Here is a 72,089-nt window from a genome sequence, read left to right on the forward strand (position 1 = left end):
GGCCAAGAATATTCTAAAGTACTTGAAAAGGAACAAGGATAAATTCCTGGTCTATGGTGGTAAAGATGAATTGGTTGTTGAGGGATATACCAACGCAAGCTTCCAGATAGACAGAGACGACTTCAAGTCACAATTAGGATACATATTCTGTCTCACTGGAGGAGCGTTTAGTTGGAAGAGTGCAAAGCGAAGCACAACCGCTGATTCTACAACTAAAGCCGAGTACTTGGCAGCATCTGAGGCAACCAAGGAGGCAGTTTGGATTCTCAAGTTCATTGATGAACTTGGTGTTGTACCCTCCATCAAGGGTCCAATAGACCTCTATTGTGACAACAATGGAGCTATTGCTCAGGCTAGAGAGCCACAAGAACATCAGAAGGTCAAACATGTCCAGAGGCAATTTCATATGATTCGAGAATGGAAGTTAGAAGGTGAAATAAGAATTTGCAAAGTTGGAACGGATGACAATGTAGCCGATCCACTTACTAAACCTTTGTCTCAAGTGAAGCACAACAAACACATTGAGGCAATGGGAATCAAGCATGTCGTGAACTGGCTTTGAATTCCATTTTATAGTATTTTAATCAAATTTTGAACAATGTTGATGTAAAGCACCATGATGAACCATTCAGTTTTGGAGTAACTAAAATTTTCATGCAATTTAAATCACTCCGTCTCTATTTAATTGTGGTTTAGAATTAAATAATGAGTCCATTCGATTTTAATAAATATTCAAAATAGGGTATCAAGTCAATGGCTTGGATAAAGAAACACCTATTAAGTGAACATTGAATATTTTAATCGAAAATTATCCCTACTCAAGGTCATATTTTGTGGACGATTGATGACCATCAGAGATTAGTGTGTAGTATGATTTGTAGCACCGTTTCTTGTGCTATGAGGATATAAATCATTTGCATAGGTATTGGTTTTGAACCATACTAGATCGACCTATGAGGATACTTTAAGAGATTTAAAAATTGTCATAAGTCTTTTCTCATTATTACTATCGGAACTCTTTTCCTTTGACCATGAGTAGTGGGAGATCTCTTGTTTAAGTACTGGTCCGCTTTGGTATCCGCCAAACGTCTACCGTAACTGGGGATTATAAAGACAGATATCAGGTGGGTGAGTCCTCTTAGTAAGAGAAGCTACATTACAAGACTGGAAATGTTCCCCTACTAACAATAGGGAACATGTCTTGTTGTTTACAACGCCTCTCGAAGAGCGAGATTATGAAAAATGCATGGCCGTGCTCAGATGGATTTTAGAAATCATCTGCTTATTGACAGTCAAACTCGGATTTCGGGAAACACTTCTGGACGTAACAGAGATGACTAGTAATCTTACTCTGTAGTTCATGAAGAGACATGAAGAGACATAGGAAAAGGGCTATACACTAAATGCACACTTGTCCGGAAGGACAAGTGGGAGATTGAAAGGAATGGTGTCCTTCGAACAAGTGTATTATTCTGATAGTGGGTTCAGAATTATTAGAAAGCTAATATATTCAGTATGGTCAAGTGATCAAAATGCCTGGGCGGAGGCCGCTTCCGATCAGTAATATTAATATAATTAATATTACAGCTTAATCTTGATTGAACCCTTCGGGTCACACCCAAGCAAAATATACGAACCAACTCGACGAATTAATTCGGAAGAAATTAATTCGTCGCTCGAGTGTTAAATATTTAGACGTAGGTCATTCGAGCTTAGAGCGTCGAAAAAGATCGTCGGAAGTCGAGTCAAAATGTTAAAAGACGAGACACGCAAAATAATAATAAATCGACCATATTCCCAAAATACCCCTAACATCGGTTTGCCCCGAGCATCCGAATGCTAGGGGCAAAAATGTCCTAGCAAAGGTGGCTAGCAAGCACCAAGCCGAGCCTAGCATGGCTGGCTGGTGCATGCTAGCGCACCGAGCTAGCAGCCACGGCCAGGAGCAGCTAGCAGCCGCAACACGTGGTGCGTGCAACAACTAGCTGTCGCGGCTAGGCACGCTAGCACAGCAGCAGCCGCGCCACAGCAGCAGCTGGGTGCGGGCTGGGCTCGGGCTTGGCTCCGGCCATAGGGCCGTGGATCAAGGGGAAGCATGGAATATGGGAGAAAGTGGGAGAGGACATGTGGCACAAGGAGAGTATTGAGTGGGGAGCAAGTATGGTACCCTACTCTCCATGTGGTCCTTACCAAAACCCATCTCACATGGTAATGCCACTTGTAGATTTATTATTAGTTTGCAATTTTAATTTAATTTAGCTTTAAATTAATTTGTGGAATTTCATGATCCCACATTGATGGGATAGAAATTCCCACTCATACTTTCCTCTATAAATACCAACCTCGGGACTTGGAGTAAAGTGCTTGAGTGGGAGTTAAAAAGAGCATTCCATAATTTTTGGGAAAGCTCTTAAACTCATATAACACTCGGGTTAAGGTCGGACCTTGCTAACCCCAAGGTATCGGACCTTAAAGTTGTGTTCGCCTTTTTGTGGGTGGATACCGTCGGAGGCGCGGCGCTTGACGTGCTCGTAGCTTTCAAGTAAGAGCCCCGGTTTTTGGGCGAAGCTCGCTTCGAGGGTAAGATTTGTTTTCTTTTCTTTGTGATTATTTATTTATGCTTTATGATTTTAATTATTGCGAGTGGTTCCTCGGGTTAGGGTAGTTTCCGCGGTGAGTCAGACTCACCAAACCCCAACAGAACCACTTGGTAACCCCTGCTAAAGGCAATCATGGCCTTTTAGGTCTCAAAGAGTGCAGTCTGTCCGCAAGACTCCCATAGAAGTCTCGTCTTGTCGTCATTGGCGATGTACATCTTGTACAGGTCGCCCAAACCGTCGCAACCGGAACCATAGCAGTGCGTCCTTTAAACTGTGATGCCCCGTCTCACCTTCTTAGAGATGTGGTGGACAGGAGAGAAGTACAAAGTCCGCTCATCCCACTCAGGGAGTCGGCCGAGTGAATTTGACGAATTAGCGTCATCCTCTACGGGCTCATGCTCCCGTCGAACGTCTTGAGACCGTGAACCAGAGCCTTGCTGTCTAGCCATGCTACATTGTGCATAATAATAAAAAATTAAGGTTCTATGATATCTAAGGTTCGCCTACCCGCATGATACTATGTTCGCAAAAAAAAAAAAAAAAAAAACAGAGTACGTAGTACTAAAACAGAGCACAAATTAAAATTGAGCATGTACGGCATTTTTCAAGCATTCAAACAAATTCTTGCAATACTATTGTAATTATTGTGACAAATTGGACAAGATTTGCTTGCAAAAACGTCAAGAACAAGCCACATTGTCTTCCTGACCTTAAGAGATCCAACAATGGTGATTCGTTCGCTTCTTCACAAAATTGAGTCAAACAAGTCTCAAATTACTCCCAAAGCAATATATAAACATAATCAAGCAATTACATGGCATAAAATTTGACAAACAAAGAGAATTCAACAATTTAAATTTCGAATTTTTAAGAAATTCGTAAACAAATGCATGCAAAATTCATTAAAACCGGCGTGAGTTTGGAGGAAACTTACATATATCGAGAAATTTGATGGAGTAAGCTTTCATTTGCAACAAATTTGAGCGAATTCAGTTGGGAAACGGGAAAGAACGAGCCAAATGAAGTTCTGAGAATTTCTCGAGCAAGAACGCGAGCAGTAGCAGCGAAAATGAAGAAGAGAAGGGTATTTAAGGAAAACCCGACTCTAGCGCCAAGCATCAGACCTTGGCGTCAGTCGATAAGTCTTAGCACCTGGCGCTAGTGTTAGCGTCTGGCGCTAGTCCTAGCGTCTGGCGCTAGTCCTAGCGTTTGGCGCTACAGCTAAATAAGCAACACTAGCCTTATTTCAGCGACGCGAGATAGTTCAGCCACTCGGTGCTGGTTTTTCAATCTCTTGCAATATATTTTAGGCACCTTGGTACGCCAGTTAGCCCCTTTAAGCAATCTGACATGATTTTAGTAATCGTTGGTTACAATTACATAAAGTGATCGACCTGATAAATGATCGTCTCACTTAGCTTAAAGAGCCTAAGCATTGGCTCATTGCAAAGCACTGATATAATTAATGGTTCATTCAATAAGGAACCGACATACTGGTTCATTCAGCAAGGTACCGACATACTGGTTCATTCAGCGAAAGGCACTGACGTACAGGTTCAAAAAACAGCAAAAATGCCGACGTACAGGCATAGCGGAAGCGAAGTTCAAGCGAGCTTTTTAAAGATCAAAAAGCGTAGGTCTTCGATAATTTTCTTTGGAATATTATCGCAACAAATGAGGATAGCTTCAAGCGAGGGTATCTTCGACAACGTTCCCTAGCTTGCGGAGAGTTGTCACAAACAACTGGAGGTGATTTCAAGTGAAGTTGTCTTCGATCGTGTTCCCTGGCTTGCAGAAGATGGTCATGAAGTGCTAGAACGTCATTTCAAGCGAAGCAATCTTCGATGGGGTTATCTAGCTTGAAAAAATCTTTCATGGCAGAATTGGAGATGGTTACAAGCGTAGCAGTCTTTAGGCGGCATTCTCTAGCTTGTAGGAGGTCGTCAAAAATACAAAAAATATAGAAATACAATAATGAACCAACAAATCATCAACTTTCTAATTCTTATTCTCTCTCTAAGCTAAATCTTATTCCCTTTCTCTCTCTTATTCTAAACCAACCCTTTTGCAAACAAAATTCCGCACTCACAAGACCTAAATACACCTAGCATTATTCGAAGTTGCCTTCGCCCTAGACGTGAAAGGTTTTCATTTCTGAGGGTTTGGTCCCAAATCTTTTTTATAATTATTTAATTTAAATCTTTGTTTATTATTTTCCTTGAAGTTACTAACGTGTGTATTTTGATATTAGAAAGAGGTATGAGGAATCCAAGTAAGTGCTCTAATTGTTTAATTGATATTATGATGTAGAAATCATGTCTAGGTTGTTATTATGATTCCTAATGTTATTTTAGGTCGTTTTGATCTTCCCAGTATCATGTTTAGGGTAACTTTAAAGTCAAGTATAATCAAAAGTATGATGTCTTTTATGTTCTTTCCTTATATTCATGTTAGTATCATGTTAGGGTTAAAGCTTTGATCTTTATTGTTTAGTGACATGCTAGGGTTTGTTTTTAATCTCGTTAGTATCATGCCTAAAATCTTGCTATTATTATGCATTAACATGATTATTATGGTTTTTATGATTATAATTACTATTGTGATGATTATTATTATGTTGCTTGATTATATTTATTGTTATTGCTTAATCACACCTTTTTTTTGCATGCTAAAAGAGAATTGGTACTTGTTATCACGCTTAATAAGATAATTAATAATCTTGTTAGGGTTAATTTGATTATTGTAGACACCCATTTGTGTCTCCCCAAAACCAAACCCAATAATGAGTACCTTTCACGTCGAATCATAATCGAATGAAACGAAAGTGTGGAAGGTCTAGTGTTGCGGAAAATTTTTATTTCTTTTCTCTTCTCTCTGTTTTGGAAAACTTTATTTTAAGAAAACAACCAATCTAGTTTGGTTGGTCCATGATATGGGTCCAATAATAGTGTAGTTGGATGGGGCTTGCAAAGACCTTTCCAACGATATATTATAAGCCAAATTCCGATGAATATTGAGAAAGTTGGTCAATTTACTAAACTGGGCCCGGTTTGAGCTTTATGTGCAACCCAATGATCTAGGGGAGGGCCTAATGTGATTTATCATTCCTAATGAAATTAGGAAAGGTTTTAGTCTTCTAGATTCTTCTATAAGGTTCTTTTCATTCCTAATTCAATTAGCATTGATAAGTTGACTTTATTGACTTTTTAGAGTTTAAATCAACATCAATTAGCATTTTCAAAGAAATTATATTATTTTATTCTCCAGTACGGTAAACTTATCGTATTTTTGAAAACGCGTTAAAATCAATACTGGCTTCCAACCCCAGGCCTTGGCGCCAGGCGCAAGCCATTGGTGCCTGGCGCCAGCTAGCCAGGTTTGGCGCCAACCTTGTTTCCTGAGCGTCGGACTCTGTTTTGTTAAATTATCTTTTTAGCTGATTTTCTCTATAAATATCATATAAAAAACTCCGTTTTCATTCACGAATTCTTATCAACAATTAGTTTTAATTAGCTTTCATCAACAATCGTTAATTCTTTAGCATTCTTTCATTAAACCTTTCACATCTAGGGCAAAGGCAACTTCGAATATAGCTAGGTGTTTCTAGATCTTGTGAATGCGGAATTTTGTATGAAAAACAAGGTAAGAAAGAGATGAATGAAAAATGCTAAAGAATTAACGATTGTTGATGAAAGCTAATTAAAACTAATTGTTGATAAGAATTTGTGAATAAAAACGGAGTTTTTGATACGATATTTATAGAGAAAATTAGCCAAAAAGATATTTTAACAAAACAAGGTCCGACGCTCAGGAAACAAGGTTGGCGCCAACCCTGGCTAGCTGGAGCCAGACACCAGTGGCTAGCGCCTGGCGCCAAGCTTGGTTCCAGGCGCCAAGGCCTGGGGTTGGATGCCAGTCTTGATTTTAACGCGTTTTCAAAAATACGATAAGTTTACCATACTGGAGAATAAAATAATATAATTTCTTCGAAAATGCTATTTGATTTTGATTAAAACTCTGAAAAGTCAACAAAGTCAACTTATCAATGCTAATTGAATTAGGAATGAAAAGAACCTTCTAGAAGAATCTAGAAGACTAAAACCATTCCTAATTGCATTAGGAATGATAAATCACATTAGGCCCTCCCCTAGATCATTGGGCCGCACATAAAGCTCAAACCGGGCCCAGTTTAGTAAATTGGCCGTAACTTCCTCAATATTCATCGGAATTGGGCTTATAATATATCGTTGGAAAGGTATTTGCAAGCCCCATCCAACTAAACTATTATTGGACCCATATCATGGACCAACCAAACTGGATTGGCTGTTTTTTTAAAATAATGTTTTCCAAAACAGAGAGAAGAAAAAAGAAATAAAAAGTTTCCGCAACACTAGACCTTCCACACTTTCGTTTCATTCGATTATGATTCGACGTGAAAGGTACTCATCACTGGGTTTTGTTTTGGGGAGACACAAATGGGTGTCTACAGAAGCCCCCACTTTGACTGAGTTTGGAGAAACGCTAGTTTCGAAAACAAAAGTCAAAGTATCAATAGGGATGGAGAATGATTCATAACGTTCTGCAATCCTAAATCAATCTTATAACGCCGATACCTGTAAAACTAGCATTAGTTAAACAGATAGAAGAGTTAAGAAACGCGTATCTTGCACCGTCGAGCACTCGACAATGAAAGTAACCGATTTGCTGCTGCTTTACTGTTTTGATGACCTCTTGCAAGGTAGAGAATGCCATCCCGCTTGAAAACCGCTACGCCTGTAACTTCTTCCAAATTAGAAGATTAATTCGCCTGAAACAATCCCCCTCCGCTATGATGATATTCCGCGTCCAAGGGAAATACCATCGAAGATTATTTCTCTTGAAATAATCCTCATCCGCCTTGATAATATTACACAACTTAGGGAACACTATCGAAGATTATTTCTCTTGAAATAATCTCCAGTTGTTTGTGACAACTCTCCGCAAGCTAGGGAATGATGTCGAAGATATCTTCTCTTGAAGTCATCCTCATTCGATGCGATAATTTCCCAAAGGAAATTACCGAAGATCCACGCATGTCGATCTTTAAAAGTTCGCCTGAACTTTGCCTCTGCTATGCATGTACGTCAGCGCTCCTTTGCTTTGAACCTGTATGTCAATGTCTTTTGCTCTTGAACCTATATGTCGGTGCCTTTTGCTAATGAGCAATGCTTAGGCGCTTTAAGCTAAGTGAAACGATCTCTTATCAGGTCGATCAGTTTATGTAATCAAGCCGATTACTTAATCATGTCAAATTTCTTAGAGGGGAAAACTGGCGTACCAAGGAACCCAAAATATGTTGTATAAGGCTAGCACAACCTCAACAGGTGGCTGAGTGCTTTGGCGTTGCTGAAAACCTATTAGCGCCAGCCATTTGGTGTAAGCGCTAGGCGCTGATGTTGGCGCCAGACGCCAAGCCCAGATTGTGACGCCAATGTCTAGGGACTGGCTCCAGCACGAGATTTTCTTTTAAATGCCCGTCTCTTCTTCATTTGCTGCTCTGTTCGTCGCGAAATTGCTCGAAAGAAGTCGAAAACTTCAATTGCTCATTGCTTGCGTTTCTCAACCGAATTCGCTCAAATTTGTTGCAAATTAAAGCTCTTCTCATCTATTTTTCCCGATCTATGTATGTTTTCCTCAAACTCACATCAGTTTTTATGAATTCTTGGCATGAATATTCACGAATTTTATGAAAATTCAAATTCTATGATGCTCAATTTGCTTTGTTTGTCAAGTTTTATGCCATGAAACTGCTTTATGTTTATATATTTCCTTGGGAGTAATTTGAGACTCGTTTGACTCAATTTAGTGAAGATATGAGCAATCTGCCATTGTTGGACCTCTCAAGGTTGTGAAGAACAATGTGGCTTGTTCTTGACCTTTTTGCTAGCAATTCTTGTTCAATTTGTCACAATAATCACTATAGTGTTGCAAGAAATTGTTTGAATGCTTGAAAAAGTGTTGTCAAGCACAATTTGAATTTGTGCTCTGTTTTAGTACTACGTACTCTGTTTCTGCGAACATAGTATCATGCGGCTAGGCAAACCTTAGATACTATAGAACCTTAATTTGTGATGATACTGCACAATGTAGCATGGCTAGAAAACGAGGCTCGAGTTCACGGTCCCGAAACACTGGATGAGAACATGAGCCCGTGGAGGACGACGCCACGCCGTCCACTTCGCTTGGTCGGCTTCCGTAGTGGGACGAGCAGACTCTGTTCTTTGCCCCTGTCCACCACATTTCTGAGAGGGTGAGACGGGGAACTGAGCCCGGGAGGACACGGCATCACGGCTCTGGTTGTGATGGTCTAGGCGATTTGTACAGGATGCACATCTCTAGGGACCTCGAGACGAGACTCCTATGGGAGTCCTGCGGGCTAGTTACTCTATTTGAGACCTCCGAGGCCATGGTCGCCTCCAGCGGGGGTCATCACGTAGTGCGCACTTTGGTGGAGTTCTTCTGGGACACCACCAACACCTTCCATTTTCCCTGGGGCGAGATGATGGTCACCCCCTCAGACTTCAGTCTCATCACAGGACTGGAGTTCAATTATGTGCCACTGCCGTTCGACGGTGGGATCGACGTCTTTTCTTCGGAGGTCGAGGAGTTGTTGGGGCCGATTGCTATTCGGGCCCGAGCTGAGCTCGAGACGACTCAGTTTAGTGCTAGAGGGATTCGCCGCTCGACGGTGGCAGTGGCTCTTGATGACAATGCGACCACCCGAGAGCAGCGGGTGCGCATCTTTGTGTCGATGTTGTTGTCAGGGACCTTCTCCCCTGACAAGGGTAGTAGGGCATTGCTTTACTACCTCCCTGCTGTCCGTGATCTCCAGCGGATCGGGACTTATGACTGGGCCAGCTTGGCCTATGCTGTTTTCGTTCGTGCGCTGAGGGACTCGTGTCGTCATTGGTCCTTTAGGACGAACGTTGCTTTATTTGCTTTTTGGAAGGTCGTAGAGGTAAACATTATTCCCTATAAAGTTTAACCCTACATATTAGTTAGCATTTATTCACACTTCTAACTCTTTGTAGATATGGTACTACGAGCACTTTCCTTCTATTGCGCCGGCGAGACCATCGCCAAGGGGATTTCCGGTGAGCGCCTCTTGGGGCAGCCAACACGTGGACATGTCTATTGCACGTGTCCGGAGCTGGATCATCTGGGTATGACTTTTAATGTTTATCTTGCTCTTCCACAGTGTTTTAAATATATTCTTTCCTGATTGATGCTTTTTATAGGGACCTGAGGTGGTATACCGATCGTGGGGCGGTTGGACAGTCCCTGGATTAGTCGCACAGTACTCTGCTGAGCGTCGCTATTTTCTAGGGACCTATGGAGCAGTCGCGTACTTAGGTGAGAGAGTCACTAGACAGCACTCTTCTGATGTCTTCGTCGATCCTGCTCCACCGCCACGTCACATGTTCGACGAGGCACGGTTATCGAGCATGGCTGAGGGAGCTGGTACCCTTTGGCGGTCCCATGTGATCCTCGGGCGGTGTTACACTGTGGAGCTACTACCTTTATTAGCTCCAGCCCCTGTACTGGCTGAGGATGTGAGGGTAAGATTCTTAGCTTTTTATTTTTCGCTAAGTAGCCCCCAGGTAATACTTTACTGATTTTTTTTTATTATCAGGATGGTCCTACTAAGTTTGTGCCGCCTCGTATGTCCATTCACTACCAGGGGATATACGGGCCGATCGAGGAGATGATTTCTCCGGCTCCCGAGGGCGAGCGCTTCGTAGAGCGGTCGATTCTTCGCCACCAGACTAGTGTAAGCCTAGTTTAAATTCAGAACTTTTTTGTGTTTGTTTATCATGTATTTGCACTGACTTATTTCTCTGACAGTTTTAACGCGAGGTGGTTTCGGTTATGGAACGATGCATAGATGCCTTCAGGAGCCAGCTCGTCTAGATGAGGAACGCGGCCACCTGTCGTCGGGATGACGTTGTCCGAGAGGTAACCTTTCTTTACTCATTATTTCTGCATTATGGTTTCAGTTTTACCTTGTTTCTGATTTAATTCTTTTTGCAGGGCCAGCCTATCGCTTCTCACACCCGTACGAGACCTGAGGGGTGGAGAGATCCGGCGAGGTCTAGCTCGAGACGTCGTCGTACTTCGTCAGGGGGTAGAGGCGGTCGTTCTGAGGCTGCTCGAGCCGATGTTGCTGAGGGCTCGGGATCTTCCTCTGAGGGTGCTCATGCTGCACCAGTAGGATAGGCTACCTCGGATTTTAGAGGTGGTGGGATGTACGAGGTCGACTCGTCATCGCAGCAGCCTCTGCGGCCTCATCCTCAGGTTGATTCTGGCTGGAGTGGTCCCATCTTGAGTCTTCCTCCTCCTACGGAGACTAGAGCTGGTGTTGAGGCCAGAGCTGGTGGAGAGGTGACTCCTCGTACGGCGCATTTTTATGGCATGATAGGCCTATGTCCTCCAGCGCCGTAGTCTGTTTCTGTATATCTATTTTATTTTGACTTTTTATAGAACTTTGCCTTTGACTCACTATTTAGACGCATTTTGTATTTTTATGTTATCGTAAATTTATTTGATTGCTTATTATTATGTTAGTGTATGTTAGTGTGTGCAAAAGAAGTGTGATAACAATTTTGCGCAAAAATTCCGTCATTTTTATTATTGATGGAGGATATTATCGTCATTTTTATTATTGATGGAGGATATTATCCGACTCTCTCCCCTAAAAAGAAAAAATAAAAAGGAAAAGAAAACGGAAAAATGCCGGTTTTTTGAAAATTAAAAAAAAATCCAAAAAAAAGAATTAAAAAAAATAGAAAAGATATTTAAGAAAATTAAACGGGTCCATAAAGTCATTAACCGACTCAAGTATAATATAAAAAACGCAAACCGAGCACGCGCGGCTGTCATGGTGACTTGGCGCCAACTGCCGCCACATTAAGGCACGTGGCGCCAGGCGCTACACTTAGCGTGTGGCGCCAAGCTCTGGGGGGTGGCGCCAATGTCGGGGCCTTGACGCCAATTGGCGCTGACTCCGTATTTCATTCAGATAAAAATTCTTTGCAATTTGTGTATAAATAGCCCCCTGCTCAGTCGATTCTCCTTATAGTTCCAGCAAATAAAATTATTCTCTTCTTTAGAAAAAAAATAATAATCATGTCTTTAGCCAATAAAACCTTCACCCAAGATACTCATGAATGGTGTTGATCTCTTAATGCTAGAGACATAAAAGAGTTAGATTTATTTCACTTGGGGGGAATTTATGGCATCAAAGGGGTAGATCTAGACCTAGACTTTATACCTACCGCTTTAGAATTTTGGAATATTGATACGCATTGTTTCAGAATAGGGTATGATGAAATTAGCCCTTTGCTAGAGGAATTTGGTGTTATCTTAGGCTTCCCTGCAATAGACCTGGTAGTAATCCCTAGAGTAGACTCATATTACTATAAGGATTTTGAACGCTTCTTTAAGTTAAAGGAAAGGGATTTATCAAAAATAGTAGATGGCAATATAGTGAAATTGAAAGAATTCGCACGCTATTATTTTGATAAACCTCTTTCTGAATCCTTATATATATATATAGAAGAAGGGCGTTTTTATTTTGCATGCTCAATCAATTTTTCCTTAGTAGTGGTAAAAATAATGAGGGTCAATCAATTATCACCACTGTACTAGAACAAATTGAATCAGGGAGGAATCCAATGCCATTAATAGTTGGAGAGACCATGATTAGTCTCGATGAATTGAAAAGGGACCCAAAAGCGCCTTTTCGCGGTTCTCCAATTTTACTACAGGTAGAAAAAAAATATTTTTAATTACAGAAATCAAAAATATATTTATGTATTGTAATAATAATTGTGTTTGCATTGCAATTTACAGTTGTGGCTAATGGACAGGCTAGGATTAATTAGCCCTCCAGATGACATTGAAAAATATACTCCCAATTGCTTCGTGAGAAGAAAGAAGCGCATCCCTAAGATTGGGCGCCATGGGTGGAGAAAAGTATTTGAATCACGTGATTTTGCTATCAAGTGGGTCATCCCATGGTGGAAAATAGAAATGATGATTGGTGTTAACAACGCATAACATATTATTATCCGTGCAGGGTATGGAGACAATACGACTTACTTCAAAATATTCCTTCCGGGGATCTTCGTCCTCCCTATGAATACCCTGTATCTCAAGAAGTAGATAGATTTGACTCTTACTGGAGCGCTAGACCTTTATGGGAAGTGATTACCCAAAAGGTTCCCCCTTCTTTACGTAATGATGTAAAGAAAGGGTTGCTGAAGAAATCTTCGATTGATCAGGGTAGAACCGATGTGAAGAATCGTCTAGGTGACAGGGTGACACCTGCCAAAGAACGCTTAGGTGCAAGAATTAAATTCAAAACACCTACAATGCCTAGGAAGAAAAATACTACTAGAGACAAAGGAAAAAGGAAAGCTAACACCACAGACAAAAGGGCTTGGGTGGAAAAGAAGCAAGCAATGCTAGGTGAAGGGGAGACAATCTACTCCAAAATTGAATGTAGGTCCTCTAAAGGATGCCTACTTGCTAAAGTAATGGATGAAGAGGAGGAAGCAGAAAAGAATTGGAAAAGAGCTAAAAAGGAAAAGAAAGATTAAAAGCATTACTTAGCTTTAGATTTATTAAACTTAGATTGTTATTTAAAGTTAATTTATTTCAGCCTTATTTAAATGTAATTTTATTTTATTAATGAAATTTCAGCTTTCAATTAAATTGTTCACTTTAAATTTATTTTATTAAAGCAATAAAAATCGAAAAAAAAAAATTATTTTTCCAGAAGTTCTTCGAATACGGAGGTCGAAAATTTTCTGAAAAACACCAAAATTCGCCAAGATTTTATTTCCAAATTGGCGCCAGTAATTAGGGTTTGGCGCCATCTATTGAGGTCTGGCGCCAGGCGCCAATACCATCGGCTGGCGCTGATGACTTCTGGCTGGCGCCAGGCTCTATTCTGCGACGCCAATAATTTACCGATTTTCTATTGACTTTTTAATTGATTCTGGAATGCGGAGATGTCGAAAAATAAAGTGGCCGCACCCGTAAAGGGTTGCCTATGTATCCTTTCCTAAGGAATCAGGTCGAACGTAGCTCTCTTTAGTATCCTACTCAAGTAATTATGGGTAGTATTTCTTAAGTTGGTCAAGATTGGTCATGTTTGAGAATTCATTGCCATCCATATCAGTTAGTTTTGCTGCACAACCTGACAGGATTGCTTTGACAATGTAGGGGCCAGATAAGTTAGGTCTAAATTTTCCCCTTGGATCTAAAACATTTTTCCTTAGTGCTTTTAATACCAAATCCCTTACTTTGATATTTCTTGTCTTGACCTTCTTATTAAAATGTCTAGCCATACGAGTTTGATAGCACTGAGTGTGATGTAGAGCTTCTAGTCGTTTTTCGTCGAGTAGAATCCATTCTTCATATCTTGCCCTAGTCCATTCAACTTCATCGAGTTTACTCTCTAGCGCAATGCGTAGAGATGGTATTTCTAGTACGACAGGTTGTACGGCATCCATTCCATATACCAGGGAAAATGGTGTATTTCCTGTTGATGTACGGATTGACGTGCGATAACCCCACAATGCGAAGTGGAGCTTGTCAGGCCAATCCTTATAACTTTCTGTCATTTTCTCGATGATAGTCTTTAGATTCTTATTAGTTGCCTCGACTGCTCTGTTTGCTTGAGGTCTATAAGGGGACGAATGATGATGTTGGATGCCATATTTTTGTAGCAATTCTTCACATTCGGCTTGAAAGTGAGTTCCATTGTCACTTATCATTTCATGTGGGACTCCATATCGAAAGATAATATATCTCTCGATAAAGAGTGCTACATGTTTTGCAGTGAGTTTAGCATATGATTGCGCTTTGACCCACTTTGTGAAGTAATCAATTGCTACTAGAATAGATTCGTGGCCTCCTGTTCCTGGGGAGTGATTTTGCCAATTATGTCAATTCCCCATGTAGAGAATGGCCATGGCGATGTGTAGGTGTAGAGCACAGATGGAGGGACATGTTGTAAATTGGCATAAATTTGACACTTAGGGCATCTTTTTACGTATTGATGGCAATCCCTCTTCATTGTAGTCCAATAATATCCTTCTCGCATTATTTTCTGGACTAACATTTTGCCATTTACATGAGTTCCACAGATTCCTTCATGAACTATTCTCATTATTCTTTGTGCATCCACCTTTCCTACACATAGGAGAGCTTGACCATTAGGTACCCTTTTATGTAGCTCCTTGTCTATGAGTACATATTGAGAAGCCAAAAGTCTTAGTGCTCGCTTTGGTCTTTTTTCAGCATGAGGAGGGTATTCTCCATTGGTGACATAGTTGAGTATGTTTGTGTACCATGGTTCTTCTTCTTGTTCTTCTTCTTTATCTTGGACTAAATTGTCGTCTTCTATAGCCTGGATATACGCTGGTTTATGCCTTTTTTTCGATAGTTAGAGGCATTTGCTCGATTTCCGTGGGAATCTTAACCATTGAGGCTAATCTCGCCAAGGCATAAGCTAATTGGTTTACTTCTCTAGGTGGATATGTGTATTCTACCTTCTCTAACTGATCGGTAAGAGTTTCCAGATAGGTTTGGTAAGGGGCTAGGCTTTCACTCCTTACTTTCCACCTTTTAGATATCTGATTGATGATCAAAGATGAGTCTTCGAATATCCTTTACTTCTTTACTCCCAATGCCAGGGTTGTTTCAAGGCCTACCACGCATGCTTCATATTCAGCAGTGTTGTTGGTAACGTCGAAATCAAGCTTTATTGAGATTGGAACGTGTTCTTCTTTAGGTGATACTAGTAACACTCCGACGCCACATCCCTTTTGGTTTGAGGCTCCATCAAAATACAAGGTCCAAGTATCATCTTCGGTAACCATTAATTCTTCATCTGGAAATTCATTGTCTTGTATTGGTGTCGAGTCTTCTATTGGAAAGTCTGCAAGAAAGTCTGACACCACGGATCCTTTAATAGCTTTTTGTGGCATAAATAGTACATCAAACTGGGCTAAATTGACTATCCATATTTAAATACGTCCATTGAGTGTTGATTTCTTGAACAGATACTTGAGTGGATCCAATCGAGAGACTATGATAACGGTATGTACCAACATGTAATGTCTCAACTTAGTTGTGGCCCATACCAAAGCGAGGCACAATTTCTCGAGCAGTGTATATCGTGTTTCGTATTCGAGCATCTTTTTACTTAGGTAATAGATTGCGTTCTCTTTGCCTTCTACCTCTTGTGCTAGCATGGCTCCCATTGTCTCTTTGGTAGCCGTCAAGTATAACCTAAGAGGTATTCCGGGAAGTGCTGGCGCTAATACGGGAGGATTTGCGAGATAGGCTTTGATCCTGTTAAAGGCTTTTTGACACTCGTCATCCCATATTACTGGTACATTCTTCTTGAGCTTCTTAAAGATTGGTTCGCATATCGTTGTCGATTTCGATATGAATCTACTTATGTATTGCAACCGGCCAATAAACCCTCGAATCTGTTTCTCGGTCTTGGGCGGTGTCATCGACATGATTGCCTTAATCTTGGTTGGATCTACCTCTATTCCTCTAGAGCTTATGACGTATCCAAAGAGCCTGCCCGAGGTGACTCCAAAAGCACATTATGATGGATTCAACCTCATATTATATTTTCTTAGCCTTTTGAAAAATTTCCTTAAGGCTACTTGATGGCCTGGACGGTCCTTCGATTTCACAATGATGTCGTCGACATATACTTTGACTTCTTTATGCATCTTGTCATGGAGTAAGGCAGTTGCTGCACGTTGGTAAGTAACACCCGCGTTTGTCAACCCAAATGGCATTACCGTGTAGCAGTAAGTGCCCCATGGTGTGATGAAGGTCGTTTTCTCCATGTCTTCTTCTGCCATGAGAATCTGATTGTACCCTGCGTATCCATCCATGAATGAGAGAAGCGCGTGATTTGCCGTGTTGTCTACCAGAATATCAATGTGTGGCAAAGGAAAGTCGTCCTTTGGACTTGCCTTATTTAGATCTCGATAGTCGACACACATCCTTACCCTTCCGTCTTTCTTTGGAACTAGGATGACGTTGGCGACCCATTCGGGGTATTTGGATACCTAGATGAAACCTGCAGTTATTTGTTTTTGAACTTCTTCTTTTATTTTAAGTTCTACGTCGGGTTTCATTCGACGCACCTTTTGTTTTACAGGTTTCATTCCTGGGATTAGTGGTATAGTGTGTTGAGCTATTTCTCTATTAATGTCTGGCATATCTTCGTATGACCAAGCAAATACATCGATAAATTCTTTAAGCAAGTTAATTAAATCGGTTCTTTCTTGTTTATTCAATGTTAGTCCAATTTTAACTTCTCTTTTATGAGTTGAATCATTCGAGATGTCAACTGTTTCAGTTTCTTCAATTACTGGTGTTTTCTTTTCGAGTGTTTCCATTGCTTTAATAATGTCTTTGTCTTTTTCATCGTTAGCTACGCAATGCTCGTCATCTTGGGTCAGGGAAGAACACAAGAGGTAAGGAGAATGAGAAATATTATTATACTCTGAGATCATTACATCAAAGAGTGATATGTCCTCAGGTACTGGATAACTTACTATCCTAGGAGAAGAAATAGAAAGGGGACGTGTTATTGTTAAAGACTTAGAAGACTCTAAAGGGAAAGACTCTGACTCAAACGACTCTTCGAACATCAGCCCTTGCCTTATCGTGATTGATATCTTCCTTCCACTTGGAGTAGTCACTTTGATAGTCTTGCGCCACCCTTGTAATGATCCTTCGGTTGGCGTAATTAGCTTCGAGGGGTCGAAGTTTTCGCTTTGTAGGACTGTTTGAATGAGCGAGGAGTTATCTTCTTCATAAGATGGCTCATTCTTTTCTCGCCCGAACAGTAATCCCATGACATTAAAGTCAAAGCATGGAGGTGCTTTCTCCTTATGGACGAGAGTTGGGATTTCGTCAGTGAAGTAGCAATCCAAGAAAATCTCGAATCCTGGTTGTCGTATTCCATTTACAAGAAATGGCTTGAAAATTCGTGACATGGATAATCCTCTCCTTCTTTTATGAATTGACCATTAAGCGTAAGAGGGTACTGATCAATTGGAATTGCTTTCTTTTGAATGCGAGCGTCCCTACGTGCTTTCAACTTGTCCTGGGCTTGCTTGAGATCTTTCTGAGTCGGTTCGAAACCAAGTCCGAAAGTATCTAACTTAGGGAGGGCAGTTGACTCCAGCGATTTTGCTATCCCCTTCTTCTTTCCTAGGGTCATCCCAGGAAAGTGTCCTTGTTTCTTCAGCATGGTGTTGACAATCATGTTGGAATAGGGGTCATGGCAAAGAGATGTCCTTTCATCCTCCTGGATTAAGGAGACTTCTTCATTAAAGCCCCATAGGTCTTCATCATCTTCGTCGTGCTCCACATTGATGATTGGATTTTCTATGGATTTGATCCTCATCGGCGAAGCATCAATAGTGATTGGAATTCCTCCAACTATGGCTTTCACTTGTTGGTGGAGAGATGAAGGGACGTCTTTTAGATCATGAAGTCAAGGGCGTCCCAACAACAAATTAAATGAGGCTTTGATGTCTACTACTTGAAAAGTAGTGGCATGTTATATTGCTTCTGCCGTCACATTTAGGGTTATTTTGCCAAGAGCTTGACGACGAGTATTATTGTAAGCTCTTATTCCTTGTGTGGACGGAGTTAAATCGTCGTCCCTTATGCCGAGCATCCTCGCAGTTCTAAGTGAACATACATTGATGGCTGATCCATTGTCTACAAGAGTCATGGGAACATTCATCCTTTTGCAGACTACTGTGAGGTTTAATGCTTTGTAGTGTTTGTCACCTTCCGGGGGTAAATCTTTGTTAGAGAAGGTGATTAGATTAATCGGACTGGGAAGGTCACTTGTGAGGAAGTTAGCTAGTCCCTCAGGAGTAGTGTCAGAATATATCACGATTTTATCAAAGGCATTCATTACAGCCAACCTATGTTCTCGAGATGTTGCCAGGAGCTTCCACACATTCATCTCAACTTTTGTCTTCTTAAACTGTTTAACAATGTCGTTGTCTTCGATGATAGGTATGGGAACTTGTTGTACGGTAGGCATAGGTTGTGTTAAAACGGGAGATTGCATCCTCCCGGATCTTGTGAGGACGTCTATTGATGAATCTTCTTCAGCCCAAATATCATCTGTGGTGTATGATACAGAAGGTGAAGGTCCTACTATGTCCTTTAGGTAGACATCTTCTTCATCACTGTCCCACACTCCATTAACGATTATATCCTCTTCCTGTTGAACTTGGACTAATTTCTTTTCATCAATCATTTTCTGTACCAAATCCTTGAATTTGAAACAGTTTTCTATGGTGTTCCCCCCTGAATGATGGTACTGACAGTAATATCTATCTGTCCTTTTTAATGACTCAAATGGTCTCGGTTCGAGAGGTTTGACCTCGCCACTCTCGGAGAGCATTTCGAACATTTGCACATATGGGATCCCAATTGGAGTGTAAATCCTATTGCTTTTCTTGGGTTTTTTCGATGACTTGTAAGGGAAAATACTTTGCCTCATAAGTCGTTCTCACTGGTGTGAATTATCTTTTAGGTTCTTCCTTTGTTCAGAACTTTGAGAGCTTCACATAGTAGTTGCGATGCCTCCTTCATAGACAATGTGAGAAATTGTATGTCTTCCGTATTTTCCGGTTCTAGAAGGTTATCTTTGACATAGAAAAAGATCTCCTCTTCTTTTTCTTCGATGGGCTTAATGAGAGATGAGCGGTCAACCTCGTTTTCTTCATCGAAGATAGCCAAAGTATAAGCTAGAGGTGCATTGTCAATGCTTGGCTTCTTACTAGCAGGGGGCAACGACAGTTTGTTACTAACAGCTTTCAGTAGAATGGCCCCTACCTTGGTGATATTTGCAATCCGCGTTGGGGTTCCAGTTAACCGACCTCTTCTCAACTGTTGGGTCTCCAAATGGTCCAATGGGAATTATAAGACCTTTTGCATTTAATCGATCAAATGTGGTGTCATAACTCATGCCAATAGGAGTGAAGTTCCTCCTAAATGGTTTCCTTTGTCCTTGGTTGTTCATGGCGAGGACTTCTCCTAGATTAAAGGTGCTAACGTTATTTCAGTTGGCGGTTTTGGAAGAAGAAGGATTGACGTTCTTCTTTCCTCTCTAGCCACTGTTGGAGTTATTGTTGGCAGCTTTTGACTTAGCCAAGTCATCTTCAATATTGATCCCAATATCATAAACAACCTTAAAAGTATGGAGGTTATTTTGATATTTAAGATGTTTGGAATATTTTTCTTGGAGATTCTTGATAAACAGTCTCACAGACTCTTTTTCACTTGGTACCTCAATCATTTTAGTTGAGGTTTCTCTCCACTTGTTAAAGAAAGAAGTGAAGCCTTCATTCTCTTTATGTTTGAGGATTTCAGGTTCTCTATGGTCAGTCTCGACTTGAATGTTGCATTTGTACCTATCAACAAAAGCGTTTTCTATAGATTCCCAAGTAGAGGTCTTTTCTTTCTCGAGAGAAAAGAACCATTGTTGGCAAACGGTCTCGAGAGATAGTGAGAACAGAGAAGGGAAGACCTTCTTATCAATACCCTTGATACTCATTATTGTTTCAAATGCTCGTAAGTGGAAGTAAGGGTTGTCAATTGCTCTGAATTTTGGGATGTCGTTGGCGTTGACCTTCTGCGGAAGACGATCTTTATCCACCGAGACCCCTTGGTATGTGAGTTCTTGAAAATTGTAGTCGCTGGACAACTTGCTTAGGCTCTCTTGCATGAGGTCCATTTGTTGTTGTTTCACGGGATCATCGATCCTAAGTGCGAGAAGCTTCAGTGTCTCGGTCACAGTAGCCAGTTGGTTCTTAAGATCATTGACTTCTTCTTGAGTTTCCATTATAACCCTTGCTTTCCTCTGGCGGGCTATAGGTTTGTCGAAAAGTTGGACTTGTACAAAGAGGTTATCTTTGATTAATCGACCTTCCTTTCTTGACCACGCGCTGTAAATTAAACGATTTTGTGTTTTAATTACTTGACTCGAGTCAACTTGACTTTATGGTTATTTAAAAAAATGGTGCATATTTTTGGCAACAATGATGTACATATTTTTAGAGAATTAAGTATTATTATTTATATTGGAGGATTAATATCCGACTTACCCCCCAAAAAAAATGACGGAAAAAAAACGCGCACACAAGACTCTCTTAATAAGGGTCAAAGTTTGTGTATTAGTGTGTGCATTGAGTGTAAGTGACATGATTTGACTCTTGTGTAAGACCATGGGACTTAGTGCCTAAACTCGATTATTGATTCAATTAAGCATTATTGACAGCAAAATTAACCGAATTAAACAGAAGACTGATTAATTAGACTTTAGGTGACGACTCGACAAATAATCCGAACTGTCGGCCAAGCGACAGGACTGGCGTCACAATTTGGTGGTTAGCGCTTGAAAATTTAGCTGTCGTCTGTCGCTACACACCATAGTGTGGCGCTACAGCTCAGACTTTGGAGCCAATAGTGGAGCTTTGGTCTGGGACTGTTTTCGATATTATTAGTCAACTGGGGTTTGCCTAAAGTCGTACTAGGTCGATTTCGATTGAAAAATTAGACTTTATTGACTCAAATTAATAAATTAATTAATTAATTAGGCAAAGTTCTTTAAGTCATGAATTTATTTATTCTCAACACAAATCAACAAACGGTTAAGAGAAACATAGAATATATATGCACAACAAACAATGCACAATTAGTCAAGTAGGCACAATATGATGCAATGAGTTTGCAACCTAACCATAGCTCTAGTTCTCTAAAGTTTGGGATTTGGTTTAGTCAAAGAGGGTCCATGGTTAGTTGTCCGGATGCACCGCGTGGAAGCCTAACCGTGAAGGGTTGGTGCGAGTGGATGGGACACCGCGAGTTTTAAGAAAACTCGCTTCCATGGTTTGGTGAATTCAACATCTTGGATGTACCCTTTGTTGCACGGAGCGTTCAATCGGGTAGATGGAGCATGAATTCCCAGAGGGTTATGTCCATATGTAGAACACATAAGGGTTTCAGAAAAGTGAGAAAAAAATTCAATCAGGAAGTAGGATCGAGTAAATAATACGAAAAACTGGTCGAAATTAGAACGCATATTTCTGGCTCGGTATTGGGGGAAATTGGCGCCAGCAAACAGAGACTGGCGCCAGATTTTAACTGCAGCACCTGGCGCCAATGCTGGCGTCTGGTGCTACGGCTAAAAGTCTGGCGCCAAGCTCTGGCCCCTGACGCTACTTCCCACATGCCTCAGCAGCTTTCTGTGCTCGATAATATCTTCCAGTTTCGCGTGGTGTTATTTCAGTCTTAGTTGTGAAAGATATTTCTCAAATTTCCTACGTGTAAAATCCTATGTTTTGACTCATTACGGATGGACTTTCCAATGAGAACCTTTTTATGCATATGACAATAATGTTAATCAAAATTACGCACATGAAATACTTAGAACTTTTCGAGTCTCATCCACTCATTCTAAATCATTGCCGAAACAAATTCAGGAATTAAAATAGAAATCGTCCCCAGTGGAGTCGCCAAAAACTGTAGGGAATAATTTCATGCCTTTAAAATCCCACTAGCTTGAACCCCACTATGATCATACATTAAAGTACGGTGGCGTCCAAAAGGGAAGAAGATAGAGCAAAAGAGTCGCCAACAAGCTTTTAAGGAACTTGTAAACCGTTCACGAGGTGAAGGTTACACCCCTTAACGATCCAAGAGATCGTCAAATCCATAAGGTCTAGAACCAAATAAGGGTTTGGGGATGATGGTACAAATCCAACCTAAAAGAGACTGAACCTGCCCTAATAATAGGCCTCTACTTTATTCTGATCGTATTCATGTGCGCTTTCTGATTAACATGCAATCAATAGGATTACCCTAAACCTGTTTAACCTATGTTGGTTGAATTTAATGCATAAATAAACTATTATTGACGATCTCTTGGATCGTTAAGGAGTGTAACCTTCATCCTATGAATGATTTACAAGTTCCTAAAACTTGTTGGCGACTCTTTTGTTCTATCTTCTTACCTTTTGGACGCCACCGTACTTTAATGTATGATCACAGTGGGGTTCAAGCTAGTGGGATTTTAAAGGCTTGAAATTATTCCCTACAATTATAAATCAAGTGATCTTCAATAATAGTTTTATTTGTGCATTAATATCCAACCAACATCGATAAACAGGTTTAGGGTAAACCTATTGATTGGTAAACCTATTGATTGCATGTAGTCACAAAGCGCACATTAATACGATCAAAATAAAGTAGAGGCCTATTATTAGGGTAGGTTCAATCTCTTTTAGGTTGGATTTGTACCTTCATCCCTGAACTACCAGTCATGGTTCAAGACCTATTGGAGTTGACGATCTCCTGGATCGCTAAGGGGTGTAACCTTCACCCTGTGAACGGTTTACAAGTTCCTAAAACTTGTTGGCGACTCTTTTGTTCTATCTTCTTTCCCTTTGGACGTCACCGTACTTTAGTGTATGATCACAGTGGGGTTCAAGCTAGGGGTAATGCTTGAAATACTCCCTACACAAAACTTTTTAATCAAATTAAAGTTAAACACATTCAAACAAATCTTATTGAATCGAATGAAAGTCAAATGCATTCAACGAAGCTAATTGAATCAAATGAAAGTCACACACAATCAAACAAAGCTTTTTGAATCAAATGAAAGTCAAACATATTCAAACAAAGCTTTTTGAATTAAATGAAAGTCAAACACTTTCAAACAAAGCTTTTTAAATCAAATGACAGTCAAATGCATTATATGAAGCTAATTCAATAAAATCAAAGTCAAACATATTAAAACAATTGAAATTCAAACACATTCAAACAATGATTTTTTAATAAAATGAAAGTAAAACTCATTCAAATAAATCTTTTTGAATCGAATGAAAGTAAAACACATTCAACGAAGCTAATTCCTGCAAGTAAAATTCCAACACATTAAAACAAAGCTATTTGAATAAAATGAAATTCAAATAAATTCAATCAAAGCTTTTTTAATCGAATGAAAGTCAAATGCATTCAACGAAGCTTATTTAATCTGATGAAGTCAAACACAATAAAAAAAACTTCATGAATTAAATGAAAGTTAAACACATTCAAACAAAGCTTTTTTAATCGAAAGAAAGTTAAATTCGTTCAATAAATCTCATTGAATCAAATGATAGTGAAACACGTTTAAGCAAAGCTTTTGAATCAAATGAAAGTCAAACGCATTCAAACAAAGTTTTTTGAATCAAATGAACGTTAAACACATTCAAACAAATCTTTTGAACCTAAGGAAAGTCTAACACATTTAACAAAGATTTTTGAATCGAATGAAAGTAAAATGAATTTAAAGAACCTAATTGAATCAAATGAAAGTCTAACACATTTTTACAAAGGTTTTTCAATGAAAAGAAATTCAAAAACATTCAAACAAAGATTTTTTAATCAAATGAAAGTAAAACACATTCAAACAAAGCTATTAAAATGAAATGAAAGTCAAACACATTCAAACAAAGCTTTTTGAATCGAATGAAAGTCGAATGCATTCAACGAAGCTAATTAAATCAAATAAAAGTGAAACACATTAAAACAAAGCTTTTTGAATCAAATGAAAGTAAAAACACATTCAAACAAAGCTTTTTTAATCAAATGAAAGTCAAATGCATTCAACGAAGCTAATTGAATCAGAAGAAAGTCACACACAATCAAACAAAGCTTTTGAATCAAATGAAAGTCAAACACATTCAAACAAATCTTTTGAATCAAAGGAAAGTCAAGCACATTCAAACAAAGCTTTATGAATTAAACGAATGTTAAATGCATTCAATAAAGCTAATTGAATCAAACAAATATTTTTTAATCAAATGAAAGTTAAACACATTCAAACAAAGCTTTATGAATGAAATGAAAGTCAAACACATTTAAATAAAGCTTTATGAATCAAATGAATGTCAAACACATTCAAACAAAGCTTTTTGAATCGAATGAAATTCAAATGCATTCAACGAAGCTAATTCAATCAAATAAAAGTAAAACACATAAACAAACCCTTTTGAATCAAATGAAAGTCAAACACATTCAAACAAAGCTTATTTAATCAAATGAAAGTCAAATGTATTCAACGAAGCTAAGTGAATCAAATGAACTAAAACACAATAAAAAAAAAGCTTATAAATCAAATTAAAGTTAAACACATTCAAACAAATCTTTTTAAATCAAATGAAAGTTAAAAACATTCAAACAAAGCTTTTTAATTTGAACAAAAGTCAAATGCATTCAACGAAGCTAATTGAATCAAATGAAAGTAAAACACATTAGAACCAATCTTTCTAATAACATGAAAGTCAAAGACACTAAAATAAAGCGTTTTGAATCAAATAAAAGTCAAGTACATTCACACAAATCTTTTTAGATCAAATGAAAGTCAAACCATTTAAACAAAGCTTTTTAAATCGAATGAAAGTCAAATGAATTTAAAGAAGCTAATTAAATCAAATGAAAGTAAACACATTTAAACAAAGGTTTTTCATTAAAATGAAAGTAAAAAACATTTATACAAAGATTTTTAAATGGAATTAAAGTCTATTTAATTCAACGAAGCTAACTAAATCAAATGAAAGTGAAACACATTTAAACAAAGCTTTTTAAATCAACTAAAAGTTAAACACATTCAAACAAAGGTTTTTGAATCAAATGAAAGTTAAACACATTTAAACAAAGCTTTTTGAATCAAATAAAAGTCAAACACATTCAAACAAAGCTTGTTAAATTGAATGCGTCTCAAATGCATTCAACGAAGCAAATTCAATCATATAAAAGTGAAAAAAAAAAATAAAACAAAGCTTTTTGAATCAAATTAAAATTAAACTTATTATGATGTAGAAATCTTGTCTAGGCTGTTATTATTATTTCTAATGTTATGTTAGGGTGTTTTGATCTTCCTAGTATCATGTTTAGGGTAACTTTAAAATCAAGTATGATCAAAACTATGATGTCTTTTATGTTCTTTCCTTATATTCATGTTAGTATCATGTTAGGGTTAAAGCTTTGATCTTTATTGCTTAGTGACATGCTAGGGTTTGTTATTAATCTTGTTAGTATCATGCCTAGGATCTTGCTATTATTATGCTTTAACATGATTATTATGATTATCATTATTGTGATGATTATGATTATGTTGCTTGTTAATGCTTGATCACACCTTTTTTGCATACTTAAAGGGAATTAGTAATTATAATCACGCTTAATAAGATAATTAATAATCTTGTTAGGGTTAATTTGATTATAACTCAAGTGATCGCCAATAATAGTTTTTTTTTGTGCATTAATATTCAACCAACATAGATAACAGGTTTAGGGTAAACCTATTGATTGCATTATAGTCAGAAAGCGCACATGAATACGATCAGAATAAAGTAGAGGCCTATTATTAGGTCAGGTTCAATCTCTTTTAGATTGAATTTGTACCTTCATCCCCAAACTACCAGTAATGGTTCAAGACCTATTGGAGTTGACAATCATTTGGATCGTTAAGGGGTGTAACCTTCACCCTGTGAACGGTTTACAAGTTCCTTAAACTTGTTGGCGACTCTTTTGCTCTATCTTCTTTCCCTTTGGACGCCACCGTACTTTAGTGTATGATCATAGTGGGGTTCAAGCTAGGGGTAATGCTTGAAATATTCCATACACAAAGCTTTTTGAATCAAATTAAAGTTAAAAACATTCAAACAAAGCTTTTTGAATCAAATTAAAGTTAAATGCATTCAACGAAGCCAATTGAAACTTGGTTTCTAGAATGTTAGAGGTCTAAATAAGGCCAGTAAGCTCTATGATGTCTTATGGTTCATTAGACATCATGGTGCTGGTCTTTTTGGACTTCTTGAAACTAAGGTGAAGGCTGAGAAGTTTGGTGTGCTATTTACTCTCATCATAAGGGTGGTAAAATTTGGTTTATTTGGCTGCCTTAGGTGTTTGATGTGTCTATTGTTAGATGTGAAGAACAGTTAATCCATTTACAAGTTCTTCATAAGGGAACAGGTAATAGTTTTTTCTGCACAATGGTCTATGGGTTGAATAAGGTTGTTGCTAGGCATAAGCTTTCGGAGCAAATAACTTAGATTGGTGCTTGTATGAATAGGCCTTGGGTTCTTTGTGGGGATTTTAACAACATCTTGAATCTTAATGATAGAATTGAAAGTCTTGTTTCTTTGACTGAAGTGGAACCCTTTAGAGCTTGCCTAAGACAGAACAACCTCTCTGATTGGGCTGCTGGAGGAATGTTTTATACTTGGTGTAATAAGCAGGCTGGTTGTGATAGAGTGTGTACTAAAATTGACATAATCATTGTGAATTGTGTGTAGATGGATAGATTTCCAGACATGCAAGCTACTTTTTTCCCTAAAGGATTAATGGATCATTGCCTTTGTGTTATTAACATGTTTGATTCTGGAACTCAAGTTAAGAAACCTTTTAGGTTTGTTAATATTTGAGTAGAATAACTGAGATTGGTGCTTGTATGAATAGGCCTTGGGAGATTAATGTTGATGGTACATTAATGTTCTAGTGTGTTAGGAAGTTGAAAGAGATGAAAAAAGTGTTGAAAAGTTTGAAAATGGTGAATTTATCTTGTATTGAAACTGAAGATGTTGTAGCTGAGAAGACTTTGATGGAAATCCAAGTGAAACTCCAAGCTGAGCCTGATAATGAGAGTCTGATTCAATTGGAAAGGGAAAGTAGAGTGACATATGCTAAAACTTACCTTGATAGAAACAATTTTTTGACGCAAAAAGCTAAGGTTCGTTGGCTTAAAGATGGTGATATGAATTCTGCTTTCTTCCATGCTGTTATTAGGAAGAGAAGACTTCATAATAACATCTATTCCATTGTGAACAATGTGGGGGAGGTGACTGCTGATCCTAAGGAAGTGTGTAAGGCTTTCTTGGAGTATTACCAAGGGCTCCTTGGAACTGAAGCTTCAATGCAGGGCAACATTCATTCTGCAGTCATAGCTGAGGGTAGCAGGTTATCTGATGAGCAAGGTTTGGAGGAGGTGTTGAAGGAGGTGTTGCCTGATTTAATTGATGATTGTCAAGGGGCCTTTGTTTCTGGAAGATCTATTCTGGATAATATCCTTATTTTTCAAGACATGTTGAAGGCTTATAATAATAAAAGGAAGCCCCCAAGGTGTACCATTAAAGTGGATCTCAGGAAAGCTTACGACTCTGTGAGCTGGGAGTTTATTCAGGAAATGATGTGTGCTTTGAAGTTTACCACTCAATTCATCTCTTGGGTTATGCAATGTGTTACTACTCCTACCTTTTCTTTACTGCTTAATGGTGGATCTTATGGTTTTTTTAAAGGGAAAAAGGGAATAAGGCAAGGTGATCCTATGTCTCCCATTTTATTTGTTATTGTAATGGAGTATCTGTCCAGATTGCTGAAAAAAGTTGGGAAGAAGAAGAGATTTAATTATCATCAGAGGTGCAAGGAGCTTGCTTTAAATCACTTGATTTTTGCAGATGATTTGATGTTGTTTTCTTATGGGAATAATGATTGTGTCAAGCTCCTGATCAAGGCTCTTAAAACCTTTGAAGCTAGATCTGGTTTGCAGGCTAATCTTGAGAAAACTGCAATTTACTTTGGCAATGTTCAGCATCCTGTCCAAGATAGCATTCTGTGCCATTCTGGATTTGTGAAGGGTGAAATGCCTTTTAGGTAATTGGGAATTCCTTTGAATGCCAAGTATTTGAAGATGGTGGATTATGATAGTTTGATAGATAAGATGTTGGTCAGATTACACTGCTGGAGTAGTAGGAATCTTTCATATGCAGCTAGGGTCACCCTTATTAATGTAGTGTTAATGAGTCTGCATACTTATTGGGCTCAATGTGTTTTACTTCCCAAATCAGTCATTGATAGGATTAACCAGCTTTGCAGAGCTTTCTTATGGAGTGGTAATGATGTTCTTTCTATAACTCCACCAATTGCCTGGGATTGGTTTGCAGACCTAAGAAGGCAGGTGGTCTTGGAATTAGAGATTGCAGGAAGTGGAACAAAGCTGTTCTGGGTGTTTATGTTTGGAAAATAGCCAGGAAAACTGACTCTCTCCGGGTCAAATGGGTACATTAAGTTTACATTAAAGGTGAAAATTGGTGGGATTATGTTCCAAAGAAAGATGCTGGGTAGGCATGGAATTGTTATGCAAAGTTAAAAATGATTTGAGGCATGGTTTTACTTCTAAGGGATGGCTGAATAACAAGTACAAAATCAGGGATGGGTACAACAGGTTGGAAGGTGATTTGGATAAGGTTCAATGGTGTAAATGGGTTTGGAATTCCTTCAATATCCCAAAACACACCTTTATTGTATGGCTTGTTGTTTTGGGAAGACTTAAAACTTGAGATAAGCTATTCCAATATAAGGTGAGTAATAGCAGTGACTACTTGCTTTGTGGTGATGCTGTGGAAACTTGCAGTCATCTTTTCTTCTCCTGCAATTTTAGAAGGAAGGTGTTGAAGGTTGTTTCTCATTGAATTGGGTTTGATAAAAATCAAGTAGACATCCTTCACAACTGGAAATTATGGAAAGCTGAGGGTAGGAACCATGTTCAGAAGAATTTGATCTTGGCTAGTTTGACTGCTGTTGTTTACAGTATTTGGCTTGCTACGAATCATGCTCTCTGGCATAGTGTTGTGCTCAGACCTGAGTTCATTGCTAAGGTCATTAGAAGGGAGGTGGTGACTAGGTGTTAGCTGCTAATCAATTATACTTGGACAATTGCTGACTGTAAATGGCTTCATCAGCTTAGAAACAGTGTCTAGTTGTTTCTTGATAGTCATTTTTCTGTATGCTGGACTGTATTAGCAGGTTTTTTTCATTGTGTATCTTGTGCAGGTCTTGGTTCCCCTGTGCCCTTCCTAGAAGGTACCAGGGGTCTATGAACCTGGTTTCTGATTATTGTGTGTCCTGGTACCCTTCACATAAGGTGAACATGATACCCTTGAGTCTGATGGGGGTGGTGTGCCTTACTTGTAAGGCTTGTGTAGTTTGGTGTTTCCTGGTTTGACAGGTTGTAATTTCTTGTACATTTGTACAGTTTCTGTTTATAATACTTTTCTTACTTTCCAAAAAAAAAAATCAATCAAATGAATTCAAACACAATAAAAAAAAAGCTTTTTGAATTAAATGAAAGTTAAACACATTCAAACAAAGCGTTTTTATTCGAACAAAAGTTAAATGCATTCAACGAATCTCATTTAATCAAATGATAGTCAAACACATTCAAGAAAAGATTTTTGAATTAAATGAAAGTCAAACGCATTCAAACAAAGTTTTTTGAATCAAATGAACGTCAAACACATTCAAACAAATCTTTTAAACCTAAGGAAAATCTAAAACATTTAAACAAACGTTTTGAATCAAATGAAAGTCAAATAAATTCAAAGAAGCTAATTGAATCAAATGACAATCAAACACATTTAAACAACGTTAAGTCAAACACATTTAAACAAAGATTTTTAATCAAATAAAAGACAAACACATTCAAACAAAGATTTTAAAATCAAATAAAAGTCAAACACATTCAAACAAAGCTTTTTGAATCGAATGAAAGTCTATCCATTAAACAAAGCTAATTTAATCAAATAAAAGTGAAATAAATTAAAGCAAAGATTTTTGAATCAAATGAAAGTCAAACACATTCAAAGAAAGCTTTTTCAATTAAATGAAAGTTAAATGCATTCAACGAAGCTAACTGAATCAGAAAAAAGTCACACACAACCAAAAAAAGCTTTTTGAATCAAATGAAAGTCAAAGACATTCAAACAAATCTTTTGAATCTAAGGAAAGTCAAAAAAATTTAAACACAGCTTTTTGAATTGAACGAATGTCAAATGCATTCAATGAAGCAAATTGAATCAAATGAAATTCAAACACATTTAAACAAATATTTTTTAATCAAATGAAAGTTACACACATTCAAACAAAGCTTTTTTAATGAAATGAAAGACAAACACATTCAAATAAAGCTTTTTGAATCAAATGAATGTCAAACACATTCAAACAAAGCTTTTTGAATCGAATGAAATTTAAATGCATTCCACGAATCTAATTCAATCAAATAAAAGTGAAACACATATAATTAAGCCTTTTGAATCAAATGAAAGTCAAACACATTCAAACAAGGCTTTTTTAATCGAATGAAAGTCAAATGTATTCAACAAAGCTATGTGAATCAAATGAACTTAAACACAATTAAACAAAGCTTTTGAATCTAAGGAAAGTATAACACATTCAAACAAATCTTTTTAAATTGAACCAATGTCAAATGCATTCAATGAAGATAATTGAATCAAATGAAATTCAAACAAATATTTTTTAATCAAATGAAAGTTAAACACATTCAAACAAAGCTTTTATAATGAAATAAAAGTCAAACACATTCAAATAAAGCTTTTTGAATCAAATGAATGTAAAAACACATTAAAAAAAAGCGTTTTTAATCGAATGAAATTCAAATGCATTCAACGAAGCTAATTCAATCAAATAAAAGTCAAACACATAAAAGAAAGCCTTTTGAATCAAATGAAATTCAAACAGAGCTTTTTTAATCGAATGAAAGTCAAATGTATTCAACAAAGCTAAGTGAATCAAATGAACTCTAACACAATCAAACAAAGCTTTTGAATCAAATGAAAGTTAAACACATTCAAACAAAGCTTTTTGATTCAAATGAAAGTTTAAAACATTCAAACAAAGCTTTTTAATTCAAACGAAAGTCAAATTCATTCAACGAATCTAATTAAATCAAATGAAAGTAAAATACATTAGAACCAATCTTTTTGAATAACATGAAAGTCAAACACACTAAAACAAAGGTTTTTGAATCAAATAATAGTCAAACACATTCACATAATTCTTTTTGAATCAAATGAAAGTCAAACCATTTAAACAAAGCTTTTTAAATCGAATGAAGGTCAAATGCATTTAAAGAAACTAATTAAATCAAGTGAAAGTCAAACACATTTAAACAAAGGTTTTTCATTGAAATGAAAGTCAAACACAATTAATCAAAGTTTTTTGAATCGAATGAAAGTCTATTTAATTTAACAAAGCTAACTAAATTAAATGAAAGTCAAACAAATTAAAACAAAGCTTTTTCAATCAACTAAAAGGAAAACACATTCAAACAAATGTTTTTGAATCAAATGAAAGTTAAACACATTTAAACAAAGCTTTTTGAATCAAATGAAAGGCAAATACATTCAAACAAAGCTTTGTGACTCAACTAAAAGTCAAACACTTTCAACCAAAGCTTTTTGAATCTAAGGAAAGACAAACACATTCAAACGAAGCTTTTTTAATTAAACTAATGTCAAATGCATTCAATGATGCTAATTGAATCAAGTTATATTCAAACGCATTCAAACAAATCTTTTTTAATCAAATGAAAGTTAAACACATTCAAATAAAGTTTTTTGAATCATATAAAAGTAAAACACATTTAAATAAAGCTTTTTGAATCAAATGAAATTCAAATGCATTCAACGAAGCTAATTCAATCAAATAAAAGTTAAACACATTAAACAAAGCCTTTTGAATCAAATGAAAGTCAAACACATTCAAACAAGGCTTTTTTAATGAAATGAAAGTCAAATGTATTCAACGAAGCTAAGTGAATCAAATGAACTTAAGCACAATTAAACAAAGCTTTTGAGTCAAACAAAAGTCAAACACATTCGAACAAAGCTTTTTAAATTGAACCAATGTAAAATGCATTCAATGAATCTAATTGAATCAAATGAAATTCAAACAAATTAAAACAAATATTTTTTAATCAAATGAAATATAAACACATTTAAACAAGGCTTTTTGAATGGAATGAAAATCAAACACATTCAAATAAAGCTTTTTGAATCAAATGAATGTCAAACACATTAAAACAAAGCTTTTTGAATCGAATGAAATTCAAATGCATTTAACGAATCTAATTCAATCAAATAAAAGTCAAACACATAAAACAAAGCCTTTTAAATGAAATAAAATTCAAACGCATTCAAACAAAGCTTTTTTAATCGAATGAAAGTCAAATGTATTCAACGAAGCTAAGTGAATCAAATGAACTCAAACACAATCAAACAAAGCTTTTGAATCAAATGAAAGTTAAACATATTCAAACAAAGATTTTTGAATCAAATGAAAGTTTAAAACATTTAAACAAAGCTTTTTAATTTAAACAAATGTCAAATTCATTCAATGAATCTAATTGAATCAAATGAAAGTAAAACACATTAGAACCAATCTTTTTGAATAACATGAAAGTCAGACACACTAAAACAAAGGTTTTTTAATCAAATAAAAGTCAAACACATTCACACAATTCTTTTTGAATCAAATGAAAGTCAAACCATTTAAACAAAGCTTTTTAAATAGAATGAAGGTCAAATGCATTTAAAGAAGCTAATTAAATCAAGTGAAAGTCAAACACATTTAAACAAAGGTTTTTCATTAAAATGAAAGTTAAACACATTCAAACAAAGCTTTTTGAATGGAATGAAAGTCTATTTAATTCAACGAAGCTAACTAAATTAAATGAAAGTCTAAAACATTTAAACAAAGCTTTTTCAATCAAATAAAAGTAAAACACATTCAAACAAATGTTTTTGAATCAAATGAAAGTTAAACACATTTAAACAAATCTTTTTGAACCAAATGAAAGTCAAACACATTCAAACAAGGCTTTTTTAATCGAATGAAAGTCAAATGTATTCAACGAAACTAAGTGAATAAAATGAACTTAAACACAATTAAACTAAGCTTTTGAATCTAACGAAGTTAAACACATTCAAACAAAGCTTTTTAAATTGAAACAATGTCATATGCATTCAATGAAGCCAATTGAATCAAATGAAATTCAAAATTCAAACAAATATTTTTTAATCAAATGAAAGTTAAACACATTCAAACAAAGCTTTCTGAATAAAATGTAAGTCAAACACATTTAAATAAAGCTTTTTGAATCAAACGAATGTCAAACACATTATAACAAAGCTTTTTGAATCGAATGAAATTCAAATGCATTCAACGAAGCTAATTCAATCAAATAAAAGTTAAACACATTAAACAAAGCCTTTTGAATCAAATAAAAGTCAAACACATTCAAACAAGGCTTTTTTAATCGAATGAAAGTCAAATGTATTCAACAAAGCTAAGTGAATCAAATGAACTCTAACACAATCAAACAAAGCTTTTGAATCAAATGAAAGTTAAACACATTCAAACAAAGCTTTTTGAATCAAATGAAAGTTTAAAACATTCAAACAAAGCTTTTTAATTTAAACTAAAGTCAAATTCATTCAACGAATCTAATAGAATCAAATGAAAGTAAAATACATTAGAACCAATCTGTTTGAATAACATGAAAGTCAAACACACTAAAACAAAGGTTTTTGAATCAAATGAATGTCAAACCATTTAAACAAAGATTTTTAAATCGAATGAAGGTCAAATGCATTTAAAGAAGCTAATTAAATCAAGTAAATGTCAAACACATTTAAACAAAGGTTTTTCATTGAAATGAAAGTCAAACACATTCAAACAAAGCTTTTTGAATGGAATGAAAGTCTATTTAATTTAACAAAGCTAACTAAATTAAATGAAAGTCAATCACATTAAAACAAAGCTTTTTCAATCAACTAAAAGGAAAACACATTCAAACAAATGTTTTTGAATCAAATGAAAGTTAAACACATTTAAACAATGCTTTTTGAATCAAATGAAAGGCAAATGCATTGAAACAAAGCTTTGTGAATCAACTAAAAGTCAAACACTTTCAACCAAAGCTTTTTGAATCTAAGGAAAGACAAAAACATTCAAACGAAGCTTTTTTAATTAAACTAATGTCAAATGCATTCAATGATGCTAATTGAATCAAGTTATATTCAAACGCATTCAAACAAATCTTTTTTAATCAAATGAAAGTTGAACACATTCAAATAAAGTTTTTTGAATCATATAAAAGTAAAACACATTTAAATAAAGCTTTTTGAATCAAATGAAATTCAAATGCATTCAACGAAGCTAATTCAATCAAATAAAAGTTAAACACATTAAACAAAGCCTTTTGAATCAAATGAAAGTCAAACACATTCAAACAAGGCTTTTTTAATCGAATGAAAGTCAAATGTATTCAACGAAGCTAAGTGAATCAAATGAACTTAAGCACAATTAAACAAAGCTTTTGAGTCTAACGAAAGTCAAACACATTCGAACAAAGCTTTTTAAATTGAACCAATGTAAAATGCATTCAATGAATCTAATTGAATCAAATGAAATTCAAACAAATTAAAACAAATATTTTTTAATCAAATGAAATATAAACACATTTAAACAAGGCTTTTTGAATGGAATGAAAATCAAACACATTCAAATAAAGCTTTTTGAATCAAATGAATGTCAAACACATTAAAACAAAGCTTTTTGAATCGAATGAAATTCAAATGCATTTATCCAATCTAATTCAATCAAATAAAAGTCAAACACATAAAACAAAGCCTTTTAAATGAAATAAAATTCAAACGCATTCAAACAAAGCTTTTTTAATCGAATGAAAGTCAAATGTATTCAACGAAGCTAAGTGAATCAAATGAACTCAAACACAATCAAACAAAGCTTTTGAATCAAATGAAAGTTAAACATATTCAAACAAAGATTTTTGAATCAAATGAAAGTTTAAAACATTTAAACAAAGCTTTTTAATTTAAACAAATGTCAAATTCATTCAACGAATCTAATTGAATCAAATGAAAGTAAAACACATTAGAACCAATCTTTTTGAATAACATGAAAGTCAAACACACTAAAACAAAGGTTTTTTAATCAAATAAAAGTCAAACACATTCACACAATTCTTTTTGAATCAAATGAAAGTCAAACCATTTAAACAAAGCTTTTTAAATCGAATGAAGGTCAAATGCATTTAAAGAAGCTAATTTAATCAAGTGAAAGTCAAACACATTTAAACAAAGGTTTTTCATTGAAATGAAAGTTAAACACATTCAAACAAAGCTTTTTGAATGGAATGAAAGTCTATTTAATTCAACGAAGCTAACTAAATTAAATGAAAGTCTAAAACATTTAAACAAAGCTTTTTCAATCAAATAAAAGTAAAACACATTCAAACAAATGTTTTTGAATCAAATGAAAGTTAAACACATTTAAACAAAGCTTTTTGAATCAAATGAAAGTCAAACACATTCAAACAAGGCTTTTTTAATCGAATGAAAGTCAAATGTATTCAACGAAGCTAAGTGAATAAAATGAACTTAAACACAATTAGACAAAGCTTTTGAATCTAACGAAGTTAAACACATTCAAACAACGCTTTTTAAATTGAAACAATGTCATATGCATTCAATGAAGCCAATTGAATCAAATGAAATTCAAAATTCAAACAAATATTTTTTAATCAAATGAAAGTTAAACACATTCAAACAAAGCTTTCTGAATGAAATGAAAGTCAAACACATTCAAATAAAGCTTTTTGAATCAAATGAATGCCAAACACATTATAACAAAGCTTTTTGAATCGAATGAAATTCAAATGCATTCAACGAAGCTAATTCAATCAAATAAAAGTTAAACACATTAAACAAAGCCTTTTGAATCAAATAAAAGTCAAACACATTCAAACAAGGCTTTTTTAATCGAATGAAAGTCAAATGTATTCAACAAAGCTAAGTGAATCAAATGAACTCTAACACAATCAAACAAAGCTTTTGAATCAAATGAAAGTTAAACAAATTCAAACAAAGCTTTTTGAATCAAATGAAAGTTTAAAACATTCAAACAAAGCTTTTTAATTTAAACGAAAGTCAAATTCATTCAACGAATCTAATAGAATCAAATGAAAGTAAAATACATTAGAACCAATCTGTTTGAATAACATGAAAGTCAAACACACTAAAACAAAGGTTTTTGAATCAAAAAAAAGTCAAACACATTCACACAATTCTTTTTGAATCAAATGAAAGTCAAACCATTTAAACAAAGATTTTTAAATCAAATGAAGGTCAAATGCATTTAAAGAAGCTAATTAAATCAAGTGAATGTCAAACACATTTAAACAAAGGTTTTTCATTGAAATGAAAGTCAAACACATTCAAACAAAGCTTTTTGAATGGAAAGAAAGTCTATTTAATTCAACGAAGCTAACTAAATTAAATGAAAGTCAAACACATTTAAACAAAGCTTTTTCGATCAACTAAACGTAAAACACATTCAAACAAAGGTTTTTGAATCAAATGAAAGTCAAACACATTTAAACAAAGCATTTTGAATACAATCAAAGTCAAACACATTCAAACAAGGCTTTTTTAATCGAATGAAAGTCAAATGTATTCAACGAAGCTAAGTGAATCAAATGAAATTAAATACAATAAAACAAAGCTTTTTAATCTAACGAAAGTCAAACACATTCAAACAAAGCTATTTAAATAATACCAATGTCAAAGGCATTTAATGAAGCTAATTGAATCCAATGAAATTCAAACAAATTCAAACAAATATTTTTTAATCAAATGAAAGTTTAACACATTCAAACAAAGCTTTTTGAATGAAATGAAAGTCAAACACATTCAAATAAAGCTTTTTGAATCAAATGATTGTCAAACACTTTAAAACAAAGCATTTTGAATCGAATGAAATTCAAATGCATTCAACGAAGCTAATTCAATCAATTAAAAGTCAAACACATAAAACAAAGCCTTTTGAATGAAATGAAATTCAAACGCATTCAAACAAAGCTTTTTTAATCGAATGAAAGTCAAATGTATTCAACGAAGCTAAGTGAATTAAATGAACTCAAACACAATCAAACAAAGCTTTTGAATCAAATGAAAGTTAAACACATTCAAACAAAGCTTTTTGAATCAAATGAAAGTTTAAAACATTCAAACAAAGCTTTTTAATTCAACCGAAAGTCAAATTCATTCAACGAATCTAATTGAATTAAATGAAAGTAAAACACATTAGAACCAATCTTTTTGAATAACATGAAAGTCAAACACACTAAAACAAATGTTTTTTATTCAAATAAAATTCAAACACATTCACACAATTCCTTTTGAATCAATTGAAAGTTAAACCATTTAAACAAAGCTTTTTAAATCGAATGAAGGTCAAATGCATTTAAAGAAGCTAATTAAATCAAGTGAAAGTCAAACACATTTAAACAAAGGTTTTTTAAGTAAATGAAAGTCAAAGACACTCAAACAAAGCTTTTTGAATGAAATGAAAGTCTATTTAATTCAACGAAGCTAACTAAATTAAATGAAAGTCAAACACATTTATACAAAGCTTTTTAAGTCAACTAAAAGTAAAACACATTCAAACAAAGGTTTTTGAATCAAATGAAAGTTAAACACATTTAAACAAAGCTTTTTAAATCAAATGAATGTCAAACACATTCAAACAAAGTTTGTTGAATTGAATAAATCTCAAATGCATTCAACAAAGCTAATTCAATCAATTAAATGTGAAAAAAATAAAACAAGTTTTTTGAATCAAATTAAAGTTAAACACATTAAATCAAAGCTCTGTGAATCGAATGAAAGTCAAATGCATTCAACGAAGCTAATTGAATCAAATGAAAGTCACACACAATCAAACAATGCTGTTTAAATCAAATGAAAGTAAAACAATTCAAACAAATCATTTGAATCTAAGGAAAGTCAAATACATTCAAACAAAGCTTTGTGAATCAACTAAAAGTCAAACACTTTCAACCAAAGCTTTTTGAATCTAAGGAAAGTCAAACACATTCAAACGAAGCTTTTTTAATAGAACTAATGTCAAATGCATTCAATGATGCTAATTGAATCAAGTTATATTCAAACGCATTCAAACAAATCTTTTTTAATTAAATGAAAGTTAAACACATTCAAATAAAGTTTTTTGAATCAAATAAAAGTAAAACACATTTAAATAAAGCTTTTTGAATCAAATGAAATTCAAATGCATTCAACAAAGCTAATTTAATCAAATAAAAGTTAAACACATTAAACAAAGCCTTTTGAATCAAATAAAAGTCAAACACATTCAAACAAGGCTTTTTTAATCGAATGAAAGTCAAATGAATTCAACAAAGCAAAGTGAATCAAATGAACTTTAACACAATCAAACAAAGCTTTTGAATCAAATGAAAGTTAAACACATTCAAACAAAGCTTTTTGAATCAAATGAAAGTTTAAAACATTCAAACAAAACTTTTTAATTCAAACGAAAGTCAAATTCATTCAACGAATCTAATTGAATCAAATGAAAGTAAAACACATTAGAACCAATCTTTTTGAATAACATGAAAGTCAAACACACTAAAACAAAGGTTTTTAAATCAAATAAAAGTCAAACACATTCACACAATTCTTTTTGAATCAAATGAAAGTCAAACCATTTAAACAAAGATTTTTAAATCGAATGAAGGTCAAATGCATTTAAAGAAGCTAATTAAATGAAGTGAATGTCAAACACATTTAAACAAAGGTTTTTCATTGAAATGAAAGTCTATTTAATTCAACAAAGCTAACTAAATTAAATGAAAGTCAAACACATTTAAACAAAGCTTTTTCGATCAACTAAAAGTAAAACACATTCAAACAAAGGTTTTTGAATCAAATGAAAGTTAAACACATTTAAACAAAGCTTTTTGAATCGAATGAAAGTCAAACACATTCAAACAAGGCTTTTTTAATCGATTGAAAGTCAAATGTATTCAACGAAGCTAAGTGAATCAAATGAAATTAAATACAATAAAACAAAGCTTTTTAATCTAACGAAAGTCATACACATTCAAACAAAGCTATTTAAATTATACCAATGTCAAAGGCATTTAATGAAGCTAATTGAATCCAATGAAATTCAAACAAATTCAAACAAATATTTTTTAATCAAATGAAAGTTAAACACATTCAAACAAAGCTTTTTGAATGAAATGAAAGTCAAACACATTCAAATAAAGCTTTTTGAATCAAATGATTGTCAAACACATTAAAACAAAGCATTTTGAATCGAATGAAATTCAAATGCATTCAACGAAGCTAATTCAATCAATTAAAAGTCAAACACATAAAACAAAGCCTTTTGAATGAAATGAAATTCAAACACATTCAAACAAAGCTTTTTTAATCGAATGAAAGTCAAATGTATTCAACGAAGCTAAGTGAATCAAATGAACTCAAACACAATCAAACAAAGCTTTTGAATCAAATGAAAATTAAACACATTGAAACAAAGCTTTTTGAATCACATGAAAGTTTAAAACATTCAAACAAAGCTTTTTATTTCAAACGAAAGTCAAATTCATTCAACGAATCTAATTGAATCAAATCTAAGTAAAACACATTGGAACCAATCTTTTTGAATAACTTGAAAGTCAAACACCCTTATACAAAGGTTGTTGAATCAAATAATAGTCAAACACATTCACACAATTCTTTTTGAATCAATTGAAAGTCAAACCATTTAAACAAAGATTTTTAAATCGAATGAAGGTCAAATGCATTTAAAGAAGCTAATTAAATCAAGTGAAAGTCAAACACATTTAAACAAAGGTTTTTCATTGAAATGAAAGTCAAACACGTTCAAACAAAGCTTTTTGAATGGAATGAAAGTCTATTTAATTCAACGAAGCTGACTAAATTAAATGAAAGTCAAAAACATTTAAACAAAGCTTTTTAAATCAACTAAAAGTAAAACACATTCAAACAAAGGTTTTTGAATCAAATGAAAGTTAAACACATTTAAACAAAGCTTTTTGAATCAAATGAAAGTCAAACACATTCAAACAAAGTTTGTTAAATTGAATGAATCTCAAATGCATTCAGCAAAGCTAATTCAATCAAATAAATGTAAATAAAAATAAAACAAAGTTTTTTGAATCAAATTAAAGTTAAACACATTAAATCAAAGCTTTTTGAATCGAATGAAAGTCAAATGCATTCAACGAAGTTAATTGAGTCAAATGAAAGTCACACACAATTAAACAATGTTGTTTGAATCAAATGAAAGTCAAACAATTCAAACAATTCATTTAAATCTAAGGAAACTAAAATACATTCAAACAAAGCTTTGTGAACCAACTAAAAGTCAATCACTTTCAACCAAAGCTTTTTAAATCTAAGGAAAGTCAAACACATTCAAACGAAGCTTTTTTAATTGAACTAATGTCAAATACATTCAATGATGCTAATTGAATCAAGTTATATTCAAACGCATTCAAACAAATCTTTTTTAATCAAATGAAAGTTACACATTCAAATAAAGTTTTTTGAATCAAATAAAAGTAAAACACATTTAAATAAAGCTTTTTGAATCAAATGAAATTCAAATGCATTCAACGAAGCTAATTCAATCAAATAAAAGTTAAACGCATTAAACAAAGCCTTTTAAATCAAATGAATGTCAAACACATTCAAACAAGGCTTTTTTAATCGAATGAAAGTCAAATGTATTCAACGAAGCTAAGTGAATCAAATGAACTTAAACACAATTAAACAAAGCTTTTGAATCTAAGGAAAGTCAAACACATTCAAACAAAGCTTTTTAAATTGAACCAATGTCAAATGCATTCAATGAAGCTAATTGAATCAAATGAAATTCAAACAAATATTTTTTAATCAAATGAAAGTTAAACACATTCAAACAAAGCTTTTTTAATGAAATGAAAGTCAAACACATTCAAATAAAGCTTTTTGAATCAAATGAATGTCAAACACATTAAAACAAAGCTTTTTGAATCGAATGAAATTCAAATGCATTCAACGAAGCTAATTCAATCAAATAAAAGTCAAACACATAAAACAAAGCCTTTTGAATCAAATGAAATTCAAACACATTCAAACAAAGCTTTTTTAATCGAATGAAAGTAAAATGTATTCAACGAAGCTAAGTAAATCAAATGAACTCAAACACAATCAAACAAAGCTTTTGAATCAAATGAAAGTTAAACACATTCAAACAAAGCTTTTTATATCAAATGAAAGTTTAAAACATTCAAACAAAGCTTTTTAATTCAAACGAAAGTCAAATTCATTCAACGAATCTAATTGAATCAAATCAACGTAAAATACATTAGAACCAATCTTTTTGAATAACATGAAAGTCAAACACACTAAAACAAAGATTTTAGAATCAAATAAAAGACAAACACATTCACACAATTCTTTTTGAATCAAATGAAAGTCAAACCATTTAAACAAAGGTTTTTAAATCGAATGAAGGTCAAATGCATTTAAAGAAGCTAATTAAATCAAGTGAAAGTCAAACACATTTAAACAAAGGTTTTTCATTGAAAGGAAAGTCAAACACATTCAAACAAAGCTTTTTGAATGGAATGAAAGTCTATTTCATTCAACGAAGCTAACTAAATTAAATGAAAGTCAAACACATTTAAACAAAGCTTTTTCAATCAACTAAAATTAAAACACATTCAAACAAATGTTTTTGAATCAAATGAAAGTTAAACACTTTTAAACAAAGCTTTTTGAATCAAAAGAAAGTCAACCACATTCAAACAAGGCTTTTTTAATCGAATGAAAGTCAAATGTTTTCAGCAAAGCTAAGTGAATCAAATGAACTTAAACACAATTAAACAAAGCTTTTGAATCTAACGAAAGTCAAACACATTCAAACAAAGATTTTTAAATTGAATCAATGTCAAATGCATTCAATGAAGCTAATTGAATCAAATGAAATTCATACAAATTCAAACAAATATTTTTTAATCAAATGAAAGTTAAACACATTCAAACAAAGCTTTTTGAATGAAATGATAGTCGAACACATTCAAATAAAGCTTTTTGAATCAAATGAATGTCAAACACATTAAAACAAAGCTTTTTGAATCGAATGAAATTCAAATACATTCAACGAAGCTAATTCAATCAAATAAAAGTCAAACACATAAAACAAAACCTTTTGAATCAAATGAAATTCAAACACATTCAAACAAAGCTTTTTTAAACGAATGAAAGTCAAATGTATTCAACGAAGCTAATTGAATCAAATGAACTCAAACACAATCAAACAAAGCTTTTGAATCAAATGAAAGTTAAACACATTCAAACAAAGCTTTTTGAATCAAATGAAAGTTTAAAACATTCAAACAAAGCTTTTTAATTCAACCGAAAGTCAAATTCATTCAACGAATCTAATTGAATCAAATGAAAGTAAAACACATTAGAACCAATCTTTTTGAATAACATGAAAGTCAAACACACTAAAACAAATGTTTTTGATACAAATAAAAGTCACACACATTCACACAATTCTTTTTGAATCAATTGAAAGTCAAACCATTTAAACAAAACTTTTTAAATCGAATGAAGGTCAAATGCATTTAAAGAAACTAATTAAATCAAGTGAAAGTCAAACACATTTAAACAAAGGTTTTTCATTGAAATGAAAGTCAAAGACACTCAAACAAAGCTTTTTCAATTGAATGAAAGTCTATTTAATTCAACGAAGCTAACTAAATTAAATGAAAGTCAAACACATTTATACAAAGCTTTTTAAGTCAACTAAAAGTAAAACACATTCAAACAAAGGTTTTTGAATCAAATGAAAGTTAAACACATTTAAACAAAGCTTTTTAAATCAAATGAATGTCAAACACATTCAAACAAAGTTTGTTAAATTGAATAAATCTCAAATGCATTCAACAAAGCTAATTCAATCAATTAAATGTGAAAAAAATAAAACAAAGTTTTCTGAATCAAATTAAATTTAAACACATTAAATCAAAGCTTTTTGAATCAAATGAAAGTAAAATGCATTCGACGAAGCTAATTGAATCAAATGAAAGTCACACACAATCAAATAATGCTGTTTGAATTAAATGAAAGTCAAACAATTCAAACAAATCATTTGAATCTAAGGAAAGTCAAATACATTCAATGATGCTAATCTAAGGACTTTCAACCAAATCTTTTTTAATCTAAGGAAAGTCAAACACATTCAAACGAAGCTTTTTTTAATTGAACTAATGTCAAATGCATTCAATGATGCTAATTGAATCAAGTTATATTCAAACGCATTCAAACAAATCTTTTTTAATCAAATAAAAGTTAAACACATTCTAATAAAGTTTTTTGAATCAAATAAAAGTAAAACTTATTCAAATAAAGCTTTTTGAATCAAATGAAATTCAAATGCATTTAACGACGCTAATTCAATCAAATAAAAGTTAAACACATTAAACAAAGCTTTTTGAATCAAATGATAGTCAAACCTATTTAAACTAAGCTTTTAAAATCTAATAAAAGTCAAATGTATTCAACGAAGCTAATTAAATGAAACGAAGTCAAACACAAGCAAACAAAGGTTTTTGAATCAAATGAAATTCAAACATATTCAAACAAAGCTTTTTTGAATCGAATGAAAGCAAAATGCATTCAACGATGCTAATTCAATCAAATAAAAGTGAAACACATTAAAACAAAGCATTTTAAATCAAATGAAAGTCATTTACATTCGAACAAATCTTTTAGAATCATTGAAAGTAAAATGCATTTGAAGAAGCTAATTGAATCAGATGAAAGTCACACACAATCAAACAAAGATTTTTGAATCAAATGAAAGTAAAACACATTCAAACAAATCTTTTGAATCTAAGGAAAGTCAAATACTTTCAAACAAAGCTTTTTGAGTTGAACGAATGTCAAATGCATTCAACGAAACAAATTGAGTCAAATGAAATTCAAACATATTCAAACAAATCTATTTTAATCAAATGAAAATTAATCACATTCAAATAAAGCTTTTTGAATCAAATGAAATTCAAACACATCAAAATAAAGCTTTTTCAATCAAATGAAAGTCAAACACATTTAAACAAAGCTTTTTTAAACGAATGAAATTCAAATGCATTTAATACAATCAAATAAATGTTAAACACATAAAACAAAGCCTTTTGAATCAAATGAAAGTCAAACACATTCATGTCCAAATTAGATCCAAGGATCTTCAGCATCAGATTTTCTGTACCTTTGTGTATGGCTTGCATTCTATTCATGACAGATTACCTCCTTGGGATGGTATTTCTAGTCTTGGAGCTTTTTCTGGACCTTGGCTTGTTGTTGGTGACTTTAATTCTGTTCTCAATTCTTATGATAATATTAATGGTAATGCTGTCACTGATTATGAGGTTAACCATTTTAGAAGTTTTTGTTGACAATCTTGATCTTTGTGAGCTCAAGAGTAAAGGTTCTTTTTACTCTTGGTATAATAAGGGTCATGGTGATACTAGAATTGCTACAAGGATTGACTGGGGGCTAGTGAATCAGGCTTGGTTGAACAAGTATTCTCATGTTGAATCTATTTATCTTCCCTCTCTCCTTTCTGATCACAACCCTCTTTTGGCTAAAGTGTGTAGATTTGTTGTTGCTAAGGGGAGACCTTTTAGATTTCTTAATTACCTAGCTGGTCATGTTGACTTTTGTTCTATTGTGGAAAACAGCTGGCATAGTGTTACAGATTCTTCTGCTATGGTTACTATTTGGTAAAATTTGAAATCTGTGAAAAAGAACCTGAAAGATCTGAACACTAAGTACTTTGCTAATGTTGATGAGAAAGTTGATGTGGCTCTTGCCTCTTTGAAAGCCATTCAAGACCATCTTGCTGTGGATTATTCTAACTCTGACCTTCATGTTAAACAGGCTGAAGCTGTAAATATGGTGAAGCATTGGATGTATATCCAGGAGTCCATTTATAAGCAGAAATCTAGGGTTGATTGGAATAAGCTGGGGGACTCCAGTTCTCACTACTTCTTTTCTGTTATGAAGCACAGGCAAGGTAGAAATAAAATTGATTCTATCTTCATTGAAGATGATGTCCTTTTAAAAGATCCTATGCTTATTGAAAATGAGATTGTGGGGTTTTATAAAGGGCTCCTTGGTTCTAGTGCTAGTTATCACCCTGTTGTTGACTTGGCCACTATTAGGAGAGGTTCTCAACTCAGCTCTAGCTCCATTGATATTTTGACTTCTGTGGTTACTACTTATGAGATTGATAATGCTCTAGCTCAGATTAGAGATGATAAGGCGCCTGGAATTTATGGTTTCAATGTTGTTTTCTTCAAAAAGGCTTGGCCTATGATAAAAACTGATATCTATGCTGCTATCTTCTTTTTCTTTGAGACTGGTGTCATTGCTAAGCAGTGGAATTGTACAACAATCACCTTAGTGCCTAAGGTTCAGCATCCTTCTTATGTCAAAAAGTTTAGGCCTATTGCTTATTGTACCATGTTGTACAAGTTGATCTCTAAAGTTCTCACAAAAAGGATTTCTAAAGTGGTGGGGACTGTTATTAATGATGCTCAAGCTGGGTTTATCCCAGGTAAGCACATTAGTGACAATATTCTCCTGGCTACTGAATTGATCAAAGGCTACTCTCATAAGTTTGTTTCTCCTAGGTGCATGATTAAGATTGATTTGAGGAAGGCCTATGACTTTGTTGAATGGCCCTTTTTGCAGACTGTTTTAGAAGAGCTTGGTTTCCCTCATTCTGTTGTGAAGTGGATTATGACTTGTGTCTGTTTTTTTTCTTACTCTGTAATGGTTAATTGCTTTCCTGATAAGCCTTTTTTTGCAAAAAAAGGTCTTAGGCAAGGAGATCCTATGTCACCTTTTCTCTTTGCTCTATGTAAGGAGTACCTATCTAGGTTCCTTAAGGAAATGACTTGGAATCCTAATTTCAATTATTATCCTAGATGTGAGAAATTAGGTATTACCCACATGATGTTTGCTGATGATCTTCTCCTCTTCTCTAGGGCTGATTCCATCTCTATTCAGCTTCTCTTGCTGACTTTCCAGAAATTCTCTTGTGCTTCTCGTCTGATGGCTAATTTAAGTAAGAGTGAGGTTTATTTTGGAGGCATCTCTGATTTTGATAAAGATCAGCTGCAAACTGTTCTTGGGTATGAGTAGAGGTAGTTTGCCTTTTAGATATCTTAGGGTGCCCTTGTCTTCTAAAAAGCTTGTTGTTGCTTAGTGTGGCCTTTGGTTGAAAGGGTTACTGCTAGATTGGATGCTGGACTTCTAGACACTTATCTTATGCTGGCAGGTTTCAGCTTATCAAAAGTGTTCTCTTTGGTATTTAGGCTTATTGGGATCAAATTTTCATTCTTCCTAAGAAGATTTTTAGGGAAATTGAAACTAAGTTCAGGATTTTTCTTTTGACTGGGAAGAACACTTATGCAAAAAAGGCCCCTGTCTCCTGGCATCATATGACTCTTCCTAAGGTTTGTGGTGGCTGGAATATTACCTCTCTTGGTGATTGGAATAAAGCTGCTATATGCAAGGTTCTTTGGGATCTTGCTCACAAATCTGACAATATGTGGGTGAAATGGTGCATACCTATTATTTCAGCAATAGGAATATTTGGACTGCTACCATTCCCAAGAAATACTCTTGGGTTTTGAAGAAAATCTTGACTTGCAGAGATATTATTGATGATATTGGTGGCTGGTCCTCTATTATGAAAAATGGGAAAATGAGTATTGCTAAACTTTATGCCCGGATTCGACCACAGGCTCCTAAAGTAGGGTGGAAAAGAATTGTTTGCAATAACCAAGCCGCTCCTAAGAGTATTTTCATTACTTGGTTATCTCTGCTTGATAAATTTGCCACTAAGGACAGAATTGTTAAGTGGAATGCAAGTTGTGATCCTATTTTTTTTTTTTTTTTTTCCAGAACTCTTGTGAAACTGTCTCTCACTTGTTCTTTTGATGTCCTTACTTTAAGACTATTTGGGAACAGATTTTGAAGCTTCTTGATGTGAAAAAAGCAGTTCAACCCTTTCACATTGAACAAAAATGGATAGTTAAGAATTGAAGGAAGTGTAGCAGCAAGGGTAGAGTATACTCTACGTGTTTTGCTGAGGCTTTCCACAGTATATGGCTAAAGAAATAGTTTTATGTTTACAGGTGACTATAAACCTGTAAAAATTGTTTTTAAAGACATTATTTTTCAATTTGCTATTAGATGTAAGGGAACAGACAGGAAGCTGCTTCTACTTCACTGAATTTCTAGTGTTGCAGTTTGTTTTTGGTCTGTTGTTTTCTGGTGCTATTCTAGTTGGGTGGCAGATGGTTTCTGGTCAGTTTTTTGCTTACTTTGCTGCCTGCAGACTTCTGCAGCCTGGTTTTTTTTTGTTGCAGTTGCTGGTTGGTTTCTGGCAGCTGGTTGCTATTTGGGGTTGCTGTTTCTGTTTTGTTCCTGTTGTTGTTCTATTGTTGTTCTATTGCTGTTGCAGTGCTATCTAGCTGTTTCAGATCTGCTATAGGTTGTTCAGGGTGGCAGCTGGTGGCTTGGGTTGCTCTTGGTCTGCACGCAGTACTGGCAGCTGTTCTAGTCTGCTGTCAAACTATCAGTTGCTGGTGCTGCTGTTCTGTTCTGTTGTTGCTGTTCCTGGCTGCTGATGTTGCTGTTTTCTAGCCTGCTGCTGCTGGTTTTGGTCTGCTGCTACTGCTGATTTTAGTCAGTTATTGGATTTATTTTGTTTTCTGGTGTTTTGCTTGGTTGTTTTCTTGAGGTTGTGCTTTCCCTCTTTTGTCTTGTCCTGTTGCTTTCGAAGCTGAGTCTAGGTGGGGGTTGTGGGGTTTGGTGTTTGTTACTTCTTAGCTTTAGTAAGTTGTAACTTCCCGTTTTGGTAATAAAATTCTCCATATTTACCAAAAAAAAAAATGTCCAACACATTAAAATAAAGCTTTTTAGTACGAATGGAAGTCAAATTGTAGGGAATTTTTAAAGCGTTAATCCCTAGTTTGAACCCCACTTTGATCATACACTAAAGTACGGTGGCGTCCAAAGGGAAAGAAGATAGAGCAAAAGAGTCGCCAACAAGTTTTAGGAACTTGTAAACCATTCACGAGATGAAGGTTACACCCCTTAACGATCCAAGAGATCGTCAACTCCATAAGGTCTTGAACCAAATAGGGTTCGGGGATGAAGGTACAAATCCAACCTAAAAGAGATTGAACCTGCCCTAATAATAGGCCTCTACTTTATTCTGATCGTATTCATGTGCGCTTTCTGACTAACATACAATCAATAGGCTTAACCCTAAACCTGTTTAATCTATGTTGGTGGAATATAATGCACAAATAAAACTACTATTGGCGATCACTTGAATCAGAATCAAATTAACCTTAAACAAGATTAATAATTATCTTATTAAGAGTGATTACAAGTACAAATTCCCTTTAAATATGCATAAAAGGTGTGATCAAGCAATAACAATAAATAATCAAGCAACATAATAAATAATCATCAAAATAATAATTATAATCATGAATCATAAAAATATTCATAATAATGTTAAAGCATAATAATAGCAAGATCCTAGGCATGATACTAACAAGATTAATAACAAACCCTAGCATGTCACTAAAAAAATAATCAAAGCTTTATCCCTAACATGATACTAACAATCATAAATATTAGGAAAAACATAGGAATCACCATACTTTTAATCATACTTAATATTAAAGTTACCCTAGACATGATTCTACGAATATCATAATAAGAACATAAGCATGATTTCTATATAATAACATCAATTAATCAATTAAAGAACTTACTTGTATGCCTTGGACCTCTTTCTAGTAACAAAATACACACGTTAGTAACTTCAAGGAAAATAATAAACAAACAATTAAATTAAATAATTGAATGAGACACTAGTAGAAAAAATGCTATTTTAACACCTTATTTGTAACCAACAACATTTTATTAGTTACAAATACTATATTTGTAACCAACATTTGCCATGTTTGTTACAAATAGAATAGTATTTGTAACGAACAACATAATGTTAGTTACAAATACATCTTATTTGTAACTAACATCGTATAGTTGGTTACAAATACATCCTATTTGTTACAGACAACATATAGTTGGTTACAAATAGGATGGATATTTTTCTCTATTCTTATAACCGCCCATTTTCCCCACTTCTCACCGTTTTTCTTTTAATGGGTTGGAAAGCCTAATCCAAATATAAAAGGCCCATATATAAGTTGGAAACCTAAACTAATTCACAAACTCACTCAGCCACCCCCCTCTACCTTTTTCCATCTTCTCTTTTCTCAACTCTCTTATGAAATCCTTATTCACTCCATAGGTATGTCATTTCTCTATCTTCTCCAAACTCCATTTTCTCTCTCTTCTTAACTCCAACATTGTTGCAAGTTCTTCACTCATCGACCATTCAAGTTGCTTCACCGTTTGACACCATGTTGTTCCACCGTGCACCGTCGACCACCGACTACATTGCTCCACCGTACAGCGTCGACCAGCCACGAAAGCTGAGAAGAATGCTAAGCACCCACAAAATAATTATTCAGGGCGAGCATTAAGATGTCAAGGTTTTTAATTCAGATTCGATTTTTATTTAGGTTACTGTATAGATCTAGTTATTCTTGTTTTTATATATTTTTTATTTAAGTCTTGATTATAATTAATTTGTTGATATAATTGTAATTTTTATACACTTTTTTGAGAAAATTGTATAATTTTATATTTTTGGACGTTTTTTAATGTGTAATTATAATTTATAGTTTTTTTTATCTGATTTTTTTTTAAATGAAACCTTAGATCTGATTATACTTGTGTTTGTTAATTTTGAGATAGTTTTTTGTGTTAACTTTTGTTTAATTTTGTTTATTTCTTGACAATTTTATACGGGTGGTGAGGTGGTTTTTCGTGCATTGGTTGTTGTGGCGGTCGGGGGTGGGGGAGAAGGAGTACATGTTAGGTTGGGAAATTAGTACAACGCGATTTTTTTTATGGGTGGTGGTGCCTGTCACGGTGTTGGGGTCTGGAGAATCGTGGTGGTAGTGAAGATAGTTCGCGGTGTAGGATAGTGGGTTGTGGTTGTGAAGTGGGGGTGAGGGTGGGGGCGGGTTTGGGTCATGGGCAAGGGCAGTGTTAGGGTTAATAATAATAATAATAATAATAATAATAATAATAACAATAATAATAATTAAATTTGCATCGACCTAGCATTTGCTAGGTTTTTTTTAATATCGAAAATGAGCATTTGTAACCAACAATTAACATGTCCAATACAATTAGGTACCTATTTGTAACCGACATATCCATTGTGGGTTACAAATATTTACCTATTCGTAACTAACAATTGAATTGTTCGTTACAAATGGGTGCCTATTCGTAACTAACAATTGAATTGTTTGTTACGAATAGGCACCCATTTGTAATGGACAATGTCCGTTACATTTGACAGGACTATTTGTAACCCAAGTACTTGTAACGGCCAATGTTGGTTACAAAAAGCCCGTTTTTATTAGTTACAAATAGCGTTTTTTCTACTTGTGAGAGATTTGGGACCAAACCATCAGAAATTAAAACCTTTCACGTCTAGAGCGAAGGCAACTTCGAATTATGCTAGGTGTATCAAAGTCTAATGAATGCGAAATTTTATATTTGAGAGAAGGCTAGTTTAGAAAAGAGAGAGAGAGAGATTAAGAGAGAATCTTGATGAGAGTTGATGAATCTATAGAGAAAATCAGCCAAAAGATAAAACATCAAAAACAGAGTTCAGACGCAAAAAACCGGATTAGCGCCAAACGCTAACCTTAGTGCCAGGCACTAAGGCTAGCCCGAGGCGCCAAGCGTAGCGTCAGGCACTACAGCTGGCGTTCGGCGCTGACTAAGAAATTGACATGTTTTCTTAAAATCAGATAGAAATTGCCGTACAGGAGGATAAAATCGTATTTTCCTCAAAAACGTTCTTTGATTCTGATTAAAACTCTAAAAAGTCAACAAAAGTCAATTTATCAATGTTAATTGAATTAGGAATGAAAAGAACCTTCTAGAAGAATCTAAAAGATTAAAACCATTCCTAATTGCATTAGGAATGATAAATCCATATTAGGCCCTCCTCTAGACCATTAGGCCGCATATAAGGTTCAAACCAAGCCCAGTTCAATAATTTGGCCATAACTTCCTCAATATTCATCGGAATTGGGTTTATAATATATCGTTGGAAAGCTCTTTTCAAGCTCCGTCCAACTACACTACTATTGGACCCATATCATGGACCAACCAAACTGGATTGGCTGTTTTCTTAAAATAGGTTTTCAAAAATAGAGGGAGGAGAGAAGAAATTAAAACTATCCGCAACACTAAACTTTCCACACTTTAACTTCATTCGATTATGATTCGACATGTAAGGTACTCATCACTGGGTTTGGTTTTGGGGAGAGACAAATGGGTGTCTACAGAAGCTCCCACTTTGACAGAGTTTTGAGAGACGCAAGTTTCAAAAACAAAAGTCAAAGTATCGATAGGGACGGAGAATGATTCAGAACGTTCTGCTTTCCTAAATTACTCTTATAACGCCGATACCTGCAACCTAGCGTTAGTTAAACAGATAAAAGAGTTAAGAAATGCGTATCTTGCATCGTCAAGCACACGTCTCTGAAAGTAATTGATTTGTTGCCTCTTTACTGTTTTGATGTCCTCCTGCCAAGAGAATGCTATCCCGCCTGAAAACCGCTACGCTTGTAACTGCTTCCAATATTGAAGATTGCTTCGCTTGAAACGACATTCTTCCGCTTTGATAATACTCCATAAACTAGGGAACACTATCGAAGATTGCTTCGCTTGAAATAATCCTCTTCCGCTTTGTGACCATCTTCCACATCTAAGGGAACATGATCGAAGACAACTTCGCTTGAAATCACCTTCAGTTGTTTTTAACAACTTTCCACAATATAGGGAATGTTGTCGAAGATATCCTCGCTTGAAGGTATCCCCATTTGTTGCAATAATTTTCCAAAGGAAATTACCGAAGATCTCCGCTTGTCGATCTTTAAAAGTTTGCTTGAACTTTGCTTCCGCTATGCCAGTACGTCGCCGCTTTTACTGCTTGAACCTGTATGTCGGTGCCCTTTGCTGAATGAATGAACCAATACGTTGGTGCCATTTGCGAATGAACCAGTATGTCGGTGCTTTTTACGGTGAGCCAATGCTTAGGCGCTTTAAGCTAAGTGAGACAATCTTTCATCAGGTCGATCACTTTATGCAATCAAGCCAATTACCGAAAATCGTGTCAAATTGCTTAGAGGGGCTAACTTGCTTACCAAGGAACCCAAAATATATTGCAAAAGGTTAGAACCATTATGAGTGGTTGAATGTTCAGGCGCCGCTGAAATAACATCAGTGCCAATTAACTGGCTGTAGCGCCAGACGCTGGAGTTAGCGCTAGGCGCCAAGCCTACTTGTTGACGCCAATTCTCAGAACTTCATTTGCTTCGTTCTTCACTAGTAGAAAAAATGCTATTTGTAATGCTCTATTTGTAACTGGCGTATATTATGCTATTTACAGAAGCATCAGTAGTAACCGACTAATATAATGCCAGTTACAAATTCCATATTATTAGTAACCAACGTAGTAAATGTCAGTTACTAATATGTGGTGTATCTTTATTTGACATTTTATTAGTAAGTGACTAAATAAATGTAAGTTACAAATGTTCGGTCACAAAAAATTTGACTAAAAAACTTGTAACTACCTTACAAACGCCGGTTACAAATACTTAGTCTACGAGTGTTAGGTAATGAAATGCTTAATATGGAAAGTATTTTCTTGTTATTTTTCTCCATAATTCACGATTTGATGAATTGTCATTTATATTCAATGTTTCAGAAATATGGGATTTTAAAACTTTTTGTTTGAGTTTGCAAGCATAGCTATTGTTTGGGACTGAAATTATGCTGTTGATCGACTTGGTCCCCTGCAACCGACTTGAGTTCATTCGGGTTGTGGTGTTTTTTTGTGTGTTTGGTCTTGAGGATATAGATATTTTCTTCTCTTCCCATTCATGTACTCCTGCCATTCAATGTGTAAGGTTTATAGTTCTGTATATTTAGGTGTTTGCGATTGCTTGTTTGATCAGTGGTTTTGGCGCGCGATGCTTCATGATTGTAGCTTTTCAATCATTCTACAAAAAAGTAGATTTCATTAGCATGTGTCGTTGTAGCATGTTATTAAATTTGTATCTTTGATTGTTATAGTTGCTATTAAATTTGTATCTTTGATTTTGTAGGTTCTATTAATTGAAATTTCAAAATTAATCCTGCTTTTTTTCGTATTCTATATCTTGATGCAAGTTTTGGTGTTTTGATTATAAAATTTGTGGATGAAAGGATTTGGGTGTTACATATTCTGTCGAATTTAGTTGGTTTTGTTTTATTTTAGGCTTAAAGATTGTTGCTTTTTAATATGATCTGGATCATGTTTATTTTGCCTTACTTCGAGTATTTGATTGGTTATATATGGTTGAATTTGCTTTTTATTGGAAATATTCTGTGGTGCTAATTGTAAGGGGTCAAAATCAAATTAGTTTTCTGATAATTTTGACATTTGATGATGATATTTTTGTATTCTGCTGTTGTGATTGATTCTTTGTTATTATGCATTATTATTGATGCTGCTGCGATATGCCTATGTGGTGTGATTGTGAGATTTGATTATTTCTAAATACAATGCTGATGTGATGTGCCTATGTGGTGCCGATGTGTCTTATGTTTCTTAACTTTGAGTTTTGGTGAAAGAAGGGATCCTTAAGTATGATATGCATTTCTCTTGGTGCACTTGTGTTAATTGCTAATTTAAGCTACTTGCTTTTACTGCCCTTGCTGCCTGGTTTTGATATTATGATATATATATATATATATATATATATATATATATGTTTAATTATGTGCTACAAATACTTGGCACTTTAAAAGAGATAGAGCACTCCCTCATGAGCATGTTTGAATTTGATGTGCCAGCTTTTTATTCCCTTTTCATTTTTGCCACCGGTTTTGAACCGGTGGCCTTTCTTGGGGTTATTGCCACCCCCAAATGACCACCGGTTCAAAACCGGTGGCTTAGGGGGGTTTTGAACCGGTGGCTAAGTGGTTTTTTTCCTAGTGTTGTTGTGTTGAACGCTACTATTGGCAAGAAAGAAAGGACTAGGATAGGAAATTTGATTCTTATTTGAATTCATATATGCATGTGGTAGTACACTTAAATTAAGTTATAAGCGATTTTAGTTATAGAACTCTTAAGAAGTTTATATGGATTCCATGAAAATTATGCATTATGCTTCGTTTAGATTATGATCTTAAGCTTTTTGGTTGGTTTGTTTGATTTAATTGTTTGTATGAATCCTACAATCAGGTTGAGCCGTTAAGTTATGTGAGAATCCTCTGTTTTATCAATGAGCTGAAGAGTGGTAGGGGTAAGTATGATTTTACAATGGTTAAAATCACAATGGTATAGCAAAATTGAGGTATCAAGTTTACTTGTAGAAGTTCTAGAGGGGTTGAGTTTTAGTTCATTCATATCAAACAAAAAGGCTAGTATCATAGTCTAAATCGTTTAATAATGGTCTATTAAAAATTGTCTTTTGAAAGCACATTTTTATACTAGCATGGTATTTAGTTGCTGCCAAGCTTTAAAATTAGCTGCTGCCAGTAGCCTAGTATCAACTATTCTACTACAACAAGTAACATCAACTTCACCCCATTTCTATGTCGGTTATAAGTAATAGAGAAAGAGGCCAGCCTAATATGAATTATATTTCAAGTCCCTTTAAGCCGATCAGTTTAAGATGCATACACCAGTATAAGATGCATACACCAGTATAAGATGCATAGGCTATTGTGGTTGTTGGTGTGTTGTAATTGTATTTTCCTGTTACTTATCTTGGTCTAATAGTCATGCTAATGTGTGTATCAAGTGGCTGAATTTCATCCTTTTGCTTTGTTGTTCATTCTTGACAGAATATAAAGGCCAAGATTGCAATCAAATCTGAAACACTACTTTGTGTAGTATAGTGAGACATAAAATATCCAATAAGATAATGAGCATATGGTAGAGTTTAGTGAGACATAACTCAGACATTTATCAGAACTGATTTGGAGAGCTAGAAGTGATGTAATTTATCAGCAAAGTAGGATATATTGCTTTCGCCGCCACTGTTCAGTCTATCACACTTTAACATCAGAAATGATTTCAGAGCTAAAATTCATAACTGATTTCAATCCTAAAACTCAGAACTGATTTCAATCCTAAAACTCAGAACTGATTTCAATCCTAAAACTCAGAGTTGATTTCAGTGCTGAAATTCAAAACTGATTTCAGAACTGAAATTCAGAATTGATTTCAGAGCTGAAACTCAAAACTGATTTCAGACATGAAATTCAGAGCTGATTTCAGTGCTGAAACTCAGAACTGATTTCAGTGGTAAAATTCAAAACTGATTTCAGAGCTGAAATTCAGAATTGATTTCAGTGCTGAAACTCATAACTGATTTTAGTGCTGAAATTTAAAAATGATTTCAGAACTGAATTTCAGATCTGAAGTTCAGGCGCCAAGCCTATCTGTTGACGCCAAGGTCTGGCGCTTGGCGCTAGAGTCGGGTTTTCCTTAAATACCCTTCTCTTCCTCATTTCCGCTGCTGCTCGTCGCGTTTCTTGCTCGAGAATTCTCAAAACTTCATTTGCTTCGTTCTTCACTAGTAGAAAAAATGCTATTTGTAACGCCCTATCAGTAACTAGCGTATATTATGCTAGTTACAGAAGCATCAGTAGTAACCGACTAAGATAATGCTAGTTACAAATTCCATGACATTAGTAACCAACGTAGTAAATGTCAGTTACTAATATGTGGTGTATCTTTATTTGAAGTTTTATTAGTAACTGACTAAATAAATGTCTGTTACAACTGTTCAGTCTCAAAAAATTTAACTAAAAAACTTGTAACTACCTTACAAACGCCGGTTACAAATACTTAGTCAAAGAAAGTTTGACCAAAAAGTTTGTAACTAGCTTTGTATAGTATAGTGAGACATAAAATATACAATAAGATAATGAACATATGGTAGAGTTTAGTGAGACATAACTCAGACATTTATCAGAACTGATTTTTGAGAGCTACAAGTGTTGACATTTATCAGCAAAATAGGATACATTGCTTTCGCCGCCACAGTTCTGGCTATCACACTTTAACATCAGAAATGATTTCACAGCTTAAATTCATAACTGATTTCAATCCTAAAACTCAGAACTGATTTCAGTCCTGAACCTCAGAGTTGATTTCAGTGCTGAAATTCAAAACTGATTACAGAACTAAAATTCAAAATTGATTTCAATTCTCAGAACTGATTTCAATTCAAAACTCAGAACTTATTTCAGTGTTGAAACTCAGAAATGATTTCAGAACTGAAATTCAGAGCTGAAACTCAGAACTGATTTCAGAGTTGAAATTTAGAACTGATTTCAGTGCTGAAACTCAGAACTGATTTCAGTGCTGAAACTCAGAACTGATTTCAGTGCTGAAATTCAAAACTGATTTCAGAGCTGAAATTCAGAACTTATTTCGGAGCTAAAACTCAAAACTGATTTCAGTGCTGAAATTCAAAACTGATTTCAGAGCTGAATTTCAGATCTGAAAATCAGAACTGAATGAAAACTGAAATTCAAGACTAACAATCAGAACTAAAATTAGAGTTTTGGATCCTTTGAGTTTTGAGTGACGAGATAGTACTTGACCAATTCGCTAATACTTCAACATTCAAGTTTAAATCCACAACTTGGATAGTTGCAAAAATGGAATTGTAATATGTATTCTTGAGTATTTCTTTACTTCTTTTCTTTTGGTGAATCCACAAATGTTTGTGTCTATGATCCATAGTTAAGTTTGATCAGTGAGATTTCCCACAACCTATCAAATTTATACATATTTGTAGGTGGATAGGTATTTCTTACAGAGATTACTAATTTGGGTTCTTGTAGTATTTACAGTTTTACGCTTTGCTATGTGGGTTTGCAGTCATTTGTGATGTACTGATGCATTAGGCTTAGCTGCTACTAGATGCCTGCACTACCTGAAATGTAAACGAAACACGTGTGCCTTTGTTGTGGTGATTGGATATTTGGACATATTATGGAATATTCCCTGCCAGTATGCACTGTTTTCATTCTGAGCATCTGTTATATACCTCTTTCATCTTAAAGAATTGAAGTTAACAATTAGCATTGTTTGTTAAGCAGAACATCTGCCGGCATGCACTATTTTGCACTAAATAAAGCTTATTCAGAGCTAAAATTAAGAACTGAATTTTAGAGCTGAAATTCAGAACTGCTTTCAGAGCTAAAATTAAGAACTGATTTCAGAGCTGAAATTCTAAACTAATAATCAGTACTAAAATGATTCGGGTTGAATTCAAAGCTGAAAATGAGTTAACACACCAATTTTATTCGGTTATTCCAATTGGTTGTATTGATTTAACCGAACTATAGTTCTAGCTAGAGAGAAAATGAATTAGTGGTAGCCTGGTAGGCATATATAAAGTGTGCATGCATTTTGTTCATACTTGTGAGTTTGACTGTTTTTTGAGGTATTTTATCTTGTGGGAGTTGATTGATAATCTCTGGTTGCTGTTCTATTGTAATTATCTTTGTTTGTTTCTAATGTACTTGTTCTAATAGTTATATGCTTGCTTTTTCTATAATTTGTAGTAAGAAATGAATCGTGATTGGATGTATGTTGAAAATCGAACTCAACCCGAGTTCATGAACGGGATTGAGGAATTTTGTAGAACTGCTATTAAACACCAGAGGACTACTAAAGGAGAAACAATCTTTTTCCCTTGTCGTGATTGCAACAATGTGAAGAAGTGGAAGGAAATTAGTGTGGTTGAAAACCATTTATTTCGCCGTGGGTTCATGGCAAATTATACCATTTGGTATTGGCACGGTGAGAAAATAATTCCTACAACTAGTAGGTCATCAATCAATGATGCTGATATAGAGAATAGAAAACAATATGATGATAATGAAAGGGATACCGATGATTTTTTAGAGGAGGATCACATTCCTGAGATGATGGATGGTTTAGGTGATCATGTGAATGAAGAATCTCGTATGTTTGAAAATGTGTCAGAGGCCGCCAAGACACCTTTATATCCTGGATGTGCAAAGTACTCTATGCTTTCAGGGGTTTTAACATTATTTAACTTGAAAGCAAAGAACGGTTGGACCGATACAAGTTTCAATTCGTTGTTAGAAACTTTATCAAACATGCTTCCTGAAGGGAATGACATTCCTAAGTCTACCTACTATGAAAAGAAGCTATTGTGTCCCTTAGGTATTGAGTGCACGAAGATCGATGCATGTCGTAATGATTGTGTACTTTTTCGAAATGAGTATGAAAACCTTGATGCTTGTCTAAAGTGCGGTGTTGATTGCTACAAGCGCGAGGGTTCAAACCCCAATCGCAAGAAGTGGCCACCAGCTAAGGTGTTATGGTATCTGCCTATAATACTGAGGTTTAAACGACTTTTTTCTATCAAGAAGGATGCAAAAAACTTGGTGTGGCATGCATAAGAGAGGAAGAAAGATGGGTACATTAGGCATCCTTCTGATTCGAAGCAATAGAAACATATTGATGATACATTTCCGGAGTTTGGTAAAGAGGCTAGGAACCTGAGACTTGCATTAAGTACCGACGGAATGAATCCTTACGGTACCCTTAGCTCTCCACATAGCACATGGCCGGTGCTTTTGTTAATTTTTAATTTGCCTCCTTGGCTATGCATGAAACGTAAGTACATCATGTTGTCGCTTCTAATATCGGGTCCCAAACAACCCGGTAATTACATAGATGTCTACTTGGAGCCTCTCTTGGAGGATTTGAGACTGTTATGGGATAAAGGTGTTCCAATGTTCGATGCCCATACAAGTACAAATTTTACTTTGCGGGCCATGATTTTTTGCACTGTAAATTATTTCCCGGCTTATGGGAACTTGTCTGGGTACAAAGTCAGAGGGATAAAACCATGCCCCATCTATGAGCACAAAATGGAACCAACACGCCTCAAGAATTTTGGAAAGGATGTTTATATGTATACTAGACAACTGCTTCGTCGAGATCACCCTTATCGTAAGAAAAAATCTTAATTCAATGGGTTCCCAGAGAAACAATGGTTGCGTGAGCCACTTAGTGGTATAGAGTTGTGGGAGAGAATCAAAGATGTAGAGACAATTTTCGGGAAAGTTGGTAAACCTACCTCTATTACGGGTCTTTGGAAAAAGGTGTCTACATTTTGAATTCTTCCTTATTGGAAACACTTGTCTGTTAGACTTTGTCTTGATGTTATTCATATTGAAAAAAATGTATGTGATTCAATCATCGGGACATTATTAAATATACCTAACAAGACAAAGGATTATAAAGATGTCCGGAAAGACATGAAGCTTTCAAATATTCGACCAAAGTTATGGCCCGTGGAAAATGAAGAAACAAAAAAGACATTTTTGCCTCGAGCTTGCTACACATTGTCTAGAGAGGAGAAAAAAATATTTTGTGAGTGTTTGTATGGCATCAAAGTACCTACAGGGTATTCGTCGAACATTAAGCCGCTAGTTTCAATGGCCGATAAGAGATTAATTGGTATGGAATCCCATGATTGCCATGTCATGATGCAAGTGATGTTGCCTATTGCACTTTGAGCTCTTTTTCCAAAACAAGTTAGGCACACTATTGTTAAACTTTGCCTATTTTTTAATGCCATATGTAACAAGGTAATTGATCCAGATAAACTTGATGAAATGCAAACTAACGTTGTAGAAACGTTATGAAAATTTGGGATGTATTTTCCTCCTTCATTTTTTGACATAATGGTTCATTTGGTTGTCCATCTAGTACGAGAAATCAAGGAATGTGGCCTGATTTTTTTGAGATGGATGTACCCTTATGAGAGACGCATGGGAACTTTGAAAGAAAAGGCGACCAACGAAGCATATCCAGAAGGTATTATTATTGGAGGTATTATAGCAGTGGAGGCTAGTAACTTTTGTTCTGTGTTCTTAACTAAGGCTAAAGAAATTGGAGTTCCAACATCTCGTCATGAAGGCAGACTTCAAGGGCAAGGGACGATCAGTCTTCAATTTGTGAAGCCTCCATTAGATAGAATCCAGAAAGCTCATCGTTATGTTCTTCAAAACCTTTCAGAAGTCCATCCTTATATAGAAACTCATCTCAATTATTTGAAAAGAATGAATCCAAGAATAGGTACATATGCTTTGATGCAAAAACATAATCATTCTTTTGTTGAATGGTTTCAAAACCAAGGGAAGTGTGAATTAGGGCAACCGAATAATAATGTATCTGATACGATTAGATGGCTTGCACGGGGTCCTCAATTGTTTGTGAACACTTATAAAGGCTATGACATCAATGGGTATTATTTCTACACTAGTCGCCAAGATGATAAGAGTGTACATCAAAATAGTGGTGTCATGGTTGTCGGATCTTCTACAGAATACTCAAGCTCTAAGGATTCTAGGCCTATTAATGCAACACAGTCATACTATGGGGTCATTCAAGAGATATGGGAGCTGAATTATGTTGATTTTGTAGTTCCAGTTTTTCGATGCAGGTGGGCTGACAATCGGCGAGGAAAAAAAGATAAATGAACTATTTGGTTTTACTTTAGTGGATTCAAGTCGATTTGTTGATGGGGAGGAGCCCTTCGTTTTAGCTTCACAAGCAAAACAAATTTTCTATATAAGGGATAACATTGATCATAACTGGCAGGTTGTTGTTCAAGGCAAGAGAAAAATTGTTGGTGTCGAAAATGTTGTCGATGAGGAAGAGTATGACCTATTTGATGATACACCGCCTCTATCTATTGGGGCTCAACCCATAAGAGAGGGGGAAGACATTGTCGCAGATGAAGAGTATGCCCATGAGGAGGGAGAATATGTTGATACCTAGGCTTCATTTTTTATCAATCTGTAGTTCTTTTTAATTCTTCGATTAATTTGTAACTATAATGCTAGACAATAATGTTAGACGACTATAAAACCTCCAGTTTCACTTGGATTTTAGTCTTTTGAGCTTTGACATATTAAATGGAATTTTACATAGTTCTTATATTTGCGGCACAAGCTTGACTGTTTTTATTGGTATTATAACTTCAGGAATTGAAAAATAATGTCTCTGCAGGTTGCTTTTATTATTTATATTTTCTTGCTTTGTTACTTACTTGTAGATAGAAACCTTTTATAATATGTAAAAATATAGCTCTGTTCATGTGATATTTAATTCTATCAGTTTTTGTCTTTTGTTTTATGCAGGCACTTCTAGATCAAGGAGCATAAATATGACCATTCAACAAAGTCAAGAGCAAACTTCCTCAAGCCAAGATGTTGCTTTGCAAGCCACATCATCTAAGAAGAGGAGTAGGGGGTCATCAAAGGCAATACAATTAAGTAAGCCTATGGTGCTTGAATTTAATGATTTTGACTTGTCTACTGGGGAATGGGAACCCGTTTTTGGAAAACAAATTGGTGCATGTGCTAAGAGATTAGACATCACTGTGAATGAGTATGTAAAAATAGATAAAGTGGATCGGGAAAATATATGGGAGGAGACAAAGGTATAAACTATTCACTTACTAGTTAGTCATGTTGCTTTTCAAAATATTAGTTCACTTTTTTTTTAATCCACAGCGAATGTTCCACATTGAGGATCCAAGTGGAGAAAGGCTAAAAAGTTTCATAGTGTTGTGGCTACGCGATTCAGCAGTCACAAGTCGAATTTAAGGGCACAATTCATCACTTTTAAAAACCCATGCCCGACCACTTCTACTGATGAAAATATGAAGCCATGGGAAGTGTATGAAGGTTACTTTACAGAGGAGAAATGGAAGAGATTCGAAATATATAGTAAATCATCAGAATTCAAGGTAACTACATATTCACATGCACTGTTAATTAATCAAACAAAAACTGATTGTGAAGAATATGACAATGTTTAAATCTCTTTTCTTTTCTTTTTTTTTTAAAAAATAAAAAAACAGGAAAAGAGTGAAAAGGGGAAGGAAAATACAAAGCTAAACAAATGTCGCCATCACTTGGGTCGAAACAGTTTTCAAAGAGCTCGGACAATTTGGAATAAGCAAAAGAGACTTGAAAATAGATTTCCTTCTCTTGCAGAATCTTAAACTAATGGCAACACTTCCCAGAGCAGTACATCAACTGGTTCTATTTTTGATCGTCGAGCTCTTGAGTGGGTTTTAGCTCATGAAAAGCAGTTGCCAGATGGAACATGGGGCATCGACCCAAAAGATACGGAGACTATTCGAATTGCCAACATAGTTGTATATCATAGTTTATCAAAAGGCAAAAATCTACTAGCATTACAGATTTCTGGTCATCTAATTAACTTTTTCTATATTTTTTCAAACAGGAAGAGAACTTGGAAAAACAAGCAAAGGAATCTAAGGAAGGAGAGTGTAAACAATCAGAGCGAGGCGTTGATGCCCTTACTTTGGCATTTGGGAAAAAGGACCATCGTGGATTTGTGAAAGGACTTGGTGGATGTGGGATTGGTGTCGGCTATAGAAAATCATTTGGCCCGGTAAAAGGTAAAAACATGCCTAAAAGTGGTTTCTCATTACAAGAACTAGATGAATTTAAAGAGAACTTAACTCGGGAATTTGAAGAAAAATTAAAGGAAGGCATTGCAACAGCTGTAAATTCTTATCTTTCTGTTTTCATACCACACATGACTGTTAATGATTTGCAAGTAAATGATGCCCAACCTTCCCCATCTAACTCAACCAATCCAACGGAGCTAAGTCATCGCTTGTTAGAGGTAAACCTTCATTTGACTTAAATTGAACTCTTAATTATTATCACATGAGATGAATGCAGAATTGATAATCAGAATGAATTCAAAGCCTAAATTCATAACTGAATGCAGAATTGATAATCAGAATGGAATTCAAAGCCGAATTACAAAACTGAATTCAGAACTAAATATCATAATTGAATTCAAAGCCAACTTTCAGAACTGAATTAAGAACTAAAAATCAGACCTGAATTCAGAGCTGAAAATCAGACCTGAATTCAGAACTGAAAATCAGAACTGAAAATCAGACCTGAATTCAGAGCTGAAAATCAGACCTGGATTTAGAGCTGAATCAGACCTGAATTCAGAGCTGAAAATCAGACCTGAATTCAGAGCTGAAAATCAGACCTGAATTCAGAGCTGAAAATCAGACCTAAATTCAGAGTCGAAAATCAGACCTGAATTTAGAGCCGAAAATCAGACCTGAATTCAAAGCTTAAAATCATACCTGAATTCAGAGCTGAAAATCAGACCTGAATTTAGAATTGAATTCAGCACTGAAAATCAGAACTGAATTCAGCACTGAAAATCAGATTTGAATTCAAAACTAAAAATCAGAACGTAATTTAGAGCTGAATTTCAGAACTGAATTCAAATTTTAGTTGCAAACTTAGTTTGCAAAGAAACAAAATGATTATTAAATCATTGGGATGCATTTGAAAATTGTAAAAGTTTAGTACTCAATCATTCATCATGAAAATTCTATCAAGACACTTTATTAACATAAGGCAAACAATTTCATGAGTTAGAATGTAAACAAAAGACTCCTAAATTCTAAATTAAGGAGTCTTCATTTAAAATTATTCTCTATTGTTGCACACATTGGAATTTCGCAAGGAGGATAACATCTACTTTCTCGAGCTTCAAAACAGTGACAAAATTTGAACTCAAAAGAAAGAACTCAAAAGTAGCAGAATAGACGAAAATTTGAACAACATTTCATTTTTCCTCTCACTTGTTCAAATGAATGACCAATATTACAATTTAAACGCACTAGTTTAATCGTTTCTAAGATCCTAGTAAGAAGAAACACAGGATTTTTAGACCCATTTCAAGTAACATAAAGGGTCTAATTATTAACAACAAGATAATCATCAAAGTCACCCAACACTAGGGCTACAACATTTGAAAATATAAAATGGGGGCTTACGAACCCAAAATATAATCCAAGCCTCGAAGAAGAAGCCGGGCCCGATCGGGCAAGCATACGCCCGATCGGGCGGCTGCGCGCAAAGGCACCCTTAAGGAAGAAGCGCGCTCGATTGGGTGAGCGTAAGCTCGATCGGGCGCGGCGCACCAGCAGTGGGCAGAGCAAAAAGGCAGGCCCGATCGGGCGGACCTTCGCCCAATCGGGCGCGTGTTTTTCTTAGTAGATGATTAGTTTTGTTTTAATTTTTGTTTTGAGGAATGTTTAAGTACGAATTATGTACGTAATTTTTGATTACCTTCTCTTTTAGACTTTCTCTCTCTACTTAGGATATTTTCTCTCTCTTAAATTCTCTCTCAACTTTGTTCTTAATTACTTTCATTAATCCAGATTTCTTTTGGTAACAATTTCTTCTCTTTTAATTTTAGCTATTTTATTTAATTCTTTGATTATTTTTTGCTTTATTTATTTGATTAGTTTGGTTATGATGATGCGTGAGTAGTTTAATTTCTAGGGTTTATGGGGATCTAATAAATAATATGAAGGGGTAAATTTGTGATTGTTGATTATCAATGCTTGGTTAATTTCCTATTGATTGATTTAATGCTATGCAATTAGGTTTGGCCAGATTTAATTGTATGAGTTTAGCACTATTAATTCGAGATTCGACAGATGAGAACTGATGTTTAGGCTTAGTTTCAATAGGCGGACTAATTTATAAATGGTTAAGTCGGGATTCGACATATGAGATTTAATACCGGTAAATTAACTCTGTGATTATAATACGTAGAGAAAGCCCTTTGTAATCTGATTAATCAATGCTTGATGATTGCTTATTATGATTTGCCCTGGAATATTGTTTATTAGTGAACCTATGCTTTAGGTCTTTTAATATTTAATTTCTCCCAACTTTATTTCCTTCGATCTTATTCTTCGTAGTATTAACTTTATTTACAACAATATTGGTTACTTTGATAATTTAGATTATAATAATTAATTAGGAGTAGAAAGACTTGTTTCCCTGTGGAGTTCGACCCTACTTCCCTATCTACTTTAGTTAGAGGACTTAGGTAATTACTTTTGATTAGGGGATACGACTTTACCCTGTCAAAATTTGGCGTCGTTGCCGGGAAAACGGTTTTATTTTTATTTTCTGATTATTTTTGTAGTCTAGATTATCCCCCTTTGTCTCAAGGAACGTTAGTTCTTTGAGGCAATTCTCATATTTGTCTTTTAGTTCCTTGTTTATGCCCAGGTGTTCCAGATCAGGTTACATCCCATTCGATCCTGAGATCAAGCGCTCGTTTCATAGGCAAAGGAAAATCTATAGACAAATTTTGGCGGGTTCTGAGGAAGACAACAGTCGAAGAGACCCTCCCCCTGATTCTAGTGACACAGAAATTCCTTCAGATTCAGAATCAGTGATGACGGCCCAGAAAAAACTCAGTGACTACTCGCAGCCGAAGCTCACAGATTTCCCGCACCTTACTCCCACTCCGGTGCTAGATGGAGTTCAGTTTGAAATCAAGCCCCAATTTATCACTATGATAGAGAGGAAGCAATTCAACGGAGCTAAGGGTGAAGATCCTAATCTTCACATTGAAGATTTCTGCCAGTATTGTAACCCCATTAGACAAGCCGGGGTCACGCAGGACCAAATCAAGGAGATTCTTTTTCCTTTTTCATTATGTGGCAAGGCTAAATTATGGTTTAATGGTTTGAATAGAATTGCACTTGGTATTACTGACTGGGAAACTCTTGCATTAAATTTCTATAATAAATATTATCCTGCAGAGAGAACATCGGTACTAAGGAGTGTTATTCAGAACTTCGCTCAAGAGGCCGACAAAACGCTATATGAGGCTTGGGAGAGGTTCAAGGATCTACAGAGAGAATTCCCCCACCACAATCTAGCACAATGGCAATTGATCCAAGCATTCTACAATGGACTTGGAAATTCTTCTAGATCAGTTCTAGATTCTGCAGCCAGTGGGAGGTTTATGAATTTAAATGTGGACGATGCAGGACAGGTTATCGAAGACATGACAATACACAATTCCCAATACGGGTTTTCGAGGGGGTTTGCAAATAAAGAAAAACATAATGTCAATTCCGTATCCTTTTTGCAAGCTCAATTAACGTCTATTTGTCAAAAATTAGATAATCTTACTATTACTCCTAACTCTGTAGCTAATGTTTCTGCTTTTGCTAACAATGAAGCTTTTTGTGAAAATTGTGGAATTGTAGGGCATTGGGAGCAAGATTGTAGGAGCTCCATGGAACAAGTTAATGCCTTTCAAACCTATAGGCAGAATAACCCATATTCCAACTCTTACAATGCCGGTTATCGAAACCACCCATATCTTTCATACCGGAGTACCAATGTACAAAACCCTCCACCTCCACAACAGCCACAACAGAAACCTCCACCACAGAAAAAATATTACCAACAAAATTCCGGCCAGAAAAGCCAAGCATCACCCTCATCATCTTCCGACCCTGCCATGACAGAAATTAGAGCAATGCTTGCCAATATGCAAAAGCATAAGGAGAGTAGGGATGCGCAAATTGATTCTATTTTAGCCCACAATAAAATCATGGATAATCAAATTGCACAACTTTCATCTACCCTACAATCCCGTCAGCAGGGAGCTCTACCATCACAACCTATCCATCCTACAGATCATGCCAATGCAATCACTCTAAGGAGTGGTTCATATTATGATGGACCTCCTATGCCAAAGGAAGATGGACCCGTTCCTGATTTAGATTCCTCTATACCAAATGCTAATCCTGCTAACCCTGTAGGGCTACAAATAGATACTAACTCTACTAATGTTTCTGTGTAGAGTAAATCTCAGGATAAGGGAGGAGATGTGCAGAGCCCGATTATCAAACTTCCATTCCCTAATAGACAACTGAAGAGTAAGTTTGATAAACAATTTGGTAAGTTCTTAGAGGTTGTGAAAAACCTGCAGGTAACAGTTCCTTTCACTGATTTAATCACTCAAGTTCCTGCTTATGCTAAATTTATGAAAGACATTCTGACTAGGAAAAGGGCCTTTAATGAAGTAGAAATTGCAGCTTTCACAGAGGAGTGTAGCACTTTATTACAAAACAAATCCCCTCCTAAATTAAAGGATCCCGGTAGTTTTTCTATCCCTTGTCATATAGGGAATGTTTTTATTGATAAAGCTTTGTGTGATTTGGGTGCTAGTGTCAGTGTTATGCCATCGTCTATCTATGCTAAACTTAATATGGGAGAATTAAAAGTTACTAATATAACTTTGCAAATGGCAGATCGTTCCGTAAAATACCCCTTAGGTATTTTAGAGGACGTCCCTGTCAGAGTTGGTAAATTTTTTTATTCCTGTTGATTTTGTTGTTTTAGACATGGCAGAGGATACGCAAATACCCATTATATTAGGTAGGCCTTTTCTCCATACTGCATGAGCCATTATTGATGTGAAAAATGGTAAACTAACTCTTTCTGTAGGTGACGATAATGTTACTTTTAATCTAGGGAAAGTTTTGAAAGGGCCTATGATAGAGGAAAATTGTTGTTATATTGATGTAATTGATATAATGGACGATATTTGTGATGATAGCTTGCCATAGGTTCTTGCAAGGGATCCCCTAGAGGAAGTTCTCTACGGGAATTTATCTAAAGACAATGCAAGCGTTTGGGGTAATGAGGTACAAGATATTGAAAAAGCTATTTCCTTAAAAGAGTTAAGCCCCAAGGAAACAACGAAGGTAGTAAATTTAGTTCAGGAATCAAAACCTGCAGAGGTCAAGAAACCTGAACTAAAACCTCTCCCTTCTCATTTAAAATATATTTTTCTAAATGAACAAGAACTATACCCCATGATCATCAGTACTGCACTAAATGACCTACAAACTTCCCAACTTCTAGGGGTTCTTCAAACCCATAAGAAAGCTATTGGGTACAGTATTGATGATCTCAAGGATATTAGCCCTGATTTTTGTATGCACATGATACATCTAGAGGATAACTATAAGAACGAAGATTAAATCTCAACATGCAGGAAGTAGTCAAGAAGGAGGTTATGAAACTACTTGATGCAGGTATTATCTATCCTATTTCTGACTCCAAATGGGTAAGTCCTTTGCAGGTAGTGCCAAAAGAGGGTGGGATGACTGTGATAACTAATGAAAAAAATGAATTAATCCCCACTAGAACTGTAACAGAGTGGCGTATGTGCATTGATTATCGTAGATTAAATATCGCCACTAAAAAGGACCACTTCCCTCTTCCCTTTATAGATCAAATGCTTGAGAGGTTAGCTAACCATAAATTCTTTTGCTATTTGGATGGGTATTCGGGAATTTTCCAAATTCCGATTCACCCTGAAGATCAGGAAAAGACAACTTTTACATGCCCTTATGACACTTTTGCATATCGTAGAATGCCTTTTGGTTTATGTAATGCACCCGTGTAGACACCCATTTGTGTCTCCCAAAAACCAAACCCGGTGATGAGTACCTTTCACGTCGAATCATAATCGAATGAAGTGAAAGTGTGGAAAGTGTAGTGTTGCGGAAAGTTTTAATTTATTTTCTCTTCTTTCTGTTTTTAAAAACTTATTTTAAGAAAACAGCCAATCCAGTTTGGTTAGTCCATGATATGGGTCCAATATTGGTGTATTTGGATGGGGCTTGACAAGAGTTTTCCAACGATATATTATAAGCCCAATTCCGATGAATATTGAGGAAGTTATGGCCAATTTACTAAATTGGGCCCGGTTTGAGCCTTATATGCGGCCCAATGATCTAGAGGAGGGCCTAATATAGATTCATCATTCCTAATGCAATTAGGAATGGTTTTAGTCTTATAGATTCTTCTAGAAGGTTCTTTTCATTCCTAATTCAATTAGCATTGATAAATTGACTTTTGTTGACTTTTCAGAGTTTTAATTAAAATCAAAGAGCATTTTTGAGGAAAATACGATTTTATCCTCCTGTACGGCAATTTTTATCTTATTTTAAGAAAACGCGTGATTTTCTAAATCAGCGCCAAACGCCAGCTGTAGCTCCTGGCGCTACGCTTGGCGCCTGGCGCCAATTGCCAGCGTTGGCGCTGGTTCAGTTTTACGTGCGCCAAGACTCTGTTTTGATATTTTATCTTTTTGGCTGATTTTTCTATAAATAACGTCTTAAAAACTCCGTTTTCGATAACCAGTTTTCATCAACAATCATCAGTTTTCATCCATAATCATCAACAATCTACTATTTCTCTTACTCTCTCTCTCTTTTGTAAACCAGCTTTTCTCAAATACAAAATTTCGCATTCATTGGATCTAGATACAACTAGCCATAGTCGAAGTTGCCTTCGCCCTAGACGTGAAAGGTTTAATTTTTAAGGGTTTGGTCCCAAATCTCTATTTCAATAATTATTTAATTTAATTGTTTTTATTATTATTTTCCTTGAAGTTACTAACGTGTGTAATTTTTTATTAGAAAGAGGTACGAGACATCAAAGTAAGTACTTTGACGGTTTTTATTGATGTTATGATGTAGAAATCATGCTTAGGTTATTTTGATATTCTTAGTAGCATGTCTAGGGTAACTTTAATATTAAGTATGATTAAAAGTACGATGTCTTTTATGTTCTTCCTAATATTTATGATCGTTAGTATCATGTTAGGGTTAAAGTTATGATTTTTATTGCTTAGTGACATGCTAGGGTTTGTTATTAATCTTGTTAGTATCATGCCTAGGATCTTGCTTTTGTTATGCTTTAACATGATTATTATGATTATTGTTTTGATGATTATTATTATGATAATTATAATTATTGTTCTTATTATTATGTTGCTTGATATTTTTATTGTTATTGCTTGATCACGCCTTTTATGCATGTTTAAAGGGAATTGGTACTTGTAATCACGCTTAATAAGATATTAATAATCTTGTTTAGGGTTAACATGATTATAATTCAAGTGATCGCCAATAATAGATTTATTTATGCATTAAATTCAACCAACATAGATAAACAGGTTTAGGGTTAATCCTATTGATTGCATGTTAGTCAGAAAGCGCACATGAATACGATCAAAATAAAGTAGAGGCCTATTATAAGGGCAGGTTCAATCTCTTTTAGGTTGGATTTGTACCTTCATCCCCGAACCCTTATTAGTTCAAGACCTTATGGAGTTGACGATCTCTTGGATTGTTAAGGGGTGTAACCTTCACCATGTGAACAGTTTACAAGTTCCTAAAACTTGTTGGCGACTCTTTTGCTCTATCTTCTTCCATTTTGGACGCCACCGTACTTTAGTGTATGATCACAGTGGGGTTCAAGCTAGGGGGTTAACGCTTAAACTTATTCCCTACAGTTTTTGGGGGCTCCAGTGGGGAGGATTTCTATTTTAATTCCTGAATTTGTTTCAGCAATGATTTAGAATGAGTGGCTGAGACTCGAAACGTTCTAAGTATTTCATGTGCGTAATTTTGATTAACATTATTGTCATATGCATAAAAAAATCTCATTGGAAAGACCATCCGTAATGAGTTAAAACATAGGATTTTACACATAGGAAATTTGAGAAATATCTTTCACAACTAGGACCGAAATAACACTACGCGAAACTGGAAAATTTTATCGAGCACAGAAAGTTGCTGAGGCATGTAGGAATTAGCGCCAGGGGCCTGAGCATTGGCGCCAGAATTTTAACTGTAGCGTCAGACGCCAGCATTGGCGCTAGGCGCTACAGCTAAAACCTGGCGCCAGTCTCTGTTTGCTGGCGCCAAATTCCTCCAATACCGAGCCAGAAATATGCGTTCTAATTTCGACCAGTTTTTCGTATTGTTTGCTTGATCCTACTTCCTGATTAAGTTTTTCTCACTTTTTTGAATCCCATATGTGTTTTACATATGGACATAACCCTTCGGGAATTCATGCTCCATCTATCTGATTGAACGCTCTGAGCAACAAAGGGTACATCCGAGAATGTTGAAGTCACCAGACCATGGAAGCGAGTTTTTCTAAACTCGCGGTGTCCCATCCACTCGCGCCAATCCTTCACGGTTAGGTTGCAAACTCATTGCATCATATTGTGCCTACTTGACTAATTTTGCATTACTTGTTGTGCATATACTATTATTTCTTAACCGTTTGTTTGACTTGTGTTGAGATTAAATAAATTAATGACTTAAAGAACTTTGCCTAATTAATTAATTAATTTGAGTAAATAAAGTCTAATATTTTAATCAGAATTAACTTAGTACGACTTTAGGCATACCCCTGTTGATTAATAACCCCGAAAATAGTCCCAGATTGAAGCTCCAACATTGGCGCCAAAGTCTGGACTGTAGCGCCACTCTGTGGAGTGTGGAACCTGGCGACAGCCCTGTCTTCTGGCGCTACACTACACAATGCGACGCCAGTCCTGTCGTTTTGACGACAGTTCGGATTATTGGTCGAGTCATCACCTAATGTCTAATTAACCAGTTTGCTA

General features: G+C 35.1%; 3 protein-coding genes across 3 annotated transcripts; all 3 read left to right on the forward strand.

Annotated features, from left to right (window-relative positions):
• Positions 1–26,824: 26,824 nt before the first annotated feature.
• On the forward strand, positions 26,825–28,413 carry LOC110707583. The gene is made up of 3 exons (XM_021885611.1): positions 26,825–27,013; positions 27,056–27,168; positions 27,267–28,413. Exons 1-3 carry the CDS (start codon positions 26,825–26,827, stop codon positions 28,411–28,413), a joined length of 1,449 nt encoding a protein of 482 aa, XP_021741303.1.
• A 33-nt stretch (positions 28,414–28,446) lies between these two features.
• Positions 28,447–48,181, forward strand: LOC110707584. Its single transcript, XM_021885612.1, has 9 exons — positions 28,447–28,754; positions 44,766–44,892; positions 44,978–45,112; positions 45,272–46,662; positions 46,756–46,837; positions 46,933–47,081; positions 47,186–47,403; positions 47,729–47,887; positions 48,000–48,181. Exons 1-9 carry the CDS (start codon positions 28,447–28,449, stop codon positions 48,179–48,181), a joined length of 2,751 nt encoding a protein of 916 aa, XP_021741304.1.
• A 10,107-nt stretch (positions 48,182–58,288) lies between these two features.
• LOC110707585 lies at positions 58,289–59,149 on the forward strand. Its single transcript, XM_021885613.1, has one exon. It carries the CDS (start codon positions 58,289–58,291, stop codon positions 59,147–59,149), a length of 861 nt encoding a protein of 286 aa, XP_021741305.1.
• The last annotated feature ends 12,940 nt before the right edge of the window (positions 59,150–72,089 follow it).

Source organism: Chenopodium quinoa, unplaced genomic scaffold (genome assembly GCF_001683475.1).
Source record: "Chenopodium quinoa cultivar QQ74 unplaced genomic scaffold, ASM168347v1, whole genome shotgun sequence".
Lineage (NCBI taxonomy): Eukaryota > Viridiplantae > Streptophyta > Magnoliopsida > Caryophyllales > Amaranthaceae > Chenopodium > Chenopodium quinoa.

Coding starts and splice junctions, on each gene's coding strand:
- LOC110707584 (XM_021885612.1), top strand. CDS start 28,447: ATGGTGGATTATGATAGTTTGATAGATAAGATGTTGGTCAGATTACAC. Junction 45,113..45,271: donor ACAACCCTCTTTTGGCTAAA/GTGTGTAGATTT, acceptor TCTGTGAAAAAG/AACCTGAAAGATCTGAACAC. Junction 47,404..47,728: donor AATTGTTAAGTGGAATGCAA/GTTGTGATCCTA, acceptor ATTTGCTATTAG/ATGTAAGGGAACAGACAGGA.
- LOC110707585 (XM_021885613.1), top strand. CDS start 58,289: ATGAATCGTGATTGGATGTATGTTGAAAATCGAACTCAACCCGAGTTC.
- LOC110707583 (XM_021885611.1), top strand. CDS start 26,825: ATGAATAGGCCTTGGGTTCTTTGTGGGGATTTTAACAACATCTTGAAT. Junction 27,014..27,055: donor AGCAGGCTGGTTGTGATAGA/GTGTGTACTAAA, acceptor AATTGTGTGTAG/ATGGATAGATTTCCAGACAT. Junction 27,169..27,266: donor CAAGTTAAGAAACCTTTTAG/GTTTGTTAATAT, acceptor CTAGTGTGTTAG/GAAGTTGAAAGAGATGAAAA.